The sequence below is a fragment of the Melanerpes formicivorus genome, unplaced genomic scaffold (genome assembly GCF_026170545.1).
Source record: "Melanerpes formicivorus ecotype bairdi unplaced genomic scaffold, bMelFor1.0.p_v2 SCAF_35, whole genome shotgun sequence".
NCBI classification, from domain to species: Eukaryota; Metazoa; Chordata; class Aves; order Piciformes; family Picidae; genus Melanerpes; species Melanerpes formicivorus.
This window is the reverse complement of record NW_027142387.1, coordinates 1952942-2025030: the sequence shown is the minus strand read 5'-3', so window position 1 is coordinate 2025030 and position 72089 is coordinate 1952942. Positions and strand designations below refer to the sequence as shown.

Sequence of the window (72089 nt, the reverse complement as noted above, 5' to 3'; positions counted from 1 at the left end):
TCTTGAACTTTCTTATATAACCAAGTTTAGTGTTTTACAGTTTTATGGGCTTTGGGACCCATGGTTCTAGAACCATGTCCCACAACTAGAGATGTGCTAGACAGTTAACTGGCCACCATCACATACCTTTAACAACACAAAATGGTCAACACTGTTTCATACTTTCTAATTTATTTTTTTCTCCATAAATTTTCATATAATCTAACTTCCTTAGATAGCCACACGTAAAAACTCTTTTCCACCCTTCCACATCTTTAGAAATGTGTGAGAATCCAATTGCTGAGAGGGAGAATAAATGTATTTATTCATGCACTTTTTAGTATTTTGTTCCATTTAGAAGTAAGATTATAACATTTTGCTTGTCACTGGAAACAAATACGATCCTAAAGAGAAACAAACATTGTTGTTCCAAGGATTAAAGTTTGCTCTGGAGCAGAAGCAGCTCTGTGCTTTTTTCCTTATGTTTCTGAAGTATAGTTAACATGATTCATGGTCTGAGAAAATATATCTGAGCTAGCCTGACTGTGCAGATTACATCAATTAGAGGGAACGCTAGGAGGCAGGGGATCCTCTGGTGTCAGTGTTTTGAAAATTCATCTTCTGTGCCTTTCCATCCAGAGGATTGTGGGGAGGGGGACAGAAAAAAAAAAAAGCAAACCCAAAACAAACACAGAATGAACTTTTATGTTACTTAATTGCAACGCATTTTCACCTGATCAAAGATTCATTTTCCAGTATTCCTGTTTGGCAGAAAGGCTGAGATCTCATTTATATTGCTCCAAATATCCCAGAAACAGTAATTCTAAACATCTGAACCCTTCATTTTTATTTCTGTGAAATATCTCAGTTAAATATTAATTGAACTTTTGGGTCTTTGAAGAAATTCACCCACTCTCTTCAGCTTTGACTGGGCTCAGTTTCTGTGTATTCTCAGATTCTTGCAATATCAGAGGAGTGTAGGTTTCTGTCCTACTTCTTAAACAGAACATAAAACCAAGTGGTAAATTGGAATCAGACCTTCTGCTTTGTGGGCTGTGTAAAAGCATTGGGTAGAGAATGAGAGTGACACATGACAAATGTGAGGAAGATTATAAAATCATCATATGCAATGCAACTTAATTTGCTATTTCTTTCTCAAGGGAATCCAGACAGTGCAGCAAGACTCTCAAATGTAGGTTGTAAAATAAATGGCATTAAAGGGTAACACTTGCCATTATTTCTGCTTTCACTGTATTTGTCCAGTCTCTAGAGAATTATCAAAGCTCCTTCCAAAAGTAAAATCTTTAAAAAAAAAAAAAAAAAATGGCTTCAATGTATGTGCCTCTGTGTGCCAAGGCAGATCAAGTGCTTTAGGAAAGAGAGGCAGAAGTTCAATATATCTTTCCTTTTACCTTACCCATTGGAATGGCTCCAAGTTATAGGATCATAGAAATGGAAAAGACCTATTAAATTATACATTTCCTTGCCAGTGGAAGTGTATTCTCAGTATATAGTATTTTCCATCTCGGGCTATTAGGCATCTATCCCTTCACTTGAGGACTCTGTTCCATAGCACAATAAAACCAGTGTTGGGAATTTTCCCTGCTGCTCAGCCTAAAAATGGATTTATTCATTTGTATTGCCTTACTCACACCTGTAAGCCACCCTTTTCTGTCCTTCCTCCTTGAGAGTTCAACTGTAGAACTCTTGTAAATTGTCATCGTACATACTCCAACCTCTGTAAAGTCAACCAAGTGCAAAAGGAAAGGGGGAAATCTGTTTGTAAGCTAAACTTATGGAAAGACTGCTACATTTACTAGAGGTGGAAATATTTTTCTCACCTTTCCTTTCACAAAATTTCTCAATTGTATCAGTTCATAGATCTTTAGCCCAATTGTTATCTTTCTCACTGTCTTTGCAAAGACTGAGATGACTCAGAGATGAGAAGGGCAATTTCACTTACACAGTTCTACATTTGGATTTGTTTCAATAGAGTTGATATTTGACTTTAGAAATTACCCAGAGAGGTGTGTTTCTTTCATGGAAGTATGCTACCTCATTTAACATCAGCTCTACTTCCTTTGTTCATGGAAGTAGAATTAACTTACAAAGCAGAAGCCCTAGTGATGATGTTTTGTGCTGAGCTGGAAGTAGATCCCTCACAACTCCATACAGCGTATGGAGTTTCATGGACTTTATAATTTTTCTGTCAAGTGGTACCTTCAATCACTGTCGAATTTTTATCTTCATATTTGAATGCAATCTGTCTGAATCTTTCCCTTGAACTTTTCATAGTAGGTAAAATGGACCATATGCAGTTAAAAAATACTTTTGAAAGGTGCAGTGTATTTAGAGGCAGACATTCTAAGTCTCCTTGTCAGAGAAGGGCTGTGTGGTTCAGTTTTTAAAATATTTAAAAAAAAAAAAAAAGGAGAGAGAGGCAGAGGAAGCCACCACTGGTCTGCATGAGAATTTGTGGGATGGCTGCCCATTGTTAAATTAAGTTCATCCATTCATTTCAAGTATTTTCACCACACTGCTTGCTCTATTTTTGCAGTGGATACCAGCCAGGTTAAGGATTTACAGCCTTCTATGGTTACTCTTGCCAACACATAGATCTTGAGAAGGTGTTCAGTGTGTATAAGGAGATTTAAAATATAACTTGTTTGCCGTAGGAATTCACTGCTCACTCTCTTTCCCTCCTCTCCTTTCTCTGCCCCTCCACCACCTTAGTTTGTCTATGGACTTGGCTTCTTTGTTCTTTCATGACTAATATTACCATCTGTGACATTACATATCAAGATAGCAATGCAACATATTAAGTACAGGAAAACCCGGAATGTTTGAGCTCATCCAAGCATTTGTTGCTTAAAGCTCCAGCATTACTTGTAGCCACCTGAAGCATTCCAAAGTTTCTAAAAGCACGTTGCAATAAATCAGCAGGTTTCTGTGTTGTTATTGCAATTGAGATACAAGACTTTATTGGAGCTGCCTTCTTGAAAACAATCTCGGGAACTTATTCACAGTTTTATTTCTCACTAAGGGCTCATGAAAAAAAAGTGTTCACTTTTATGGTATTAGCCTAACTACCACATAGGGCAGTTCACTTGGGAACTTCTCAACTCACTTTTGTTGAGTGTTCATACACTATCAAGGAAGAACTACTCGCAGATCAGACTGTGCCCACAGCCTGTTGGAACTATGCTCTCATGCAGAGAGGCCAAGCAGCCTGGCAATTCTGTGAACAAATGCTAATCTCAGCTAACTTCTGCCCTTCTGAGGATGGGGAGGAGGCATCAAGTGTGGACACAGGTGCATCAAGCTAAAAAAATCTTGAAATGGACACGTCCTGAGACGTAAGATCAAAATCAGAATGGAGGTCTCTCCCCCTCCTGCTTCTTGTATAGTTTTAGACAGATCCAAATCTTACTTACCTAATAGGGATTGCAGTAACCACCAAGATCTGATATCCTGAGAGACAGTTCTTTCCTTCCATTTGCTGATTCTTCAGACAGTGAGTTGCTTCACTGCTTATCTCAAACCCTGTACTCATCTGCAGACATCAGCCTCTCCAACTTTTCTCTGCATTAATAATTTTCCACTTCAGGTTCTAGTACCTGCATGTAGCATTGAATATTGAACAGTTGCATGCTTGGCACTCTGTCTTATTTGCATAATTACACTCTACTTTTGAAAAGAAAAATAATGAAGTAATGAACAATAAAGATTCATGGCAAAGTTGGGAGTGTTCCTGCATGTCCATATTTGAAGTCTCTTACTTCCTTTCTAGTTTATCCAAATTGCCCACTAGCACACAAGTGAGGTGGGAGCAAGCTTCCCAAACTTGTCAGCTCTGCCAGTAGCACCCACAGCTCCTGAGAGCTGAGGAGATTTTTGATCTGCTCCTCATGGTGCCATGCACTCGATTTGTGCTTATACAGAAGTGAGGAAGGAAGAGTGATCAACCATCACCTGTAGCTAAGGAGAATCTAAATCTGTACTTTTTGTCTCTATTCCTGAAGTAGATGGGAAGCCAAAAAGGAAGATGTGATTTTTACATTTACTTAATTGATTTGACCCTAAGCTTGGCAAGTAGAGAGGTGAATTGCCCTTGCCCCTTATTTAGAGCAAGTTGTAAGCTAGCCCTGATAAAACATCTTTACTGTGTTTTGATACACAAAATAGGTATTATAAAGCAAGATTTATAAATTATATGTAATTCTTCTTTGTCTGGACATTTGCAAGTCTTTCTTGTCTTACATGACAAATATTCTAGTAGTTTCGTGATGAAACAAACAAAACATGATAAATATATTTTTTTCCTTTTTGTATAAGCCATAGAAATGAGAGCGAAATTACAAGAGATAAGTAATGTTAGTGTTAGGATTCATGAGTTTGATTAGACATGATGACAGACTTAGAAAAACTCCTAATAGTGGTGTTCTTTAAAGGAAGAAAGGAGGAAAATGGAGGACAGCAGAAAGAAATGGAAAGAGTAAGAGGGAAAGAGAATATGTGTCTCCTTTAAGAGAAATGTCAGCTTTTCTCCTGGACCTGCCTTCAACCTTTCAAGGCCAAGACATTTGCTAGTGGTAATGGGTCATTTCTGGCCACCGTGTTGAGATGTTATGTTGTATGCGATTTATCACTAGGTAGAGTAAACAACCTTCCTCTAAACAGGAATTTAAGGATAACTGATCTGGCCACTTGAGAGATACATGTGTCTGAATGCACACAACCCACTGTGTATGAGAATCCATCTGCACAGAAATTGACAGAGGTGTAGGTGCTGACCCATGTGGGGCTATGCTTTCAGTCCGTAGCGCATGGTTGTCTGCTGTGTGAAATATGAGTGTAACTTACCATAGTTCTCTGCATCACCGTAGAGAGACAGGGTGCTATAGAAACTGCATTCAGTATTCAGTTTGTTTATGTTATTCAGACTCCAGCTATTCCTTGTAGCTTATAGCATTTTAGTATAATTGAAATACTGATGGTGTAGCAATAGAATAGAATAGAATTAACCAGGTTGGAAAAGACCTTCCAGATCATCAAGTCCAACCTATCACCCGACACCATCCAATCAACTAAACCATGGCACTAAGTGCCTCATCCAGTCTCTTCTTAAACACTTCCAGTGATTGTGACTCCACCGTCTCCCTGGGCAGATCATTCCAATGGCCAATCACTCTTTCTATGAAGAATTTCTTCCTAACATCCAGCCTAAACCTCCCCTGGCTCAGCTTGAGACTGTGTCCTCTTGTTCTGGTGCTGGTTGCCTGGGAGAAGAGGCCAACCTCCCTTAAGGTAGTTGTAGAGAGCAATAAGGTCTCCCCTGAGCCTCCTCCAGGCTAAGCAACCCCAGCTGCCTCAGCCTCTCCTCATAGGGCTTGTGTTCCAAGCCCCTCACCAACTTTGTTGCCCTTCTCTGGACACGTTCCAGTAGGTCAACATCCTTCCTAAACTGAGGGGCCCAGAACTGGACACAGTACTCAAGGTGCAGCCTAACCAGTGCAGTGTACAGGGGCAGAATGACCTCCCTGCTCCTGCTGGCCACACTGTTCCTGATACAGGCCAGGATGCCATTGGCCCTCTTGGCTGCCTGGGTGCACTGATGTCTCCTGTTCATCCTACTATCAACCAGTACCCCCAGGTCCCTTTCTGCCAGCCACTCTGACCCCAGCCTGTAGCACTGCATGGGGTTGTTGTGGCCAATGTGTACAACCCAGCACCTGGATGTGTTCAATCTCATGCTGTTGGACTCTGCCCATCTGTCCAGCCTGTCAAGGTCCCTCTGCAGAGCACTCCTACCCTCTACCAGATCAACACCTGCCCCCAGCCTGGTGTCATCTGCAAATTTACTGATGATGGACTCCATGCCCTCATCCAGATCATCAATAAAGATATTGAACAGGATGGGGCCCAACGCTGTATTCTCTAGAAAAGACAGGTGGTTAACTTTTGATGTCCACCTGTGTGACCTTAAACCACTTTTGGGCACAGTCCATTATAAAAGATAAAGGCAGCTTCTATTTCAGTGCATCTTTTAGGTCTGGGTCCATAGGACCCTGGCGGCTGAGATCTTCCCCAAGGAGTTGAAGCTGGGCTCTTTGCTCAGTGATACTGTAGAACAACCTGCAGCAATGAATCGTGTTGTTTCACTATACCTCAGATGTTTTCTACCCTGCTGCTGCCCTGTCCCTGTGGACTCAAGAGCAGGATGGATAAGGGACAGGAGGTTTTCCTCTAGCTATAGTCACTCCTGGTCCCAGACACTCGTGAGGCAGCAGCAGCCCCTGTGGAGATGAGGCAGGGGAAGGCAGGTGCTGTTCCCACGACCAGAGCCCAGCTCCCAGGAGTGGAAAGCCGAGGTCAGGAAGTTAGCAAAGGTCAGCCAAGTCCTGCTGGCTCTTCCTAATCCTCTTTTCCACCCACAGCCCCTTGAAACTCCCCTGATTCCTCCCAGTGCAGTGTCTGGGGGAGTTGCTCTACTGCAGGACTCTATTTTGCTTGCTTCCAAACTATACTTCTGCGAAGTCTCAAGTCAGCTTTGTTTCAGCTGGTGTCAAGCAACACACAGGAGAGATGCGGCTCTATTACACTGCTTTGTTTTTCTTTCTTTTCTTTTCTTTTTTTTTTTTTTTTTGTGTGTGTGTGTGCTTTGTTTTGTTTTTACTATTTTGACAGGAAATCTCGCTCCTTTTTCTCTTGCATAAGTATGAAGTAACCCTGTGAAAACAAATAGGGTTACTACTTGTTTACGTGCGTAAAACTGAAAGGAGGGTTTTGCTGATCAAGTTAGTTCTTGCTAATCTGAAGACTAGAGTTGTATAAAGACTTCATTTATTTCTAGTTGTAGGCTGTGCAAACCAAAAAATCAACAACAAAAACACCCATTTCTTTTGGTCCACCCAAAATTAAAATTTGTCAGTTTTCCTGCCAAACAACAGCACACACATTTGAAAGAAATGTCATTTCAGGTCAAAAGAGATTTCACACAGGCTTTTGAAAATTAATTAAAACAGAATATAGGTAAATTTCAGAATAAACCCTTATTGCAGAATGGGAACTGGAAAGTTTCTGTTTTGCAAACATCAGTACAATCTTCCTTGACAATAAAAAATGTCCTTTTTCATTTTGCTCTAATGAAGATTTTTCCATGTAAGGAAACAAGAGCAAGTTTTTTCACGCTGAAGATGCCTCCTTAAAGAGGACTGGAAAGGTTGAAAAGCAGTTAACTAGCAATCTTCTTTGATATAGCTAGAGAATGTACTTCTTGGGTTTGGTTTTATACAAAGTATCCAGGCAAGGGAAAGTTTTATCCAAACAAAATGTAAATAAATTCATGCATCTCTCTAGGTTAAAAAAAATTAATCAAATAAATAATTTTGTACATATGTAATAATCTCAACATTTTGTCATTTCTCTTCCATTTTTAAAACAATAAGACCTAAATGTGGATAAAATCATCTTGTTCTTCCCACTCAAAGTGAACAACTTTTTCCAAGTTCTTATGCTGCAAAAATGTGTTTCTTAGGAATAAACTATTAAAACTATATAGAATAAGTGTTTTAGTGCTCTAGTTAAGGAAAAATAAACAACTGCATTAGCTAATCTGAGTTCAAATAAACAGATGCATAAGCTGGCCTATTTCAAAGCAATGTAGAACTGAACAGAGACCATTAACACTCAAAACACTTCATAAGGTTCAAAGCTGGTTAACCTCTTCAAAACAGAACGTGCCTAGATTTTGTATGACTGCACCGGAGGAGTGAGGAACAACACTCCTGTGCAGTGGCAGGCTGTAACTGCAGGTTTGCTGAGTATGTATGCTGGTACAGAAGGCAGCTCACGTGAGCTTCATCTTTAAAATTAAGAGAACAAAAAATATGATCTCACTTATTGCTCACTAGAGACAGCATAGCTGACCAGACATAGCAGTGTCCAGTGCTCTTTTGAGTCTTAGCAAAATGTCTACTTTTCAAGAGCTTTAAATTCCTCTGCCAGAGAAAGCCTCTTTGAGATGCTGCCCAGATTTTGTGACATGGCATTGACCATCGCATATTCAGTGTTGTGTTTAAATGATTCGTGTCTCTTTATAAAAACTTTAATGGTTTGTAGGAGAATTTTGGTTACCTGCACAGCTTGGTAACAGAGGTGGAAAACACAAAATCTGTGCTTTGGTACATTGTGGATTTAAAAGCAGATCTCTCCAATTTGTCCAAAGCCTATTGGCTGTTTCTATAACAAAAGATGGCCATGAAAAATGAGGTCCATATTCAGGGAATTTATTTTGTGTATGTGTGTGTGTGTGTGTGTGTGTGTGTGTGTGTGTGTGTGTGTGTGTGTGTTAAATACAGAACCATCTGTAACAAGCAAGGACTGTAAGTGTTGTATATAGATCTCAGAATACACAAAAAATGAAAGAATCTTATTAAGTGTAATAGTGCTGATTTCCAGGCAGGAAACAAAGAAACCTATCAAAGTCTTCATTCAAGCATCATCTTGCAAATGTTTTAAATCCATAGAAGTGCAGATTATTTAGTATGAATTTTTAATTTGATTAGCTTTCTTCATAGCTCTATAAAATAATTCAGAATCCTTTTCCAGCTTTCAAAATTTTAGTTTACTGAGGGGTAGGGGGAGACATTTAACACTTTCTGAAAAGCAACCAAACAAGAATTTGTTCCTCAGGAATCCACTCCAGATTTTACATGGACCTCAGTACATGCCAGGAGAGAGTTTGGTGTTTTAGCCAGCACGATGTGATTGGTGTTTTAGCCAGCACGATGTGATTACCCATAGGAGGGTAGACATGATCATAAGGTTTCTAGTTAGAGAGGTCACTATTAAAATCATTACAGTTGCCATTTGCCTGTAATTAACAGTAGCATAGGGTTTACAGTACTCCCCACACTAAGAGAGCTTCTGTAAAGATAATTAGGTAAAAGGTAGAACTGCAAAGATTTTAAATTTTGTACTGCTTAATATGAAGTCTCAATGCTGTGATTTTAAGGAATTCCCAGTAACTGCAGAAGCAGCCTGGGGCTTTGCATGGGAAAGGAAGAGGAACAGTATTTCTTTTAACAGCTCCTTAAAACTTTTTTCTAGTTATGTGATCCTTTTTAGTCTATATTATTACATCTTAAATAATATATATTGTAACACCAAATATACATATTGTAAGCACTTAGTTTTTGCACTTACAGAAGTGTCTGTTAGAAGAATTCCACTTGGAAATTTCAGTTTCAGGAACTGACAAAAATAGCTGTAAGAAGTCCTGATGTTTTTGAGGTCAAAGTTTTTAAACAGGTTTTCACATTTGCTAGTTTCTACAGCCCATTTAAAAAAAAAATGTGCTAGTGTCAGAGAAGCCCAGCTGTGCTGAAATGATGAACATGACTAGGGGTGCTTCAGACTGTGGGTGACCTCTTCAAAACACAGGAATGAGGCTTGACTTTTCAAGCAAGGGCAGAGCAGCACTTCTGGCACCCTAGAGACTTCCTGCACTCTTATAGGTGGATGCTCAACTGCTTGGGAAATGTGAACAAAGGGAACAGCCACACTGCACTAGGAAGACATGAGCTACCTCAGATGAGATGTGGTGTCTGTGTGTCACCCCACAGCCTGTAGAGTAGGCAAGTCCTAAGTGTGCATAAGCTGTTTAAACATAACCCCAGGCTAAACAGTTCCATTGTTCGATACAGATTTCTACTGTGCTTGGGAAAAGAATTATAAATGCCTTTTCATAAGAGCATCCTAAGGGTAATGGATGCCTAAAACACATCGGCTCTGCTATCAAGGAGCAGATTATCCCAGCTGAATACATAGTATCAGAGTTTCCTGATTTGTATATAATCTACATTCTTAACATTTTCCTGGAGTGCTGTTAGTTTGGGTTAGCAGGACTTATTGTACTCTCAGCGTTGAAAGATGAATAGGCCTATCAGCCAAACAGCATAATAAATTGGGTAGGCTGCGCATGTCATGCTCCACCTCTCCCTCGTTCTTCATCATGTATAATGCAGCCTAATGCAACATGACAGCTGTTAGCAGAAAAATGGTGCAGCAGCCATAAAAAGTGATTTATGTCTTATTACCGAAGCAGCTACAATTAAGAAGCTGGTGTTTGGGAGGGCAGCAAACAAATGAAATGTGAAACACAGCATACATATATATATATATTTATGAAACATAGGAAGCTGTGAAATGCTTAAACTGACAGAGGAATTCTCCCTGGGTATCCACCACAAGGTTGGACTAATAAAGGGAGTAATTGGTGGTGATGGTTGCGGATGTTCAGAATTGCCTACACGTCACAGCTGCTTATGCTGGAGTACCAGAAGCATGTTAAATGCATCTCCTGACATGAACCCAAAGATCCTTACTACCAAATCACACCAGAAAGCTAATTTAAGGTGGCAGCTGGCAGAAAGAACAACATATCAAGCAGGAAAGTTGTTCTTAGCCACCACATCACAGAGAGAAAAGAGTGGGCTAGGAGAAATAATGGGGACCTCATTCCCTTCTTCATTTTATCTGCTAGCGTAAAGTCACCAGTTTAAGGCTACAGCCATGGATTAGGGATTTCTCTGCAGATGCTGAAACTATGAACATCAGAGAAAATGCTGTGTTTGGTTTAGAACACACCTCATATGAGCAAGTGTAATTGTGTAACATCCTGACAGGTCTGCCACTGGATGGTGTGACACATTTATCACCACCATGTCAGATCACTCCTAGGTTTCTGTTCAACACAGACTGTGTGAGTATAGAATAAATACACGTATGGCTATGTACCTCTATACTCAGGCCACTGATTTGGTTCAGTGGGTGGCAGTCTTCCTTCTGAGTCAGTACTAGGCTAGTTCTTCCCCCCATGGTGCTTAATGAAAAGTGGAATATGGTCAGGTCAGAGAGGTTAATAGCCCTACTTTTGTGAAAAGTGCCAGGGGATCTTTCTGAGCAAGCAGTGAGAAGCTCATGTTAAATACCATCTGAAAGACAGCCTGTCACCTGCTCAGAGTCACAGGCTGGGATGTTGTTGTAATGCAGAGAAGGGGAAACATTCTATGAATTTAAGCACTGAGTCGTCCTGTCCCATTGATATTTACCAGATGCAGTGAGACTTTGCCTGTGTGGAGTTACAAAATAATAACCAATGGTAGTATGGCTGGAAAATATTAGAGTTTGGCATTTTTACTTAAATAATTATCATAGAAGAAGATCTAGAAGAACATTTTGTGAAGTCCTGTTGAGCTTCTGACCTTTACAACTCAGTACTTCATATTGGCCCCTGTGAGATGACTGTCTGAAATTTACCTGTTACAGAAATTTGTGTGACTATAGGATTAGGTTTAACTTTTGCCAATGCCAGCAGTGCCTTAACATTGCAGTAGAGAGGCAGAGCATTTCTGTACCTGAGTAGGCTACTGCTACAACACTGAATAGTTCAGTCACAACTCAAATCACATCCAGATCCTCAACTAGTCATTTCTCATGGACATCAATGACACATCAATGACACATCATCTTCTAGCATAATGATAATTAATTTCCCCAGGATTCATCTTCACGTGTGCCTCTTCTCCCCTACCCAGCTTTTCTGTCCAATGCACAAGGAAAACCTTTAGCATGTGCAGAGAAGCCTGTTCTCTGCTAGTCTGTTTATGGTGACTTCTGCCTCCACAAGCCATTTGGGGATTAAAGTACCAACCTCCAGTTCACATCTTAGAATGCATAGGATTTATTGCAGCACTGCTGTATGACTGAGGGAAAGGAGCATTGCCTTGCACTGGCTTGCTGCAGCATCATTCTAAGGAACTGCATCCAACTGCTGCTTCTGCATCCATAACCGCCTTTGTCTCTGTCCCAAACACCTTGTGCTGGAAGTCTGTAGCTCCTAAATATGGCAAAATGGCTTAGGAGTGATCCTGTCCCACTGTGAAAAGAGGCCAGAAGTGATGAGAAATGTGTAGATGTCTCAGTGAGAATTCTCAGGGGAAAAAATGGCAAGGACAGCATGACAGGATTGAGACACATCATAATTGTGTCTCTTGGCCGTAACTGTTTTCATAAGCTGTATGATTAAATTCTACTGTGTAGTTAGGGTACTATACTTGTAAACATAAACTTTTTCATCAGTTTCTCTGCATCCAAAGAGCATCCAAAATTTTGTCTTTACATTTCTGGTGAAAAAGTAATTTATAAATCCTTTTGTTAGTCAATATTGAAATAATGTTACATTTTTTTCATAAGCTCAGTGTTTGTACAGTCATCTCCTGAAAACTGTGATTGTTTCAGATGTCTGAACTAGATGTGCAGGCTAATTCCAAGCACACAGCAGTTTGTCAGCTAAAATCTTGCACTGGTATGGACTGTTACCTGAATAGATTCCAGAAACAGAGCATAAACCATGTTAGGAATCACTTGAGCTGTCATTGCTTAGTGGTATTTAAGGTGAAATGAGGCAAATTTTAAATAGCACAAGGTAAGATTGCATAATAATTTAGGTAAAAAAGTAAGAAACATGTCACATAAGTGAAATGTTAGATGAGTAGAATATAGTGAACAACAAATACCATGACTCCCTGTCATCATTCTAGATTCTTTTAGACTAAGTATTTCTTGCAGTCCAAGCAATGGAAAAGGTTAACATTTCTGCTAGAAACAGTTTCTCCAGAAAGAAACTTTGATAGGTTCTGTTTAAAAAATATTCATGGAAGGTGCAATGAGTGTACATTTACTGGAAAGCTGACAAACTTACTCTATCATGAAGTGTAATAGCTTTAATGACTGTAATACAAAGAAGTGATTCCTGTCCATTACAGGAAGAATTATTGCCCAGTTATAAAAATGTGTGTGGTATCAGAAATCTAAGCAGTACAGGCAAATTGAAGCAGGCTGTATATCTTTCTTCGCCTTGCCTTTTTGGAGGGACTGTGCAGCACACATGGACCAAGGCAAAGGGTTGTCTACATGGCTGCAAGCTCTACTATTTCCTCTTTTATACCAAACTACACAAATTTGGCCAAATAGCCATAAACCATAGGAATTGTGATTAGCTGACCAGAGGAATCTGGGCAGGCGGGAGTGGTGGACTGAGGAGAATCTCACCAGGTTCGATAAAGCAAAGTGCAAGGTCCTGCACCAAGTCAGGGCAACCCATCATCAGTCCAGACTGGGAAATGATGAAATTGAGAGCAGCCCTGCAGAAAAGGACTTGGGGGTACTAGTGAACAAGAAGCTGGACATGAGCCAGCAATGTGCACTTGCAGCCCAGGAGGTCAGTAACATAGATAGAGGATATAGAAATAGGCTTGTAGATATAGGACAAGCAGAAATGGTTTTAAACTGGAGCAGGGTAGATTTAGGTTGGATGTAAGGAGGAAGTTCTTACAAGTTCTTTACTATGAGGGTGGCAAACCCCTGAAACAGGTTGCCCAGGGATGTGGTTGAGGCCTGACCCCTGAAACATTCAATATCAGACTGGATATGGCCCTGGAGAAGCTGATCTAGTTGGAGGTGCTGCTGCTCACTGCAGCAGGGTTAGGCAAGATAACCTTTTTGAGTCCCTTCCAACATAATGCAATCTGTGAATCTCTCAATGTGTTATTCTATATTATGGTTTAACTGAACCATCGCTTTTTTTGTTTGTTATGTATCAGCTTAGCCAAGCATGCTGCTGAAACAGAGTATATTTCTGCTTGTTTTATATGTTTCAGTAACAATCTATGGTGGGGTTCTGTGTCCTTTAAGCTTTGCATGAATTGCTAAAGCACTAAATTCTTTACTTTTCAACAACTACCTTAGTAGATGCAAAACTTCCGTTGAGGGTAGCATCATAGCCTCATTTACAAAGATAAGGCATAGAGGCCACATGCAATTTTGCATCTCAACAGATAAATACTAACTTTATATGCAATTTCCATTCCTAATCAGAATTTTAATGCTGTCTTGTTCTGCTTGCTATATCTTACAATAATTCTCTGACATCCTGCCTCTTTACTCTCTTGCTCAGTAACTGTACAGACAAGCATTGCTAAGACCAGCCTGAGGAGCAACCTTACATACTCCTTCCACCCCAACGTTTTGTCCAATAAAACTCTGAACATCCTTGCATCAATACGAAATTAGGGAATTTCTTCAACAGACAGAACTGAGTTGTAGTGCCTCTATTTGCTGCTGGTGAAAGCCTTTGCTTCAGACTCCAAAAAGCTTTCTGGGGAATGCTGTGCCTGTGCTTATGCACCTTTTTTTCTTACTTTATGTACCTTTGTTGTGTGTAACTGTCTTCAGGACCTCCATAAGGAAGGATATCTCTGTCTTTGTTTATTCTGTAGTTTACTAGATCCCGATTTCAGTTATACTTGTCTGCATGAGAAATAATCCTAATGCAGTAATTCCAGATCTCCTCCTGTGTGCCTGAGACCAGGTCTGACTCACTTCTCCAATGCCTAATCTTTAAAATCAAATCCATTCTTTTTCTTTTTAAAACTGTCATTATGTTCTACTGTACATTAAAGTGTCGTATTACTTCGGAAAAAAGAGTGTAAAAATGACATTTCAGAGTTCTATATTTGTCTGACAGTTGTTTCTGTTGCAGAAGCGCTCATTTTATCAGTTGAAAAGCTCTTTCCCAACACCTAGCCCTGCAAAATGTACAGGGTGTTATGATTCCAGCTACTGACATGCCATGATCAGATTCTGCAACCAGTGTAGGTCATCTTACATTGTAAAGTTTCTGTCTGCTTGTACCACCCTGTCTTCTTCAAATTATGTCCTTGGTGACACTGTCAGGCCCCTTGCATTGCGTGGGCATGTTACAGATCTAAAGGATCACATTATGCAAGGAAAACACATACCACAGAATAAAATGCTGCTCAGGCTTTGCAATAGAATTGCAGGAATATCCAGTATTAATAACAGTAAAGCTTTGCTTCTCTTTCCTGAACAAAAATAGACCCACTTAAGGACATTCTTTGGGGTGCAGGTTTGAGGAATAGCACTTTTAGCATAGATTGGGTCACCATTCTGCTGAAAGTACTGTGAAAGCCTTAATTTGGTCTAAGAAATTTAAAACAGTATTTGTCTTGCAGAAGCAGTGATCTTTTCGGTTCCTTTGACAAGAAATGTGTTGCTAAGGATGCATAGGCCTGGGAAGGGGTTAACTGCAAATGGTGGATATAGCACATTATGGCATCAAGAAAACTTCCACATCTCCTTGCAGTCAAAGGTCTGTCTTTCATTTTCTTTTATAAAATGTATCAAACAATTTGGCATTAAAAGTACAAGTTTTGTCATATTGAGAATAACAACGTGTTATAAGACAAAGGAACAAAGACTGGAAGTTGAGGGAAATTAAAAAAAAAAAAAAAAAGGAAGAAACAAAGAAAAAATGAAGATGTGAAACAGTTGTGTTTAGTTTGGAAGGGGGAAAAAAAAAAGTAAAAACAAAACAAAAAACCCAACCAGCTTCATCTTTCCCCTCCCTGTCTTTTTTTGTAATACATTTGAAAATGCAACATTTGAAAAAATCTACATGTGCCTAAATTTAGACTCTGTGTTCCTTTACTCTGCATTTCTTTATCACACTTTAGTCATCCATATATCAGTTTGTAGAAAGTGTATGTGGCAGGCTGATACATGTCTTATTTTATAAATATTTATTACCCACTGGTGTGTTCCTATCTTTGAAGTTTCATCCACTTCTCCCTTTCAGCCTATGTTCCCTCCTTTTCCCTATTGAAAGAAACCGCTCTTGTCAAACAATTTTGCTTATGTGGAAATAGTATGAAGATTAGTTTAATTTTAGTTTTGGCCTCATCTTTGTTTTAGTTTGCCTTGCTTCCCTCCTCCCCCTCACACCCTTTCCTTTTCTTTTTAGATAGTGTTGGCCAGGAATAATAATGTAAACAACATAATTTCTGCTGCCATGGCATGAACGGAGCAATGCAAACCTGGCCATTCACAAGCTGGTTTGCCCACCAGTCTTTCTCCCCAGGGATGCGTATGGCTTGTGAAATTGAAACAGACAGGAGGACTTGAACTTGAGTTTGAAGGAAGCAGTGACTGGCCTTTGAAGAAAGCTCAGAGATAATCATCACAGGCTGTTGCTGCTCAACAATGAGGATAATACAGTTTTGTGATTTAATAGGAAGGGATCTTAAAAACTTGTATTTAAATAAAAACTAAAAAATCATCTGTCTGCATCAGAAGGGTAACCAAGCTGTCTGGCTTGCTGCAGCAGATCTGTGTTTTAGTCTTTTGATGTTAAGTGAATTCACTCTGCATACACAGAATTAGTGTCTGCCCACAACCTGATCCCCCTTGTTCTACCAGAGAGAGCAGAGTAAGGTAAAAGTCATACAACTCATGGAGAATCAGCAATGAGCTTTTCCAGCCAGAAACATAATGACCTAAAAATTGCGTCTTATTTTTCTTCCCTCCATCTGTCCCTCTAAGGAAGTTGTATGAAGAGAGTTTGAGTGAGCCAGACTTTCTCAGCCTGGAGGAGAGAAAGCCAAAGAGGGGTCTAATTGCTTTCTTCAGCTACCTAATGAGAGTTTCCATTTTACCCTGAAATACACCATTCTTTTTTCGAAGGGGGCCTACAGGAAGGCTGGGGAAGGACTTCTCAGGATCTCAGGTAGTGATAGGACTAGGGGGAATGGAATGAAGCTGGAGGTGGGGAGATTCAGGCTAGATGTGAGGAGGAGGTTCTTCACCATGAGAGTGGTGAAACCCTGGAATGGGTTGTCCAGGGAGGTGGTCAAGGCCCCGTCCCTGGAGGTGAGGTGTTTAAGCCCAGGCTGGATGAGGCTCTGTCCAGCCTGATCTAGTATGGGGTGTCCCTGCCCATGGCAGGGGGTTTGGAACTAGATGATCCTTGTGGTCCCTTCCAACCCTGAATGATACTATGATACTATGATATGATACTATGATACTCAAAAAAAAAAAAAAAAGGTCTGCATTTTCCAGATATACCAAGCAGTCTGACAAGAAACAAACTTTGTCTTGTCTAGTAATCTCTAATGTCCAGCTTCCCTTACTGATGATGAGTATTTAGCTGATGCTGTTAACGACATTCAAGCCCCTTTCTATGCATGTGAAATTGACATTATTTTCTCCTATGTGTCCTGTGTGCTTCTATTACTGTACAGTTATCCATACTGACGTGTAGCTGCTCTTTCATTACTTTAAAAAAAAAGTTTTTCTGGATTGTCAGGAGGCTTTGTCATCTGACTTTTCAGATTTTTATGCTCATAGCACATACCTTAATGCAGAGCCAAACACTCAAGACATCTTTTAATTTCTTTCATCTCTTTCAAACTACTAATTATGGGTGTGCTGTCATCTTTATCCCATGATGGTTTTGTTTCTTCAGGAAAAATAAATGGGGGTCTTTATAAATTTCTTCTGGAAAATCCAAGCTGACTACATCAGCGTGTTTCCATTCCATGAACTTGTTGACTCCTTCAAAGAAATTAAACAGGTTTTCCACCTAGAAAGGATGTGTTGACTCTGTCTTTATCTCACTTAACCTTTTAACTCATTCTTAGATATTACAGATTTTACAAGGTATGTGGATTATTTTCTAATCTTCTGTAATATGTTTTTTTAATTAATGTGATGTCATGTCTTTTCCATTTTTCTCATTTAAATATTACTTTATTCTGCTCACCGACCATACTGGTTTCTGGGATCTTTCTCAGTACTCTCTCTCTAATACAGTGTTCTTAAATGGACTGCAAGATGCTTTGAAATATTTTAACCTTTCAGGTGTCCCTTCTAGTTTCTTGGAATTGTGCAATTTCTCTTTCTGGAAAAAAACAAACAAACAAACACTCTGCTGTAGAAGAATTAAGTCAATGGAAGGGTAATTACGACTTACCTTCTTGCTGTAACAAACTTAAGTGTGGCATAGTTACTGTATCAGAACAACAATCCTGCATGGCAGTTTGCTGCTTTGCTTGTGAATTTCTTGCCTAGCTGCTCCCTGAAGAGGTCATTCACAACAGTAAAGAATTTAATCTCTGCATCATAGCCTGATGTGACATTTACTGCATGGTAGTAATTGAAACCACTCCCCTGCTGCTGCCTTTCCTTTCCCTGCAGTCCCTCTGCTCTTCCCCAGGTACTGCAGACCCTGTCAGTACCTGGGCTGGGTCACTGGCAGGGCAGGTGAAGTACTGAGCTTCTCCTGTTTGGACCTGGAGTTTCTAGTGGTAGAAAATGTCTCTTATTTGTTGACATAATTAACTTCTTTATCTGATCTCTTTCCTTCCTGCCCAGACATGTGGGGGTGGCATAATGCTCCTGTGCCTGAGAGTATTTTCTTAGGCTGTGGAAACAGGAATGCAGAAGAAAATCCTGGTGCCTAAATCATGAGCCAATTTTGCCACCATAGCTGCGTACAAATGACCAGGCTGTCCACTGAAAGCATGAGAAAGGAGTAGCATTTGTACAAAGGTGTGCATTTGGAAGCATGAGACATTTAAATGTGATTCGTACTAAGGTAACTTGCCAGTGTTGACACAGGCCTGAATTGCTTTTGAGGGCTGTCTCCTGCTAGAAATTTAAAAAAAAAAGAAATAGTCTGAGATGTTTCTTGCTAACCAATCTGTCTTCCAAATCAGGTAGGTTTGTGTCTTCTACATTCAGGGTGGCAAAAGTAGTGTCAGTGATGCCTGAAAGTAGTGCTGTACACCTTCTTCCTGCATTGCACTGTTTCTGCAGCTGGTATGACCCTGAGAAAGGGCTGTGTCAGTGAAGCAGAAGATGCAAAGCTTTGCTGAGAACTAACATTTGTACCTTTGAATGGGCTCCTTATGTAGAAAGACCCTGTGAAATTGTATTCTGTAACTGGAGATTTTTGTGCCTCTACTCTGATTTAGGTTATCTTCCCATTTTTAAAAAGTATTCAACTCTGATCACTCTCATATGTGGTTCATTAAAGTGCCCACACCACCTACCATCTTACTCTGTGCTCTTTTGTACTCACTGATTTTTCTCAAAAAATAGGACTTCATTTCACTTTCAGTTAAGCCATCCAGGTCTGTAATACCCTGCTGACTTAATTAGGATCAAGCTCAGGCCTATAAGCTGCATCCTCATGCGGCCATAAGGCATTCTTGTGTGTGCATAAGTTGTGGAGGAGCAGTCTGCTCAAGAGCCCCTCTAGGGACCTCTACTAGTATCTCTTGCCAGCTTTCCTCTGAATGTTTTTCTTGTTTGAATAAAGCTGCTATGTTGATTTTTGTCTGCTGTTATATGAAATTCTGGCGGCCATAACTCTGGAGATATACATTTCTCTCTTCTTGGAAACAGAGTAACTTTCTCATGCAGTAGAGACTGGTTGAGTCAGACGTATGAAATAATTGTTATGCTGCTTCATGATGTGGTGCTTTAAGATGTACATTGAATTTGCCACTGCATCCATAAGATGCAGTTCAGAGACAAAAATACACCTATTCCCTTTCACAATCCTTGTAAGACAAAGATTCATAGCCAGTTACTACTCATGTGGACCTTTCTCCCAACCCATCCACTTCAGGTGCTCAGAACTGCTGACTGTTGGGAAGCAAAGGGAAACCTCACCATTAAGTTAACTCTATCTTGTAGAGAGGATTTGGGGTGCTCTAGCAGCTGGAGGTTTTCGACCCTATCTTTCCTGTCAGTGATATTCTAGCAAGCCTGATGAAAAGTAGGCAGGAAACATGGTCAGATGGTAATAATATAACTGAAATGCCTAGAGGTCACAGAAGCTGGGCAGCAGGTATTTGCAAGCCATGGATTTAATCACTGTGTTATAGTTGGCTCATAAGGGAGGACAGTCACCTTGAGCCCTAAGCAATACTTGAAATCAGTCTGTGGGTGTATTTCAGGGAGACAGACAAACTTAAGTAAGAAAGTGAACAATCAGGGCAGCTTCTGAGACTCTGTTACTCTTATCTATGTGCCAAGCATGGGAAGAGTCACACACTGAAACTACCCCAGTGACTTAACAGCCCAAGAAGTAGCATGAAGGCATTCCCCTAAGGTAGCAAATGCACTCTGTGTAAACACTGTCTGTGTATCTGCTTTGCAAAATCATTTGGTGATTCGGTGTTATCTTCCTTTGTCTATATATTATTGTCTTGGTCTCTTTCGATCAGGACAGGGTTGTGGGTTTGGTGGGTTTTTTTTTCAGTTTTAGCAGATTGTTCTGCTTGTGCAAAAGGCAGCTTTTAGTTCTTCACTGTTCTTTGCAGATGGGGCGTTTTAACAAGCCTGTACAATAGCAATAGTTCTCAATAGCATTCTTAAACTGAAAAAGAAAATCAGAAGGCTGGAGAAAATGGAAAAAATCTGGATTATGCCATCCAGTACTGCACTTTGTCATGCCAGGAAAAGGATAACTCCTCATTTTACACCTGACATGTAAGCTTCATATATACCAGGTTAACACAATAGCAGTTGGAATCAAGTAACCCTTCTGATTTTATTATCTTAGAGCAACTTCCAAGTCCAGTTGGATTTGTCCTTGCTGGCAGTAATAATAATAGTGATCCCAACAAAGGAAAGAAAGCAAATATTCAGTCATGTCTTAATTACATCTGAAACAAAGACTTTCTCTAGCTCTGATTGACTTGATTTGTTGAAAGTTTTTTCTCACTAAGAGGAAAGCAATTAACTTCTCCAGCCTTTGTAAAAAGGCTCTCCGTGCCTGATCATTAGAAGGCCTGCTTATAGCAGTGGCCTGTGCTTGAGCACTGTGCAAATAATCCATTTAAAGATCAACCTCAAAATTCTTTTTCCCTGATTCTCACCCCACTGGAATGTAGCACAGTCCATTTATCACTGTAGGAATGCAACAACTGAAGAAATCCCTTCATAAATTCACTTTACTTTCAAATATGAGGGTATTCAGATAATTTCTCACCCTGACCAGGGCTTGCCTATGATCAGGCCTGTTTGATAATTTCATTTGACTACAAATTGATTTCTAAACTAGCACAGGTGAACTGATAGCCTTTCAATTTTGTGTTGGTCATAAATATTCCCCTTTTATCTGTGTAAGCATCTAATTCTCGATTAGTTGAAGGAATTGTGGTAGTTGAAGACCTAACAGCCTGCAGGCAAAGGGAAGCTGCAGTTGGCTTTGGCTTTCGTACTTGGTGTGTTTCACAAGGAGAAATGTACAGCCTAAAATTCCATTACATGTAAGGCCATGAATTGGAATGTCCACTTAGCACAGTCACACTGAAGAGAAAGGCATTAAACTGTCCAGTCCAGAGAGGCACCCACATGTCTCACCTCTAAGGTGAATTGTTTTCTCTTATTTCCCAAGGTCCCGTGAATTTCCCAACCAGGAATGCATATTAAGGGACAATTACACAATGCTTGGTGAAACTCCCTTTATTTATTTCGCTTGTGTTGTTGCTGCTGTTGTATAAGAAAGAGCAAAGTAACAAAAAGACCAAAGTAAAATAAAATAGTAGCTGACCCAAACATTTTTAACACATTGAAAACCTCTTCCAAATGCAAAGACTCTTTCTTTCTTTCTTCCTTTTCTTTGCATTGATTTGCACAAGCATTTTCTCTGTAAGCCAAATACATCTCTGGTATAACTTCACTGAAGTCACTGGACTTACACCAGAGGTGGTTTTGGTCCTCTGTCCTGGGTAAATACAGTAGGAATAAATTGGTCACACAGGCAGAGTGTCTGGCAATAAGTGCACTGAGTGGTCCTGGCAAACCAATAGGAAAGATCTAAAGATCAAAATCTCAAAACAGGTCTTTTATTTAACATAGGGCCTAAAAATCTACCGGGAGCTGCTGAATATTGCCCACTAACTGTACAAAGTATAGGTAGCATGCCTTCCAAATATCAAAATACCAGACGGAATGCCATGAAAATAAATAACTTCTAATATAAACAAATGAGAACATATCAAACTGTTACCTCTTTAAACATAATGTAAATAAAAAAAATACCAGTCCTTCTACACAATAAATATTAAGAAACCATTGACATAGTTGAAATGTACTCATATAAATTAACAACTTTAATTACATTAGCCAAACAGACATTGGTTAAAGCACTGCATGTAGTATGCAAAATAATAATAATAACAATAATAATAATAATAATATCAACAACAAAACACAAAATGATAAAAACAAAATAGGCTTCATAATATCTTGGCTTTCATAATTTATATATATGTATATACATATATATAGTTGTGTGTATATATATATACTGTAGATATATATAATATGTATATATACATACATATATATATCTTCAACCCATCGTCAATGTACTGTTTTTGAAAGTATTTAAATACAAAGAAACCCATTGAGAATTAACACAGATTCACTATATCTCAAAAAATAAATAGCTATATAACCCAGAAGTGTTTGGTTTTGCCCAGGAAATTGTTGCTTATAGTTGTTCGTGAACGGTAAAATTATGATTATTTTTCTTTCCTCATACTGAAAAGTTTTTTTACTCCATATGAATGCAGTGAGAGCAGTTGGGGAGTAAAGCTTTTTCAGTGTAAGGAAAGTGATTAGCATCTGATTCTTTTGCTGATGCACACTATTGACATGAGGTTTAACTTAAAGAACTTAATCGTTTCCATCGCGTCTCTTCTACCTATACTCTAGAAATAGATTTTGCTCACTTTAGTGATGCTGACTGGTAACTTTCTAGGAAAGGAGACCCTCTGAAATCAACAGCATTGCTTACAGAGTAAGGCACTATTCCACACAAGAAACTGTTGTCCATACAAAATTTCATTTTGCATTTAGACTTTACAGATGCCTGTACTTCCCTACCTAAGAGATATTGCTGCTAGCCTTTATGTGGCCTTGTGGTGTCACAGTTAAATAAACTTGATGGCTTAAATCTCAACTAAATAAAAATAATCAAAAAAAAAAAAAAAAAAGGAGGTATATATAACAGAGTCCTACTTTGTGATGATTTGGTAAAAGACTGTTTCCATTGAAGTCAATGACAAAACTCCCATTTAATTCAGCTCTACAGTTTCGGGCCCTAGATCAGTATTCTGCTATGACATATGAGTGGAGAATAATTATAAGCATCTGTAAGCATTTCCTTTTGCTAAACCCCAAGAATACAAATACATTCAGCCCTCCCAAAGAAACATATCTTAATGTGCACTTCTGCCAGTTTCTTAGGCTTTGTAGCCAATGAGCGTCTGACATGGAGAGGGAGAAAGGCAACCAAATGTGGTCAACTGTGAAGCCAGAAGATTGTGGAGGTACTAAATAAATACATTTCTGTGATTAAACATATACTGAAAATACATTTTCAATATAAACAGGAAGTAGGTTATATGGAAAGGAATGTGCTAGTAGTTAAAAGCCTCTTTTTTCCTTCTTTTTTTTTTTTTTTCTTTTTTTCCTCTTTTCTTTTGGTATAGGCATACCTGAAAGGAAAAGTAATTTTTGAGACTACATGCCCTTGAACAACTGTTTAAATATGGTAACAATTTCTAATGATATTTTAAGTACCTGCAGATTTAATTAAATCAAATTATCAGGGATGGTGTGTTTTGCTGGAATCAGGCAGTCTTGATTAACATCCCAGTTTCTTATCTTATCAGATAGTTTTATATTTCCCCCTACTTTAAATAACTGACCACGAATCAAAACTCCATGCCTGAATCTAAAAATTGGAGGGAGAAACCTTTAAAATTTGTCCCAAGTATACACACACAAATGAAAGCTAAAAAGCAGGGCTTAGGAACAGTTCCTTCTTGATTTGAAAACTTTCTTCTGGTTTTGGTGTATCTATTAAGAAACATACCACATCTAAAATCCTATTTTCTTTCCTCACTTGGAAGTTGTCTCAGTCTAGTTTCATGTTTTCCAGGGCCAGGTCCCATTCATCACAGAAAGGCTGGTTTCAAACTCAGCATCAGACTTCTTTTTAAATACTATTTCTGCTTTGGCTGGGAAAAACATAAGCCTAGACTTAACTCTGCTTGCAGCCAATGGGAGTTTTGCCATTGTCATTTAGGGAAAGGTGCTGGGATTTCAGGTCTCCAATGCTCTCTAACTAATCACACTTGAGAATCATTTTTACCACTGTGAGCCACCTCACCTGCTTCCCTTGCCACTACATTCAGAAATCAACCATGAAGTGAGCAGCCTAGTTTAAATAATTACACAACGTTGGATATGGTGCCATTCGTTCAAAACCCTTCAACTCCCTTCACACTGCCCACAGCTAAAGGAATTTGTGATTCATCCAGGCTTATCTTTACTCATGTAAGTAGTTTTACTACTTGTGTAACCAGTAGATAGCAAAGATTCTGTTGACATGAGTAAGGGTTCTGGGACAATATGCATCCATTTTTAAGGCCAGGCCTAAACCTCAGTGAAATAAAAGGTCCTCTTCTTGACAACTGTCACAGACTGTGTCCCTGCTCCTGCTGTTCCAGAGCCTGGCTCTACTTCTAGAAAAATGAACAGTAATTCTGCCACTTACTTCAAAGGAAACAGAGTCAGGAACTTGATTTAAGTTATGAAGATAAATTAGTTGTGCATCTTTTAAATTTTGTTTTTTTAAATTATCCTGCTAGCATTTGGTATCCCTCCCTTTCCCCAGGAAGAAAGCACAAAAAACCCCAACAAACTTCTGCAAATAATTTAAATCAGAAAGCCTTGATATTTTACAGAATACTTTAGTGACAAATTTAGCATTTAACCAATTGTTATAGTTTTTAATTTTTAAAATTTTTTTCACTTTTTTTTTTTTTTTTGCAAATTGCAAACAAGTCTGTAAAAAAAAAATGCATTGTATAAAAAGTACATAAATGTATAATCCATTAGCTGTACTATGCAATCTAAATACTGTGGAATAAATTAGATAGAAAACTTAGCTATAAGCATGTATGTTGATATCTATTCAACAGAGGAAAGGGCTTTTTTTTTTTTTCTTTTCATCCTTTTTTTGCCTTTTTTTTTCCCCTCTCTTTTCTTTTTTTCATCTCTATCGATAGGTCCAAATGCAGACATGCGCCCATGCGCACATACAGCTGCACACACAGAGAACACCCCCCCACACACATGCACACACGCACACACATGCACACGCACACACATGCACACGCACGCAAACAGTTTTGGCTGACAAAGAAATGAAGGCCCTGATTACACTGTTTAAACATGATTCTTGCCATGAAGGTGCTAACACGCTATCCCATGCCAATGTGACCGGGTTACATTGTGCTATCTTTTTTTTTTTTGTTTGTTTCTTTTCTTTTTTCTTTTTTTTTTTAACCTTTTTTTTTTTTTTTTTTAAACTCTGTGCTCTTGGCAAGGTGGGGAGCCACATTAATGATTCTTTCCATGACAGGCGTTTTGAAGTCCATCCCATCAGAAAGCAGCTAACAGGGGTTTGGCCTTGCAAACCTGTGAGAGTCTGAAGCTCCAGGCTCAGGGTTATCAAACTCAGTGTAACCAGGGCCTAAAGGTTTTTCCCATTCCCTCTTCTCATCTCCACCTACCCAAAGACAAATGTAACTTTAACATTCTTTTAAATATGACAGCAATAGAATTTAAAAAATAAAAAACAAAAAACCCCAAACAAACAAACAAAACCCCAACAAACCAACTATCTACCTATGCCCTATGGGTTGGACCCTTCAGGTTAGGTGTTGACACTGAAAATTAGGTCTTACAGGTAACACACAAACCCATTAAGAGTTGTCATGCTTGAGGGTGGTGGTTGAGACAGCCAGTCTTTCGCTGAAGACTGCATTCCAAACAGCAATCCTACCACAACAGTCATTGTTTGTGTATTCACAGGGGCAATGGTGGGCAGAGCCCAAAGCTGTTTATAATTTTACATCAAGACTTTCTAAGTGTACACCAGCACTTTAGGCTCCTCTCACACAAATACCACTTTGAACATGTAGCTTCCCACTTGGTAGTAACAATCTTTTAACATGTTGTGCTTCACACACAAACATTCATTGTTTTAAAAACCTTAGTGTAAAACCAGAATTGCTTCTATATTGTGTACACATACATATATACATACATAAATATATACATATATATGTATATCTCTTGTATAAAGTTGTTTCCAACAATGCACGGTTGCTGTGCATTAAGTCTTAGTGTTGTATATGTAGAAGAGTACAATTATGCTTAGATGGATCTCAGATCCAAGCACCATGGGTCCAAATCCCAAGGCTTTCCTGGGCTTACTTCAAATGGCGATTTTCTGTTGAGGGCACTATTTGAATTTAACCGGTTAACAGATATTCTAGCCCAAATATAATCAACCCCCTGACCCTTAATTCAAACCCTAACTTATTACAGGTGAATGGTACCAACCACAAGCAGACTTTTTAGAGGCTCTCACAAATGTCTTTGGTGTATGTGTCTATTCATTTTAAGGTACAAAATAATAATAATTATTATAATAATAAAAATAGCAATTTTGTGTGCTGTAGCAGTTCTTGTATAGCTCACAATAAGTGCAGCTCTCAACCCCTCCCACACCCAACCACCCTCCCTTGCAAATATTTGTTAAATAAGGATTAGACAGGTCAGACACCATTGTAGTGCAAATAGTAAACGATTAATTTTTTTTTTTTTTTTACAAAATATAGAAATGTTTGGCTCCAGTAACTGGACAAACATATTCCTTTCAAGTATCTCTCACTGAAGATTTTTTTTTTTTTTTTTTAAAACAAGTTACTTCCATTAAAAAAAAAAAGTCTTTCTGGTTTTGTTTTGTTTTTGTGTTCTTTCTCTCGCAGGTAAACAGTTTCAAACCAACTATGTTGCATAGTTCTAACGTTGTAAGCACCTTTTACAAAATGTTACTTTGATTCTTTCGTTCTGTTTTCTTATTCTGTTTCTTTTTTTTTTCTCTTCACTTTTCTTTTTTCCTTTTTTTTTCTTTTTTTTTTTTTTTTTTTTGTAAATGTAGTGCAGAAGATGAAGGTGTATACACCTGCACAATATTGTCCCTTTACCAATGTTTAGGATACATCTGTGCATAGTGTCTGTATGTATAGAGATATGGATATAAACCCATAGCCATATAAATATACACAAAAACACTATCCACATACTCGGTTCCTTGGTAAATCTGGGGGGAAAGTGCCAGTGAATGTAGTGTTCATACACGTGGCTTTTCAAGGAATTTCAACGACAGTTTGGACTTAGTCCAAATTGCTGCAGGTTAGATGAGCTGCTACCACGGCTTGAACTGATGGGTAACTAAGGGAGGCAACATAACTCCCCTAGTAGTAACTAATGTTTAGTACTCTATAATAATATAAGGAGCATACTGAAAGGAAGGGGAAATCCCCAACCCATACCGCCATTCAGATGTATCATTCAAGCCCGGGTTCATGAAGCTTTTTCTTCCTTTTGATAGCTGAAGTCTTTTCTGATCCTCCATAAGTCTTTTTATTTTCTCTTTTCTCTCTCTTTTGTCTTTGCTTTTATTTCTCATGATCGTTTCATTCAAAAAAGGTTACACCATGTCTGGTCTTTCCTCTTCTTGGGCTTTTCTTCTCAACTTAATAGGAAGGCTCTTGCACACACATGTGTCTACGAACAGCCACACTCCTCCACAATCATATTCTGGATGTCTTTCTTTATGATGTTCTGGCCATCGTCATAGTAGAGCATGGACATGGGCCGCAACTTGGTAGGCACACAACATGACTTGAGGTTGGCAAAGGGGCTATGGCCCCGCATGCGGTAATGGTTGATGACAGTGGAGTGGAAAGATAGTGATGAACCAGATGTGCCTGCTATATGGCTGGGGCACTCTCCTTCGCAGTAGTTGGCATGATAACCTGTAGGTGCAATGATCCAGTCACTCCATCCTATGTCCTTGAAGCTGACAAAGAACTGCTTCTTGCAGCAGATGTTGACTTTGCCATCACACTCCAGGCCTCGTCTCTTCCGCCTGTGCTGGCGGTCCTCTGAGTGCCGGGCAAGCATCATCAGGAAGGGACGATGTGATTGCTCCTTCTCCTCCTCTCCTGTGAATTCTCCAGGTTCCTTTTCTTTTCCTTCCCCATCATCTTCCTTTTTCTTCTTCTTGCCCAGTAGCACCAGGCTGGCTCCAGTCTCTTGGCACAGGTCACAGGCAATCCGCACATCCAAAGAGCTCTTGCCTTGGTCCAGGAGCCTCTGGACGCTACTGGAGACAGGAAAGATGTGCCAAGTGCTCTTACGGGTGTCCACTGCCTTTTCTGAAATCAAAGTCTCACTCCTTTCACCTTTCAGCTCCCCATCCTCAGTATCTTCAGCTCCTTCTGAGTTGCCTTTTGGGTGCCGTTGCTGTTGAAACAGGCGGATGGTGACTTTTGTCCTGCTCCGATTGGCCTTGGAGACCTTCAGAAAGAGCCACACTTCAGCATGTTCCACCACCGACAATTCACTGCCTTCCTTGGAAATCTCAAAGTGCAACATTTTCTTGGCTGTGCCTGATTTGGTAAATGGAAATAGGAAGAACTTGTTAGTACGTCTGCCTGCATTCTGCTAAAGAGAATTCTGTTAACTCTCGCAACAGTCATGAGAGTTTCCTACTTGGCTCTTTAAATTTTTATGATTCTTCTGTTCTAACCTTCCTTCACCACATGCCCTCCTCAGTCTTCTGTGAAAACTCCCTCTTTAGAAAAGTATTTCTTTACCTCTTGTTTTCCAGTATCACATTTTAACCAAAGCATTTTGTTACAGTAATGATGCAGTCATTTATGTAAAGCATCTCATGGCAAATGAGCATCAGAGCCGTCAAGAGTTAATTTGCCTAAGCTGTCTTTTTGATCACTGTTAGCAGAAAGGTAAAAATGCTTTTGTGAAGAGAGTCCATGCTTATATGTACTGCACACATACAAACCTGTGCCTAATCACTTGCATTAGAGAATGAGTTCCAGCCCTGACAATTCTTTGGCAATGCTTTGAAAGGTGTGTAGGAAAGAGGTCTACATTTTCTGTCTTCTTAAAATGCCATTCTTCACGTGCCTCTTAAAATAAGTTGTAAATGTCAATTGTTTCAAAAACAATTAAATATTAAAATATGAGCCTCAGCTTTGAGGGATTTGCAGAGCTATATTGTAAAGAATTGCAGCAGACTCTTCATCCTGTGAGATGTTAGCTGTAGATCCTGTTCTTAATTTAACATACTGTGCTCACTGTGATTATAGTAATGGTGAATACACTGAGAAATGAGCTAAAGAACTGTATAATTATGGGGATGGTTCCCTGGCATAATTGTATCAACTTGCTGAGATGTCATGATGATGATTATGATGGTGAGGGGGTGTTTCTCTGATACAGAGCTCATATCCCTGGCAGAAGTTGGAATGAATAATGAGGGCTGTTTAATGATTTGATCACTAGAGCATGAAGAAGTTAAGAGAGAATGAATTAGCTGGGGGCTGGTGGTGGTATTATCTTTTTAAGATAGGTACTTTCGTATTTTCTTGACAAAAGAAAAAGCCATGTTGACATCTTTTGTTCCTTCTCAGCATGGAGGCCAGGGTGGACTGGGATCCTAGATTTGAAATGCAAAGATATCTGACCTTAGTGAGACAGAAACACTGCATTCATAATTATCAGTTTGTCATTGATATTATTCTTGAGCTACCCACAGTTGTTGGTCCGATTCTCTGTGTGGTGGTTCTGCTTGTTAGGGAACCAGAACATTGCAAGTGGTGATCAAAACTGAAGCTGTTAGATGCACACAGTAAAAATGGCTCTCATGGAAGCAAGGCTCTCCTCTGTATTTTCCATTGACACTCAGCTCCACTGGTAAAGTGTCCCTCGCCATCTCTCTTCTACCCCTTTTTCAGGTGAGAGAGAGAAGTGGGGCAAAATCACAAGAGACATCTACCCCATATTCACTTGCCAGTTCAGGAGCTGTGGATTTATCAAGTCTGTAGGCAGGCTGTGCTGTCCCTAGGGCTACCTGTTGCTTTCCTTCTCTGCTACGTCCTGGCACTGACACATTCAGCTTTCCCTAGTGGCATTCCCAGGTCAAAGGGACAGACATTTCTGAATTAGAGTGGCCAAAGGGCACAGCATTTTGGTTTTGTTTTCCTTCTAAGTGAGAGTGTGAAATTGTAGATTTTAACTGTCACTGAGATAGGAAAACACATGGTTTGTGTTAACTGCTTCTCACAGACTTCACTGGTGCCAGTCTCCAAAGTGAGTTGCATTAATTTCTCAGGGACCTACATGAGGCAGTGGGACTATGGCTTAGAAAAAGAAGTGGCTTATAGAAAAGGACAGAGCAAGTGGACCAGCACTGTAAGACATGGTGGAGTTACTGTTTTTCTCTTATTTTTTAAACAATATTAATAATGACTGAAAGTTCTTACCAGCTAACACTTTTGGGTTTTTTTCCATTCTGAAAAAAAGCAAAGTTGCCAATTGTGTTAGAGCAGAGGGCAGCTGATAAGCATTAATCCCCTTCCAGACCAGAGTTCAGACTATGAGGAGATGTACAATGACATTCCTCCGCTCCAAAGACTGCTTCAAGAGGTGAGTTGCCTTGTATGTAGAAATGTTGTAAAGCATGTTCTCCATGAGAATGGAGAATTTTAAGGCCTGTGAGGACCATCCAGTCAGCCTGTGGCTTCATTTCTCCCCCTGACTCTTTTTTTTTAAAGCAAGCTTCTAACTTTAGCTTATCCTTGTCCTTGGCACAGTCCAAACAAATCCATTCTGAGGAAAATCCATGTTTCAGAGGAACCTGAAGGCAGGTGACCTGCCAGGAGTGGGTTGCTGCCTCCGAGACTTTCCACCCAATGCCTTCTGCTAGCTATCCCTACCCAATAAAACCTTAAAAGAAAAAAGATGCTTTAGACCAGGCTGCAGAAAGTGTTCTGGAATCAGCAGCCTACTCCCAGCTGCTCTTTTCCCAGAGTTCACAGAGTGGTGTGGGGCCTCGATATATGCTGATGGAAGGTACACCACTTTTTCTCTCTTCCCCTGGTACCAAGCCAGGCAGAGACAGCAGCTCTGGCACTACAACGGGGCCTCTACATGAGTGGATCAACTGTGCTGGACATAAACATAGAAATTGTCCCAGTCATGCTCTAAAGAAAGCAGCTGGACTGTGCAGAGAGGATTCAGAACGGGAAGAAGCTGTATGGCCCACCTGATCAGGAAAGGCAGCCAGCCCTGCCTCACAGAATAACCTAACACTGCTAAGTGCTAATGCATGATATTTCACCTTCTGCTATTTCTATGCTTCTGGGAGTTGGAAATAGTTATGAAGTGACACATCTCCAGCAGTAAATATTCACGTTAACTTGTGCACTGGCCAGAAGTGTAGCAGTGCAACAAGTCTTTTTGAGAGATGTTACATGAAAGAAACAGGACCTCAAGAATGCTCTCAATTAGTTTTGCATATGGTCTTGTATGTGTGAAAGTTGAATTCTCCCTTATTATTAAAAATATTAGGATACTATCATGAGAGTACCCAAGTGCTTGCTTTTTTCACTTGAGGGAAATGAGCTTAAGCAAGGTAGTGTAAGAAATGTCCTTACACAGGGATAACAACTTTGCTGTAGGTTGTTAGTTACAGCGACAGCCTCTGTGGATGTTCTCAGCAACATTTTTACACACAAATGGTCAGCTCTAAAGACAAAAAGGTACAGGAAGCTTATATGAGCCTGAGTCCTCAAACCTACATAGCTAATAAAAAGTTTTATAGCAATTAAAAAAACTCCTTCCTTTTCACAGATCTTTTTAGGAGACTGGGAATGCTGCAAAGTTGGGGATAAAAAGCATGCTTTCACTTTAGGGAAAAATGAAGCTTTTCTGAATTGTCTCCACGTTCACAACTAGCTTGTTACAATCTCACAGCACAAATGGTATGAATCCTGCCGTTTTTACGAGGTCACTATGCTCAGACAAGCCCGTTTTGAAATCCGAGTTGGGCCTATGCTAAAACCGAATTGAGATCTCTGGATCTGGCTTATTATACTTACACATAAACTTTATAACAGGATCTTTATTTCCAAAAGGTTCGGTGCTACAATAAAATAAATTCTTCAAGTGTTCTGAGACAAAGAATCACTGTATTTAATTTTCTCCAAATATTGCTTGGGGATTTAGTAGCTTCAAAGCTTTGGAAATACATTCTGTTCATCTAAAGGAAAGCGAAAAGGAGCCCTTCCTGAAAATTTGGGATGGTATCTCCTCCATAATCAGACTTTGTTTATCTTCTTGTCCTGCCTTTTCATCTGCCACAATTGATTTGCAAGGGTCTTTTTTCATTTCTAATCATCCTGCTCCTCCTGCCTGACTCCTGTGGAAAGACCCACAGCCCAAGGGTGGTAATGCCTTCATCACTTCCATGCTCGTATAAGCGGCGATGTCAACAGCCTGGATTGTTATCATAGCAGAAAGCAGCTGAAAAAGGAGATGAGGGATTACTATGGGCCCCTTTTGATTGCTTTTCCTCATCTCCCCTTCCCAAAACCTTTGAGAGGCCACCTCTCAGCTTTACTGCTGAGCAAGGTCCCTTCCAGGAAGAAGGCTGTGGTGCCGAGAGAGCAGTCTAGCCGTGCAAGTGACACGGGCAAATGCTGTGAGAAATGGTTAAAAACACAAGCCCTAAGAAGTAGTGCATATATGGTAAAAGGTTTAATGGAAGGAGTTACAGAATGGAAAGAAAGTCTAGCATCAGTATATATAGCATGAGAGTTCGCTCATATCTGGTTTTCTCTTCAGCGATGCTCACACACCTTTTTAGGAGAGAAACCTGAAGATAGAAGCAGAGGGGGGCTGGCACAGGTACCTTCCTCTCCACCTCTGGAAGGGCTGTTCAGGGCTTGTGCATGGACGCTGTGCTCCATACCTGCTCCCAGTAGGCACTGGGTGACAGGCACAGTGCAAGAAAGCACGGAAGGGTTGACAGAGCCCTGGCAGGCCCAGGTGTGGGGCAACTGGTGTGGGCAGCCCTGCATGGTGTAGCTGGTGGCAGGCTCACTGCTGGAGCCTGTGGGTCTTTGTGTGGGGCTAAGGACCCTTCCTTGGCTTGGACTGTACAGAGCTCACTTATTTGCAGTGGGATTCAGGATCGAGCCCTGGTAACTCAATCTCTTTGCATATAGTAGGTAGGGTCTAAGATATAAAATAAAGAAGATCTCTCTTTTTTTTGAGCAAAATGCTAAGATATTTAAAATGACCTTTGTTGTTTAAACTACATACTGTTAAATGGTTAAGGCTGTTTTTTTCGTAATGACAGTGATCATCTTTTCTGACATTATAATGTGACTTATTCTTAATTTCCCTTGATAGGCAGTTTTTAAATTTTCCTTTGAAAAATGCTTACTGTGTAAGAAGGTGCTGTTGCTTTAAATTTCCATGCTTTGCCACTGCTTAATTTTGAACCGATTTTACGTTATACTGTAAGTGAACTGTTTTTCCATACAAAGCAAGCTTTTTTTCCCTTTTTTAGTTGCTAACTTTACTACTGCCTATGTTTAGATTTGGGGGAATTTGTACTGCGTGCCAATCTGTAATTACATTCAAAAGCATCCTTCTCTTCACTTCTCATTTCCGTTCCCCAGGAGACAGAAAAAAATAGGTTACTAGAAAGGTTCCTCTAAAGAGAGTGAAGAGAAGACCATGGTTATTGAGAGATAATTGCTCAAAATGTTTACTAATGAGTGACCACTAGAGTTAGATGAATTGTTCACAGCATCAAATTTATCCAGTGAATTTAGCACTGTTATCATCTGGCAATTATCCCCTAGGCAGACTGATTATTACAAATGTGTCATTACCGCAGTTAGACAGTGGCCATTTCTGTGAAGGCATTTCAGCCTATGGATCACTAGCAAAAGATTTATTCCAGCTATTCATCCCTGCTCGTATGTGACTGGTCATCCAGGTTGTGTGCTTTCATTCCTGACTGTTGCTTTTTATAAAGAGAGGAGTAATTAAGATACAAATAACAAGCACCTTCTCTTTATGTCCACATACCCTTTGTTGCCAGCAAAAGGAGGGGTTTTTTTTTGTTTTGCTGTAAGAAAAAATAAAGAAGAAAAAAAGAAAACTAGGAAAACTAACTATTCCCTGAGCATTCGTGGGTGAAAAAGCAACAGCAACCTCATTTAAATACCTTTTCTTGAAAAGTTAACCTGAAGGGACATTTACAAGGTCATTCAGAATGTGAAATAATTCAGTCCTGGTGAACCTTGACTTTCTTCTGCTATTTTGTTAGAAGGGGAGCACTTTACATATACAGCCTAGAGTCTCCTTTCCAAATTGAAATCCCTTCCCCCACATGGCTTTAAATATTTAGAAACAAAAAAGGTGGTTTTTTGGTTGAAGTTTTTTTGTTACTTAATTCTTTGCATTTCTGTTCAAAATAGCTTGAGCAAAGTTTAGAATCATTTGCTTCAATAACATATTTCAAACAAAAGGCAATACCAAATCTTTGTCTTTCATAAAAGAGAGAGTAGTTTGTTTGGGGTTTGTTGTTACATGTTAATCATTTGTTTTAAATTCTAAAATTAAGTGGATCAGAAGCTGCCAGTCTGTTTTCATTAAAATATTTAATTTCTATGCACTAAGGCCCAAATCCCAAGCCCACTGAAATTAATAACAGAACTTCCAATTGCTTCCAGTAGACCAAGTTTGTATCCTAAATCAGTCTTGCAAAGCTCTCTTGCATCAAATGAGATTGCTTTTTCATACCCATGTAGACATATCCAGACATAAGAACTCCTCAGCATGGCTCATGTACAGATAGGCAGTGTAGATACATCCTGCACACAGGAGAGCACCTGAATGCACATGAATGCATGTTCCTGCATCTGCAGGATCCTTTTCATACTACAGTGCTGCTGGTACAGCTCCACAAGTATATAAGGAATACTATATATATATGCAAGCTCATGCACACATACAAACACAGACAAATGCATATCCAGATATTCCCAATTGTGTTTGCCTACAACACAGAGATGGACACACACAGTACTTTCTGTTTCTCTCTCTCAGGTATCCTTTTGTAAACTGTTCCCCACCTTCTCAGATTCATCTATTCTTTCTCAAGCTGCTCTCCAACCAACCTCCCTGAATTCTCACATTTTGTTACAATGAAAGAGATTAATACACAATAGCTTTCTTCTTCTGGAAGTAACTTGCTTTCATTTGCTACAGTATGCCAAAGGGAAAAACAAAAGAAAAATAAAAAGAAAGAAAAAAATCCCACAACCAACCCCAAAACACAAACCCAAGGGGAAATAGGCTTGTTTTCTAAAACCAAGGAGACTGCATTAAAAAAAAAAAAAAAAAAAGTGAGAAAATCAGCTCAGATGATGATTCACAGTCACATTTCTCAGTGTTCTGTAAAAAGTAATAATGAGAAATTTTGATCTCTCTAGATTTCTAGAACTTCTAGCATCCATCAGTGTATCTTTCCCCCCTTTTTCTATCTGCCTGTTTCCTTCCTGCGTTATTTTACTTGCAATCTTCCACTCCAGCGAATCTCTACCTTCTAAATAAAGTAGAAGAGAGAAACAAGAGCTCCACTCAGAGAAGCTACAGATAAGCATAAAGATCTCCGGGGCTCAGGATCCAATTAGGTAAAACGGGAGCCTGCAAGAAGGTTGTCTTGTGTGGAGCAAAAAGCCTTTGGAGTGTGCCCTCTCGTGGCCATTCCTCATTCAGCAGGGATACCTGCGCCCTTAAAGACATTTGCTTTCGAACTGAGGAAGTGATTTAAAGAGGCATAGGCGACCCATCCTTGTTTCCTCCTGCACTGCCAGCCTGGCTGCACAGAAGTAGGCATCTTCCTAGAAAAAGGTGTGTGCAGGTACACACATGGCTTTGCATGTGGGAGCATGCATCACATGATAACTCAGTATGCCCTGGGTTCAGTGCAAAGTGATACAAAAAGGTAAAAGCTGCCTAAAAAGCTGTCAGAGTTCTCATTCCCCGCACCCACACCCCCCATCCCACCCCCCCTCCCCTCCCCTCCCCCCCGACAGATCTTCTAATGATAAGCCCTTGGATTTCAGCATTTCCATCCAGTAATTCCTATCACCTTCTCAGGGGCAGGTGTTAGCAATCCATTTCATTGGTAGTTTAGTTGCCAGGATAAAATAGACCTGGCAGAATTCCAGGTCTGCCTAATAAGCTATCTACTTAAAATAATGAAAGAGTTAGTAGCCAACCATATTTTATGAGCATTGGGTATCTCAGTTATGGAACCTGTTGGATTTGCTTATCATAAAATTATATGACCACTCTCCTCAAAAGAGTGTTTTCAAGTCCTTGATGTAACCCACAGAGCTCTGGCACAGCTACTCTCATAGCTGAACTAATCAAGGTTAGCAATCTCACTTTGATATGCAAGTAGAAAATCATTTTCATGTTTTACTTGTAAGAGTGCCAAAGGACAGTAGGGTGCATTTGTAAACTTTTGCCCAATACTCTTGGTCATTAGTTTTGCAAAGATCTGCCTGGATTTGTTAACTGTGAAAACTACCTGCCAACTATTTTGTTGATTTCCTGGACGTAACGACACCTGTGCTGCAGACAAGTTCACTGCAGTTAGTTTCCTCTCTAACTGTCTGAAGCCTGTGCTCATTCCAATTTGGGTCTATTTTAGAAAATAGCAGTCTCAGGCCAGAGCCATGTGCACAGGGCACTGTTTGTTCACTCCATTTCATTGTATGTCTGAGGATACAGCTGACGAAAGATGGAAATACTACTTTTTTTATGAAGGCAAGTAGTAAATGTGGCTTCTGAAAGGTAGAGGGAATGGCTGGTTTATATCAGGTCATACCCAAAGGAACAAAAAGCCTAAAGTCTTAATTCTCTCTCCACAGATCTTTATTTGATACAATGTGAGATGTTTCCATTCATTTTCGTTGATTTCCTCCTGCCCTCTTTCAAGAAATAGTGAGTTTCATATTAAAAATGGGAAGAACATTAACCTGACTGTGGGAAGAGCACATTTATTCTCCCTCTTGGTGTTTTAAACTTATCTGTACTCTTGCCAGCTCTCACAGAGTGAAAAGTGGGGAGTATCCATATAGCTATATTCTATTCCTACCTTTCTAAACTCTTATTTTCTATGTGACATGTTGCTTGCCTTCTTTTTGCCTCACCTTCCTCAATGGGAATTATAATATTGCTTTAACATTTGATGTGCAATACTGCTGGTGCATTGAGGGGAACATATCCCAGGATGAGTTCACTCAGGTTATTGCAGCATTGGCACCTGTAAAGTGTGGTAGATCCCCTGGTGTTAGCAAGTTGAAAAATATGTTTCAGCAGTCTGAAGTTACTACATAGAGGGGAGGTACCATATCCATCATAAACCCAAACCCTAGAGCTCAGTTTCTAGGTTGCTAGTTCGTTCCTCCCTCCTCCCACATCAAAGCCTAGTTGGTATGAGGGGGGAAAAAAGACAGGAGCAGCCCTCCTGCTTTGGCTTCCAAGAATGGGCTTAGCATGAAGGTGAGGAAGAGCAGCAGGGCAGAAAAGGCATGGGAACCACAGTGGATGCCCATGTCCTTCAGCTGCACAACTCCATAGCACGTCTCCTTAAATTATTTTGGCTAGCAGCAGTGGGACAACGCTACGTAAGTCACGCCAAGGTGCCGGTGTTGGGTACTTTGTGGCTGGGGATCGATGGCTGGACTCTTGGCCAGCGTGTGGGCAATGGCACAATTTGCACTGCTCACATGACCTCGAGAGCCAATGGCTTCAGGAACCACTGTTGGAGGGTGTCATACTGAGTAGGCATATATCAAATTCCAAATTCCTTTGTGTCAGAGCTCAGGAGAGACAATAATGTGTTTACAAATGATTGGGACTCACACAGTGAAGAGAAATCACTGCTCATGCCATATGTGTTTCACTGTGCTCAGAGAGAGCTGCTGAGAACCAGGTGGGGAATCCAACTCACAGATAGCTCAGAGATTGCTTTCCTTTTAAAAACTCATTTCTAAACTAACACTGAGCTGCCTCTGCTTCTAATGACCGCCAGCATTGACACCTTCTGCCTGCTTTCTGAAATGGAGGGGATGGAAAAGCCAAAAAGCCTGAGCTCTTGCACTGAAAGAACTAATAATGTATATAATGACAAGGGGCAAGGGCTCCTTGTACAGTGGGAAACCGGACAGCCTGCAGGAATGTCTGCTCTTAAAAGCATGCACACTTCTTGTGCATGGCTTCCCTGCAAACAGAACATCTGAGTCAACAGGTTTTCAGGACTGGAAACTCTGAGTGTTGTCTTAATTGTTTATACTTCTGCAGCAAACTTTTAAACAAAAATGCTTGGAGTTCCTTTGCATACTTTGCCTACCATATGCTGTACCAAACAAAACAATGACATTCTTTTAAAACCGTCTTGGCAACAAGAAAAATGCTTTGGCTAGACAGCATCATAAAAAGTTGCTGTTAGTTAGATGATAGAGTTATTGCAAGATACTGCTATTGATGCCTATATAAACATACTCACATATGCTAACAGATATATATGCACATACATTGAATTAAAACGGATTCTGATCCTACTCATGTGGGAACAAAACAGTAAAGTACAACTTTAGATCTGTTTCCTATAGGCAGTTGATGTGAGTCTTAAGCCATTACTAAATAAATATCCATATTCTGAGCTCTTACTGTATAAGAGCTAGGGAAAAGAGAGCTGTGAAAGAGTTCAAAATACACCCTACCAAGGTTGCATTTTTTTTGGCAGGAGTGTTTTAGAGGCAGAATTCCCCCCCCCCCCCCCCCCAATATACAGAAGTCTGCATTACAAATTGGATCAGCTACAGCAACTTCTCTGGTTCTACTGAAGCCATCTGACAGTCTCTGCAACTCTTTCTTGCCGAAGATGCTGTGTTAAATTTAAAAAAAACAAAACAAAACAAACCCCCCCAAACAAAACCCAAACACAAAAAAGTCCTCTCACTTCTGAAAGTTAAAGCTGCTTCATCTGATTTTTACAACTTCCACTGTAATTTTTACATGAAAGGGTTGTTTCTCAAGTGGTTTGCAGCTCACTTTCTCTCTTGATAAGCTCCCCAAAAGGTTTCAGCTCTTTTTCTTTCACCACTAGCTCTACAGCCCAGTACTTTGCTGCAAGTACTCTGGTTTCACAGGCACAGTTTGGAGGACCCCGCTGCAGCCTGACTTTCTGCTCAAGATTGGTTAGAGAGCTTCCTCCCTGTGTGGCTGCCTGTGCTTAGCAAGTGTAATCTGTAGCCAAGACTAAGTCAGAAAAATCAAATTCTTTCAGAGTCCTGTCGTGTGTGTGTGTGTGTCCCCCACATCCCATTCCTCCTCCCTCCTCCCCCCAGGTTTTATCCTACAACCTTGCAGAAAACCATTATTGCTGAGGAGAACAAAAATAAGTGAATTGCAGGTCTGGCACAAAGGATATTTTACAGGTTTGTTTTTCAAGCACTCACCTGATTCCGCAAAAGTGATGATTTCTGAGGTTTGCTCCACAACTTCATTCATTTCGGCTCTTCTTCCAACATCATCCTCTATTTCCACATAACCATCCTCTCCCACCTTTCCCACGTGGAGTTTTTTGATGGCATTTAAAAGTGCTGCCTTGGGCACCGGCTGGGTAATATTAGGTCTGTCCCTCAAGTGCAACATGTTCAGTATGTGCTTCTTTACTGCTTCCACCATCTCAGGCTGTGAGCTGGGCACATCCTTTGAGAGCGTGGCAAGGGCACATGATGGACAGTCAGTGACTGAACTGTGCCCCTCGGATCCTGGGGTTGGGGAACTCCTCACTATAATCCAGCAAAGCACCAACAAAAATCCTCTCTTCCAAAGCAAAGGCATCCTGGCAGCAAAAGTTGTTGTGATTCCCTTTTTAAAAGGCCCTGCTTTTCCTCCCCCTTCACGCACAGTTTTTTTTGGGGCTGGTTTGGGTTGTTTGTTTGTATGTTTGTTTTTCCTTCTCTTCAGCAAATTCTCTGGAACAAGAACCAAAAGTTTTCTGTGAAGTTTTGTTTGCAGGTTCCCTCTCTGAATGCAATAAGTGCTGTAGATGTTTGTGGCTGTCAGGGAGAAGAGTTCTGACTCTGTCTCAGAGTAGGAGAGAGACACAGAGAGAGGGAGAGAGAGAGAGAGGACGGATTGGCCTAAAGTGAGTGAGTGAATGAGAGAGGGAGGGAGTTTTGTCTGTGAGTAAAGGCTATGATTAGGAAGGGGGAGGAACAGGCAGGCTGGCTTCCTTATGCTCATTGCTCCCCTAACACACACCTCTCTTCAAATATCACTACTCGTGGTTTCTGCCCTCCCCCCTTTCTAAAAATCTCTTTTCATTCCTGTAAATTTACTCCTTTTTATTATTATTATTTTTTTATTCCCCCCCTCTGTTTTACCTCCTGGGTCCCCTCGGCTGTCATTCCCCCTTCCCCCTCCCCTGCCCCCCCTTCCCCCCCCCCCCCTTTCTTATTTTTTTCTTTTCTTTTTTTTTTTTTCTTGTTTGTTTTATTCCTTCAGCAGTATCACTGGCTTAACTAAGCAGAGAAAACATGAATGAATGAATGAATGGAGTGAAACCTTTTATTTACAAGCACCTTGCTCTTGGTCCTGTTCTGTATTGTTAGAGATAGGAGGAGATGTTAGACAGCCTGTGAATGAGATAGGCATGTGGGCAGGGGCTCTTAATATTTGGGGCAGAACACTATTCTGCCTTGAGCAGAAGAGAAAAGATCTTTTCTGCTCACTTCTAAATGCTGGAGATTATCAACACTGGCAAGAGATCTGACGGTAGCAAAACAAGACTGTTGTTTGGAGGGCTATAGAATACATGATACACTCTCCAGCTGCAGTGTGCAGCCAGGCACTGAGAGCCTAAACAGAAGACGGTGCAGCACATATCTGTGACATGCTAAGGCAGTGCCCTTGCACCAGAAACATCCCTGCTTCTATGCTAATCTGTGCCTAGAAGTTCCCAGGAAGATATATTTAGGTTTGGGGTTAATCAAGTAATGTCTGAAAAAATGCTTTGAAGGTGAAAAGTGTTACATGTCATCTGGCCAAATCATACTCACTCCTGACTCAGGCAAATCCCTCACCAATGCCAATAATAATTCTGTCTGAGTGAAGGCTGAGTAAGATCTTCTACATTTGGCTCATTGTTATTAGAAGGCACTTTTTGTGTCATGCATTTAAACCACACAGAGCAATCATAATATGAGAATAAGAGATGGGGAATGAAAAGCAATCTAAAACATTGCTAGGAGCCAGAATTTCAAGGTAAATCCTTGTCAGTTTATGTATGCCTGTGAGGGTTTTTCTCCGCAGTAAGAAGACATTCCCTGTGTCACTGCCATGGCTTCATGTTGCCTTTGCATTCTGTAGCCTCTCCTTTCTGTTCATTATCTAGCGAGGGTGAAGTTAGCAAACTCACTCACATTTGAACTTGGTAATGGAAAATGACAAAACTACAGCTGATAGGCTTTAACTTTCAAAGTTCTTTTCCTCCAGACTTTAACTTGTACAGATTTTCTTAGAACAGCTTCTGCTCTTTCTTTTCTTTCCTTTCACTCTCTTTCACTCACCTCTGTCTTCTCCTACCCAGCAAGTATTCCACTTTCACTATACTACCATCAATCACTGTATTTTAGTGGAAAGGATTAATTTATAAATATAAGCATTGTAATGTCTCCAATTTCCATGAGATGACTACAGGCACATGGGCTGAGAGACAGGCGAGGAATGAAACATGCAGAAGTAATTGAACAATCAGCGAAAGTTCTACAAATGTTATATATTGCAAGTCCTTTTCAATTAAGCTCTTTTATAAGTCTTTCACTGTTATAAGGCATCCACAGTACCCCCTCATCTGTGTTTTACTGACCTCAGTTGCTATACTGTTATATGCTGTTACACTTACTGGTCTGTCAGCATTATAAACCCTGCAGCCATTCTTATAAACACATCTTTGTAACACAAACCTCGCTATAATACATCTAAATTTCTTAGATCTTGTGAACAGCCCAAAGTCTGTTGTAATTATATGAAGTCTGAAAGTCAGCTTGAAATAGAACTAAAAGTTTAATTGGACAAAAAAATAATTTCAGATGAAAATATGCATTCATAATTAGAGGTACTAACAGATGACATAATTAAAGGAGTTATTTATAGTTCTAATATAGCACCTATCCCAACAGTGTCTGATAAAAAGTAAGGGATAAGCATAAATCAATGTAAAATACAGATAAGTATAATGGGGTTCTTGCTGTGGGGTAAACGTTACTCTCCATATAGAACAGGTACACTTATCACACACAATCTCTATTGCACAGAGGTACAGCATATTTTACTTGAATGTCATGATGATGACAGATTTAACATTAAAGCATAACTTTCCCCAAACCACTGTTTTCTAAAAGCAAGGCTGCTGCTACCGCTGCTATCTAGTTATCTGTACTCACATCCATACATTCATCTCTGTGCAGAAACACAGAGCGCTCGAATCAATATAGAAATGGTGGTTCAGACTCCTTCTATAAAATCACCTGAGCTGTAAAGCTCTGTCTATGCATTCATTCCACACAGCCCTAGCAGTAGGCAACAGCATGCACAGGAATGAAAAGTTTCAGTTTTAAAAGAGAAAAGCTGATGTAAAGTTTTACCTCTCTAGTCCTGACTCTCAGGAGGAGACTGCTGTACTGTGCATTAGGAACTGCTGAAGTTCCTCTTGGTGGCATTTATCATGCGAAGCTTTATACTGTACTTCTCATGTGTACACTCACATCGAATGCCTATCAAAAGCAAGTGGGCTGGATCACTGTGCTGGATTGGTTAATCCTGTTACATCAGCAATTGACTGTTTTTCCTGTATGAGACATACTTCTGGTAATTATCTAATGGAAACTCCTAATTGTCTAGCATGACAAAATATCGTGGATTCAACATGTAGTGGTGATCTCTGCATCCATTTAAAGAATAGAACTTAAAATCAGACTGAAAGCAAACATTATGAGTCAGGAAGACACACTCCAACTTGTTTTATTGCATAGCTAGATATAGATATTATTAGATGTAGATATCACTGATTTAGTTCAAATGCAGTATTTGCCAGATACTTAATTACTAGTTTGCAAATTGTTTTCTTCTTCTTTCATGCTTCAGGGTATACCACATAATCTATTTCCAAATTTGGATTCTTTTCAAATGCAGAGAAATGCATTTGCTTAAGGAGCCTTTTGCTGTGTAGGATTTCTTTTTTTTTTTTTAATTCAATCTTGATTATAAATATGTTAACCTAGGGATCCCTTTAAAGCTCTTTAAAAATGAATCATATTACTCTTGTCCAAATCTCCTGGCTTCTTGACGTGCAGATTGCATCACACTATTAAAAACTGTTTAGACATCTAAAAATAAGTTGCAGTGAATGACAGGTTATATTTTTTGCAAGTGTGATATTAACACATGTGAGGCAAAATAAAATGCAATTTTTGTTCCAGTTTACAGCGATGCAAATCAGAAATAATTGTGTGCCAGTTAGGCAGCAGAGAAGTGTGTTTTATATATATATATATACACACACACACACACACATATATATGTATAGATATCTATCTCTATATATAAGGTCCAAAGTAAATCCAAAATCCATCTCACACACATAATAGCTGGCTTTATGTGGTACCGTTTATGACAAATGGCATGATCATGCAGTCTTTACTCATTCAAGACACCCACTGATTACCAGAAAATCCCCATCCCTCAGGTTTTTTTGGTTTGGGTTTTTTGTTGTTTTGTTGTGGGTTGGTTTTTGGTTGTTTTTTTTTTTCCCCTGAGTTGTACTTATAATTGTATTCTCATGCCCTGTTGGTACTGTAGGTTTAATCTGTCTTGGAATATGGCTGATCTGGATCAGGGAAGAAAGATTTAAAATTTTCAATTTACAGTGATGCCAGGGAGCCCTTATAGCAGCAGTGATTCCAACTGGTGTGTGTGCTCTATTCACACAACAGCTTTGGTAGAATGAGCAAAAAAATCAGGAGTTAATGGGAAACATATGACCAGATAGGTTGTTTTGTTTCCCAGATTTAATATGCATATAATAAGTTTTCAGGCTGTAACATGCTGTGGATTGAAGCCTCTTGAAACAGGTTTCAGTAGCTTTCCTGCACAATCCGACGGTGGTGGTTCCAGTTGTTACAAAGAATAGGGCTTACTATTTTTTTTTTTTTCTTCTTTTTTGGTCTTTTCACTTCAAGAACAGCAAGAGACATGCTTGGGGGAAAAAAAATACCAAAAAAAAAAAACCACACCAAAAAACACACCAAACAAACAAAATAAAACCAGCAAATTATTTCCAGGACCATTTTTAATGGAGATCCTAAAACTGAGCTTTGGCAAAGAACTTTACCAGCATGAAATTTTACTTTTCTCAGGACCAGACTGAATTTGGTTTTATCTGGTACCCTAAACCTCTTTGAAATTAGTTACATATTGGTAGTGCAGTGACTGCTGTAATTTGGCAGCAGACATATGCTCAGCAAGAGATCTTGTATTGCATTGGTTTTACAGAGAGTGGAAAAGCTGCCCGGAAAGTAACAGAGTTATCTTCTCCTTGGACGGGGAGCAGTGCCGGGCTCCGCTGGCAGCAGCTGGTGCGGCAGCTGCTGACCATCACAGCCCTACCCAGGCAGCACCCAGTCACTCCACAGTTTCTCCCACAACAGCAGTGGGGCAGCGAATTCCCAGTGCAAAGCTGTGTGGTCTGTGACAAAAAAAGAAAAAAAAAAGAAGGCTCCCGAGTGCAGCACAGCAAACATGTATGTGATTTATAGCACAGGATAACTTCTGAAAGGAGATTAGGAGAAGTGAAAAGCATTATTCATTTCAAACCATGCTCCTTATTGCCTCGGGGAATTTGTGTATAGCTTTACCAAAGGCCTAATGAAAGCTTTACTCAGTGACTAATTTTTTTTTTCACACCTATTTCTCTCTTTATAAATATTTTCCTCCCCACCCCTCCACCTCTTTTCATTTTGTTGCACACAGCAACACCTGCTGGCAGTGGTCCGGGAGTACTGCTGGAAAGACCCACTGATCTAACTCTTCAGACCAGCTGCCATTAAGCACTGCCAAGACATATTAATGAGCTGCCTCTATTTTTACCCCTTCCTGCCAGAAAGGGCAATTGCTCTTGGGAAAGACTGTAGAGTCTTTTTTATTATTATTATTATTTTTTTCTTTTTTTTTTTCTTTTTTATTTTTTTTCCTTCCCCTGGCAGCTTCAGAATCCAGATAGTAATTGTTCATTTATTGAAGTTGGGATTTCTGAGTTTAATTCTGACACTGTCGATTGAGAACAGATAAACTAGGGGATTGATACTGAGCCTATCTTGCTGGCTCGCAGGCATATTTTAGTTTCCTGCTGGATCAGAAATAATAAAAGCAGTGGGACTGAGAGAGAAAGGTTAGTGTTCCAGCAACCTGTCTCTTTTCTTCCTAATTGTGGATTTTATCTTACAAACCATTAAAAAGAATGGCCCAATGCCACTTCATTATTCACCTAGTGGAGATTGTCTGATTTACTGGCTATTTTGGAATCCTGAACTGCAGACAACAGTATTTGTGCGTCTCCATTCCTGCTTTGAAGAGCAGTCACTAGAAAATACATTGGCACAGATTTCCGTGCAAATCAGCTGGAATCTCACTCTGTTGTACCTCATTTTACTGTAACACTGAGAAAAGATATGCCAGAGACTTATATTTAGAAGTTTCATGTTTTTACTTTTATGTAAGTGGACCAATTAAGGCTGTTCTTGCTGTTGCTGCTAACTCTAATGCTTATGTTCTGTTTAGAGGGGCCAGTGATTTCAATCATAATTAGTGAGCTGGTCAAGAAATAAAGTTCATCTGAGGATAAGAGCTCAGTCTAGAGGGTGGGGTAAAGAATAGCTTTCAAGTTCTCACCTTTTTTAAAATATTAATGGATGACACTTTTTACAGGGGGCAGGATAAATATAAATGTTCTTAGTGAATCTTATGTAAAGTCAATCTGAATAGCAGAAGCAAGTACGATAATTTTCTTTCTGAACTATACCTATGTCTTCTGCCATGTCAGTCATTGATCTCATGGAACAGGGAGCTGTTTCTTTAACAGGGGTGTTTTTATGTCCATGTTATTTGAGCACCTCTATCTCCATTTTACACTTGGAAATAAAAATCAGGAGATACAAACACAGAAGAGGTTATTAGTGTGATATGACACTAATGTGTTCTGTAATCAAAACTTTGCATTTTTTAAATTTATAGAGTATGGAGCTTAAGTTATAATGGTAGAGGGGAGTCCAAAGAGCCAAAGTTGTTCACACAGCTTGTTCATTTGACAGGCAATTTTTCAGTATATTACTGGAAAAGTCTTCTTTTTTATTTTTCCCTTTTTTTTTATTTTATGAGAAACAGCTCTGTACTGTGTAAAATGTCTTGAGTGATGCTGTCTTCAAAGATATTTCCAGGGGTTATGATTAGAGTCACATCAATGATTTAAACCACACAGGGAGGGAGCCCCAGATGACAGATCCTATTTGGTTCCAAGTAGGGTGAAAACTTTATGTCTAAAATAGGAGTAGCATTTAATATTTATAGGTGAAATAAATCTATTATTGTAAAGTAGATGCCACTAAATTAACTTGCATGCTGTCGAAAACTTCGACTGGTGCACAAAACATAGATCAGATTAATTCCTTGTGTAATTGTACTTCGATTTGTGGAGTTTTATCAGGGATATATTTGGACCAGCTGCAAAATAATGGGGAACAATTTGATTTCTCTGACAAGCCCTGAATTCTCTGTTCTGTGTTCCTCCTTTTACTACACTTACTGAAATCACAGTGTACACAACAGTGTGAGTACAGACTTCTGTTGCCTTTTTGCTCTTAAGTCCAATACTTGATGCCTCCAAAGGTAATGCTGACTGTGGGAGCAGAGGTCTGTTGAATGAGTCTTTGACTGACTCTGAAGGTTAATATTAACCATTAGTAGCTGGAAAGAGAAACAAGAAATTGAGTCTTAGCTAAAAGCTCTTCAGATGATTATTCACTGATGTACTTCCCAAAGTAATATTTGCTGTGGATTTCAGGAAGATCTACAACTGTTTGCAAGAGGAGGGCTGGACTCTTAATGTTAAATGTAAATTAGGGTAGTTTTCCTGACTTCAGAGACTGGGTTGAATCAGTAGGAGGTCTAATCTATAGTTATTATTATTATCCCTTTAAAACCAGATCCCTGTTTTCATATTGTAAGAAAAGTCCAATTTCATCGTGTTTTATCTCCCTCAATGATGGGGATATATTTTACCTATTATGTTTTGATTACTTCTAAATCTGCTGACATGTGGGAGGGAAATGAATGAAGCTCATAAGCTTGTCACTTTCATTGAGCTGAACTCTACATGAGGTTATGCTGGCACATCTTCCAAGGTAGTCATCATGCACAGGCCATTGGGAGAAGGTGCCGTGTCACACATCGACAGATACTCCCTCTCTGAGACTGGCCAGCAGAGAACTGCCATAAGTGAAATACTGAGAACACCAACAAGAGGCGTGTAAAGGGTAAGTTAATCTTGTGCACTGTTGTTGCTTCGTCTGTTGTCAGTTCCTTGCAGGGCAAATCACTGAGGAAAAGTAAATAAATCCTGCAGTAAAAATGTCTAGGGGAACTCTTAACTGCTTGCAACTGCTTATTGTCTAGAGTATTAGATGTGGATCTGAGAAATCTAGATTCTCTGTCTCTGCCCTCAACTGCTGAAGAGATGTATCTCATCTCCCCAGTTGGTTTCTCATGACCCTTTGAGATCTGAATGAAAGAAGACATAATGGGAGACAAGGTGCAGGTGATGGCACAGGCATCAGCTAAGCTTCACTGTCATCACGCTGAGTGTTGGTGCTGCCCATGTGTTCTGACTTTCCTTCATACCACCTTGGCACCATCTTTCCTTGGCATTCTTCAGGGCTGATTCCCAAGGCACCAGTGAGATTCTAGGAAAGGTAATTTTTTGCCCCCGCATCATACTGCAGAAGAGACTTGGGCTATCCCAGGAGCCAAGCATGAACAAGTATCTGTGTCTTCACTGAAAATTTCAATCCAGCGTTTTTGCCATTAACCACCAAATTCAGAAGCTCCTTGACATCATGTCTAGCTAAAGCACATAACGTGCAGTGAGCAATGCAATGCTGAATTCCTACTCCTAGCACTGGTTTTCCTGTTAGTTATTTAAAGTAATGTTGCGACTCGTGTCCACTATAGACACTGCTAACCTCTGAGGGGTGGGTGGGGGATCAATGGTTATTTTCAGGAAACACAGGAAATTACTGAGAGCATTTCACATATGGGAAGGTGAGGGGAGTAAAATAAACAGCCATCATTGATCCATGTAATGAAGCCATCACACACACACTGTTTCAACAAGCACTGGAGATGACCCTGTGTTTCCAGGTTCAAATGTAAATCTACCCAAGTTTTGAGGATTTATCTCAGAATTTTCCTCAAATCTGGGGATGTAACACCTGAAATTTGACTTGGTAACACTGAGGTTAAGCTTTGGAGTGGATATGGGGTCCTCAAATCTGGATTTAATTCTCTAATCCATTTCTGTTAATTTTTCTCATGTGACTTCGCATTTTATGGTTGAAATTTTACACTGGTAGTTCAGCGCAGGTGGGAGGTGTAACACATAGACAGTTAAATACCTATTTGCCTGGTGTCTGCCTACAGTGTGCATGCCTACAGTTTTAAGCCTGTTTATCAGTGAGCACAAAATTGTACCTGCCAAATTCAGAGGTCTTGTACAAGTGCTTTTAGAATGAGATTTATAACGCCCAGTGACAGTTGGGGGAACAGAGGGTTGATAGGCAGCAGTGATGGCCAGTTGCCTAGAATATCAATTCCTCTTCAATAACTTTTGTATGCCAACTATGAACTTATAAACAGTTATTTTCATTATTCATTGTCTGCTTATTGGTGTCATGCCCTCATGATGACTCCTGCTAAAAGGGGTGACATAAGGTAGCTCAGAATAAAGTTTTTGTGTGCAAACAGGGCTCATCTGTGTGTCCATGCACACATTTTTTAATTGCTCCTTTGAAGCTGCCCATTCAGGGACAGTAACCAAGAATCTAGGAAGTATAAAAACAACAAAGAAGTGCTCAGATGTTTCTCATGAAGCAGATTCTTTTTTTTTTTTTTTTTTTTTTGGGGGGGGGGGGGAAGGGTGGTAGTTCTAGTTATTTTTTTTTCCCCTTTAAACTCAATTTAGCTCCTGTGATCAGAGCCAAATTGACAGCTTTGAACCATACTGTAATCTGCTTGCTCACAGGAGAGATGTAGCAGGGACAGACACAAGACAACCTTCCTCACCCGTGTCCTTGGGTGCACAGAGGCTAGCTCATGCCCTCGGTCAATCAAGCTCTTGGGACACTCAGCAGAACTGCCTGCTGGCATGTCTTACTTTGAGTGTGAGTTGAACTGAAGAAGTGAGTTCTTTCATACAAACCAGCAAATAGCCAATCTGGAAGTGATGCCCAGAGAAGTATTCCCAAATGGGTATCTGCAGCCTAGGGAGAGAGGGGGTCTCAGAGGTATTATTTAGAGAAGAATTTTAATGTGCAGTGGCAATCCAAAAAGCCAACAAAATGTTGGGTGTTAGGAACCTAAGTGTGAGAGCAAGACAGAGGGCACTATTTTGTCACTATATAAAGCCCTGATGCACATACAATGTGAATGCTGTGTGTGGTGCTGGTCTACATAATTCAAGAGGAGCACAGTAGAGTTAAAGAACAACTATAATAATTAAGGTGCTTAATAAGAAGTAATTGGAAGGCAATGTGTTGAAGAGAAGGCTGAAAGGAGTTATGTTTGAGGTTTAGAAAATCATGAAGATGGCAGATAAGGTGAATGCTGAACTGAGTACCAGGGGGAACTCATTGAAATTAGTCAGAGAAGAATTAAAACAGATTTAGTGCTTACACAATGGAGATGGAGCTTCTGGGATTTTTTGCCACAGGAGGCTGTGGAGGCAAACAGCATTAGGAGACTCAAAAGATTCATAAAAAACTACCAGAGGGAATAGGCAGGGACATATCCTTTAACATCCTTAATACAACAATTGCAGATGCTGGGGAGTTTGAAGGGACAGGTTCAAGGAAAGTGTCCAGGCTCAAGGAAAGTGTCCAGGCTCACATTCTCTAAGTATCCCCTACTGTTGCCACTGCTGCAATGAGAAAAGGAGGTTAGTTGGACAACCAAGGGGTCACTGCAGAGTATCTCATGTCCTTATGTGGTAGCGAGGTGCTCCTGTCTCCACACTGTGGAAAGAACAAAGCTCCTGAAGGTGATTCAGAGCAAGACCTAACTGTTCCTGACCTGAATCACCCTCAGAAAAGCCTATCTCTTACCATCATTTTCAAAGGAAGTCTACCCTAGACTAAAGCTAGTCTTGTGAATAACCACATTAGTCACAACTGACACAGATTGGGTTTGAGCTGTTGTATCTAGAACTGAAAAAAATGTCATATACAAAAATCTCAATCCAGACCCCTCACAGTCATTTTGGTGAGAGGTTTTAAAAGCAAAACCATTGTATCAGATGATTATTGGTTAACTTTGATCACAAGCAATTGGAAACATTTCCTCAGCCAGTGAGGCTGAAGCAGTACGTCAGGCTCTGGCTAAGACGGAAAGTTAAGAAAACATCTTTTGTGTACATTAGACTGCTTTCTCATAGTCTCAGAGCTGAGTCACTGGGAAAGACTGCCTCTGCTGTCTAGGTGCAAAGCTGCTTTGAATTGCCCAGGTATGGCCGGATGTCCTAATGTTTATGGGAAGCCTGCTGCATGTCACCATCTGGAAAAGGAAATGGTCGTGAAGCTGGAATTGCAGGACATCTGACTCAGAAAGAAGGGTGAAAGTCAGGAGGTGATTCTTTTATGCCCCAGTAGCTTCCTTTGAGCCCTTTCAGCTCATAGAAATTAAATAACAGCTTAAGTGACTGATATTTCACTACCCCATCTCTACATTCAATTAGCTATTTAGACATGTAAATATAGGTTATTTTTTAACATACATTACTAGAGTTGCTGTGAGATATTTATAGGCACTTCAGGAAAAAAAGTCCTAAAAATTGTTACTAAGCATATTCTGATACTCAAAACCAGGCTAAAATACAATAAGAACTCCACAGAATCAAAACCTGTCTTTTAAATGTGTTCTAACTGTGAAGATAAGTGTAAGGCATAAAATGACTGATGACTGGTAGCATGAATACTTGGTATTCAGATTGTAAGGAGGTCTTTTCAGAAGTCAACAGGTTAATCACTGCTATATCCTTTGAAATAGGAATGGGTCTTTTTCAACTGGGAGCTTATTCAGTGCCTAATTTACTGTCTGCAGGCACCAAAGTCTATGGTCCAGATAGAAATGTGAACCTGCCATGGTTCCCAAGCTGTTCTTCCTACTCGCTAAAATGTGTTACTATTTATTTACGAACTATAAAACCACTCCAAGCTACACAAAGCTTCCAACAGAAAATGTTTAGCATAGGATTGGATGGACAGCAGGTGAACCTTTCAGTATCTCTAATATTCAGATCATCATCTGGATGAGTTTCCAGATATTACTATTGGGACCTTTATTCAGTGATTCGGTTTAGAATGTTTTTTATTTCCTTCACAAGATGTCTTTGTGCACAAAGTTATTAGTGTTTGGACAAGTAAATTGTTAGCTTGCACCCTGTATCTTTTCACAGTATCACAGTATCACAGCCTAAAGTTCCCCTGGCACAGCTTGAGACTGTGTCCCCTTGTTCTGGTGCTGGTTGCCTGGGAGAAGAGACCAACCCCTTCCTGGCTACAACCACTATTCAGGTAGTTGTAGAGGGCAATGAGGTCACCCCTGAGCCTCCTCTTCTCCAGGCTAAACAATCCCAGCTCCCTCAGCCCCTCCTCATAGGGCTTGTGCTCAAGGCCTCTCCCCAGCCTTATTGCCCTTCTCTGGACACGTTCAAGTGTCTCGATGTCCTTCTTAAACTGAGGGGCCCAGAACTGGACACAGGACTCAAGGTGTGGCCTAACCAGTGCAGAGTTACTGGCCACCAGCTGGATGTGGCACCATTCACCACCACTCTCTGGGCTCGGCCCTCCAGCCAGTTCCTAACCCAGCACAGAGTGTTGTGGTCCAAGCCACGAGCTGACAGCTTAGCCAGCAGTTTACTGTGGGGGACGGTGTCAAAGGCCTTGCTGAAGTCCAAGTAGATCACATCCACAGGCCTCTCCATGTCCACCAGACGGGTCACCTGATCATAGAAGGAGATCAGGTTGGAGAGGCAGGACTTGCTCTTTCTAAATCCATGTTGGCTGGACCTGAGCCCTTGGCCATCCTTCAGGTGCGCAGTTATTGCCTCCAGGATAATCTGCTCCATCATTTTCCCTGGCACTGGGTCAGGCTGACTGGCCAGTAGTTTCCAGGTTCCTCCATTCAACCCTTCTTATGGATGGGGACCACATTGGCCAGTTTCCAGTCATCTGGGACCTCTCTGGTGATCCAGGACTGGAGGAAAATGATAGAGAGCGGCTTGGCCAGCTCATCTGCCAGCTCTCTCAGCACCCTAGGATGGATCCCATCCGGTCCCATGGACTTGTGAGTGTCCAAGTGGCTCAGCAGGTCCCGAACTAATTCCTCATGGATTTCTGGGGCATTACACTGCTCCCTGACCCCATCACCCTGCTCAGGAGGCCACTCGTCCTGAACTCCTGCCTTGCTGTTAAAAATTGAGGCAAAGAAGGCGTTCAGGACCTCAGCCTTCTCCTCGTCTTCAGTCACAGTGTTCCCCTCCAGGTCCAATAAGGAGTGGAGGTTCTTCTTGCCCTTCTTTTTAGTGTTAATGTGCTTGTAAAATGCTTTTTATTATCTCTGTTTAATTCATGTTCCAAAAGGACATTTGAATTGTCCCAGCTCAGAGAACTTTATAGTAATGTAATGTCAGAGCTCTGCATTTCCCGTTTGGAACTGTTTTCTTGATGCTTGCATGACAGAGAAGTTGAAAAGTAGTGTCATAGGCCCATTTTATTATCAGTGCACCTCTCATGAAAAAGTTAACTTGATAGAAAGGGTCCAAAGCATCTAACCTCCTCTCAGGGCACCTCATAGTTACATTCAGAGCTACACAATGCAAGTGCTGTTATTCTACAGGGAGAGTGATTCAGTTTACACTGTTGGTGCTTTCACAGGAGCATTTCAGCTCAACTGGTAAATATTTCCAGGTGGCCAAGTCTAATTTTAAGGAGGGTACATTTGCAAAGGTTAAATAGCAAGCAGGATTGCTCTAAGACTCTATCAATGGCGGGGGGGGGGGGGCGGGGGGGAAACAAAAAAGTAATTAAATATAGCATTCTTCCAGAGATTAACCAAAGTCTCAGCATTCTACATTCCACATCTAACTTTTTGTGCTGTTATTGTTAGAATCCATGCTTCAAAGATGGGTAAGTTCATTTTCTGGAATTAGCAATGAAAACAAAAGTTATTAGCAGACAAGACAGAAAATAGGGACTGTGCAGCTTTATGTTGGAAAGGCCAATGAAGTAGTTTTCAACCAGTTTTGAGTTTGCTTGTGCATGTTTAATGAATAAAGAAAAGCAAAAGCTTGCTGTAGGCCAACCTGAACATCTTGCAACTGTGAAATGAAACAGAAGAATTAAAATAGTGGCTTCTATTCAAACATTTTGGTAGAAGTGTCCTTCCAGTTTCAAGGGCCCTTTGTGCCATCAGATGTTGTTAGCCTCTTGTTAGTCATTGCTAGAGAAAAAAACCTCAACAGCATACAGCTAAGTTTGGTCAGTTTGCTCAGCTGCTGTTGATGTCACCCCTTGCCCACTAAGAGTAAGTTACTGTAATAATCCTCCCCTTTTATTAATCATAACGTTGTAGAAGGCAAGAACTGAGTGACATCATTGTTGAAAAGGGCTGGCTAACTCATGCTCAGCTTTAGTCAGCTTTGCTATAACATCTCTCGCATGTCATATGAAAATAATTACCAGCTCTCACTTTCCATGTCTGACCAATCGTCCCCTTTTTACCTTTTTATGAGGCTACAGGCCTCTGCCTATTTCAAACACCTGCTGAAGGTGTAATCTATTTAAAGATGAAAGAGAGTATCTTTAACTGGAAGCTGGGACATTCCACGAGATCCTCATAGGATGAAGTCACTTGCCATATAAAATATTAGTGGCATTTATTATAGTGAAAACATAACCTTCCATAGGATAACATACTAAAGCACTTCAGGTACAGGCTATCATCATCCTCTGAATGAGATTTCAACACTGGCACCTTTCACTGTGTATTTTCTGTTTTTGTTATGGGTAGCATAAAATGTTTGTCTGCTGTACATCTATCTATATAAAAATTCCAAGGACAGTTTTTTCCTTGTTGATTTTTTAAAGGCTATTCAATTAGTTATTTGCTAAAAGGCCAATGTCTTTCTAGCCTTGCTGACCTATTGCATAAGACTGAGAAAGTGATAGGCTCTACCCTTCACTTTTAACTCCACATTTTGAGGCCAAAAGATATCTTCTTACTTCAAAAGTTAGATAGCCTTCATCTGTTATGGGTCAGGGAAAAGAGCAAAGCAGTAGCCATGTCTGAATGAATGGGCAGCACAAGGCAGACAGGTCAAATGTACAGACAGATGAATTTCAATAAAACACAAAGCAACACAAGATGGATATTTCTATAGCTTTTGGATTTTTTTTTCCCCATGTTGCATATTAGAATGGGTACATTTCCTTATGGATAAAATACATGATTGGAGAGATTGGTCACAAATATGTCCTTCCCCCGCCCCCCCCCCCCCCAAGTTCTAATTTAATTTCTACTGCAATCAATAGCAAAACTCTCTGACTTCAGCTAAAGTCTTGCATTGTGTTTCTGTGCTCAACAGTCATTTCTAGCTCTTCAACTTTGTGATATTTGAACTTACATGAAATAGTTGCAATGGTCTCTCTCCTTTCCAAGTAAGCTCACAATTCCTCAAGAAAACATCAAAACATTACATACATTCAAAATAGGGGATTTAGCATATCAGCTATCCACACCTCCTACTATGTAAAAGATGTCAAATTTTACTCCTTGACACCTGTGTTCCCATCTCTCCCATGTCACCAAGCGCTGATTTTCAAAAATATGTTCATTCTTGACAAGAAAGATCCTAAGGAAGAGATCCAATAGCATAAGAAGTTCCTAAATTTTAACTTATTAAATATTAATAACAGAGAGAATGAGACTGATTCCATGCTGAATGACTTTTATGATAATTGTTGTTATTAGTAGGCAAGTGCACCCTAGCTCTCAGTGTAAATTCACCTTCCTGTAAGAATTTGGTAACCATCATTACAATGACACCTTAACATCCATTTTGGAAGGCTCATTGTTTGAGCTTCTTAAGTTTATCACTGATGAACAATCTTCCTGGTTGAAGTTTCTTACTCCTTTGCCATACAATACAAAGAATTTAGTTTACATAATTTATTTACTGTGACATCTTAATTTTCTCCCCTAAGGTAAAATGCCACATGGATAAGTATAGCAAGTATCCTCTGTTGAAAGATCCATTGCATTGCTCTCCACTGTACTGAGACACCTGTAATGCACTTGAGCAGAGCTTAGGAAGCTGGGTCAGAATATAAGAGAGGTCACCCATACAGATCACTGCCAACTGAGTATTCTGCATAAGTGATCTACTATTGTTGCTGTTAATGTGGCAGCAAACATTCACTACCTTTAGCTGTTGCCGGTAATGATTTAATGTTATGTTCCATGTTATGCATTCAAATTGCCATGCTAAGTAACGCCGAGATCCTGGAAGGTTCAAGGCAATTAAAGTGAATTGCCCTGTTCTATGCTGTTCCTCAAGAATAGTTGTCAACCAACTGTTAGCTAGCTATAAAACCACTTAATGTCTCCTGTGTTGATTTTGCTACAAAGATCTTGCATTCCAAATGCTCATTGGTATTCCATGGGACTATGTGGATTAGTATTATTTGTTTTCACTCTCTGTCTTTTTTTTTTTTTCACTGAAGGAATCCATGTACCTGTTCCAGACCTAGGAGGATGTAGTTTGACTTTATCTGATTCTTAGGGATTCAGCTGAGTGCAATGAAACTAAGTCTTTTTTATAATAATGGGGATTATTGCTTTATTTTTTAAATGTTAAAAATCAACCATCAGGTGGTAAGAGAGCACAGAAGCCAACTCCTTTAAAACTGCTTGGAAAAATGCATTTGTCTTGGGAATGGTTAACATGAATACATCATGGTGAACAACATCTGTAGTTATTGCTAAATTAGAAACTAATCCATTATGATAATGCATGCAGTCTCACATTTTCTTTTTCTACAGAAAAAATACAGGCCAGGAATATTTATCATGCATGTTTGCCCCTTTTTTTCTGTCATTATTGCTGACTGAAAAATTCCAAATAGAATTTGAGCTGATGTATTGCTGGTGTTCTGTTTCTTTCTGATTTATAAACTAGCTGGGACATGGGGTATTTATTTTTGCAATTAGCACCTATTGATCATGGAGTTTCATTAATACTTTTAGCTTTCCTTATCAATTACTTGCATTCCTCTGTCTAATTTATAGTCATTGAACAGCATGCTCATCAATAGTTCAGCAGAATCTATGGTTTTAGGGCTTTAGAGAAAGAAAATATCACTAAAGAACACCCATAAAATAACGTGATTTAGAAAAGTACACATTACTGTCGATAAAGACCACTTAACCTCATGTCAGCTGATCATACTTAATCTTCCAGTCCACTTAGGTTAACTGTAAATTGCTATAATGTTTAAATGTCAGTTCTTCTCAAGGCTCTCTGGTTTTATATTATGCCAAGGCTGACAAGGCTGTCATATTTAACATCACGTTATTTGTCATATATACCATTTTGCCTAATTTTCTGCTCCAGTCTATCCTGTAACCTTTAAAAAGAAGTTGTCCATGTCAAGTTTGGACAGCATTACTGGAAGAATGCGGGGAATTTGCACTGTTTCTACCTGTAATGTACTTTGTTCTGTTCATAAACAGGATTTTAGTCTCCAGGCTATTAATCTGGCACCTTTCATGAATGTGAAATTCAGTGCCAAAATGCTTCAGCCTAGGAAATAAAAAATTCTGTATCCATTTCTAATTTCAAGGAGAATATAGGCAGGCAGCAGTTAATTGCCCAGCTTAGAATTTGGCTGGAATTACTTTACATACTTATTCATAATATCCAGTGTGCCTAGATTTGATAATTTACCCATGCATGACTCACTTCAGTATCTTCACTTTCACATGATCATACATTAGCATCATGCTGTAAAATGTAACATACCACCAAGCAACATTATATAACTTCAGTTGTAAGAAATTTTACTTTCTCTAGTATTTGCTTGATTGAACTTCTTTCTGTTCACATGTGATTACACTCACGTATATAAACATATACATGGATAGATAAGCTCAATATTTTGGTGTATGTGAAGCCAAGTATTTCACTAGCCAAGAGTTAGGAAGGAACATAAATGAAGTGGACTTGTCAAGAATGTCTACATGAATTGTCCTGCAGGTTTTGAGGTTGCATGCCAATTATATGCTTGTTAAACACAGTTTCCTTAGCCTGTAAATACACCTCAGATGGCATATCTCATTACTTCAGACCAAAGAGCAAGGGCAAAGTCAGTGAGTTTGTCCCAACAGAAATCCATCTTTCTAATGAAGGGCAGAGCAGTAAGAAATGAGGCATTATGACATTTAAGTAGATGACCCCACTGTTGATTTCTTAATTTAATTTAGTCATCATCCACAGTTAAAGATGATTGAGATTGTCTTTGTTCACATTCAGGGGCACTAGGGCAGGACAGCAGCCACCAGTTTGTTCAGTGTGTCAGTACTTACTGGGTGTTTTTTGGTTTTTTTTTGGTCTTTTTTCACCTTTGTTGTGAAAGCCTCCCTTTGCATCTCCTGTCAGCTTCAGGCTATGGCATTTGCTTAAGATTGGTTTTGAGGGAGCAGCCCTTGTGGAGTCCATTTTCCTGAGATTCTTCTTTGAAAACATGTTTCTGCTCTTCTTGAAACTAGTCTCTCATGCTACAAACCAGAGATTGCACAGTGGGAACATCATGTTTCTTAAAGCTCCCAGGGTGATCCGGGCCGTTAAAACCGCTGACACCTCAGGCAGGAAAGTGCACAGACCACTGGAAAGACTAGACACTGGTCATCACCCTTCATGCCACTCAAGAAGGACTTAAAGAATTTCTGAGTTTATTAAGAGAATTAATGCTAAATATGGCTGTTACCATGGGTCTATGAGATCCAGTAGTAGTGGTCACACAAAACATATTTCCATTTCAGTTGTTGTGTGCTCAGTGCTGTAAGGTGTGGCATGTTTGACATTGTGTAATAGTTAGACAACTCCTCCTCCTGCTAAAATGATCACTTCAGTCCCATCTCCTTCAGGGCAGAATTCTCCAACTCCAGTGTCTTAGTAATGCTTTCAGAGCTGGTTATCTCTCCTGACTAGCATCTTTGTTCTTTGTTTTTTTTTTTCTTTTATCTAAGATTTAAAGTCTCTTCTGATGACAAGTCAATTTCCCAGCAATATAAATATCATTGTAACCATTATCTCTGGCCTTTGTAGCAGCCTTTCAAAGTTGTTTTTTTTTTTTTTTTCCTAGAAGTCTTTTGCTAGTCCATACTATTCACAGGTCCTGTTTTCAACCATCATTTCATCACATTCTTCTGCAGTTCCTTGAGGCTTAAATTAAAGTATCTTATTTTCCAGATTTTGTTTCTGAGGAAATTACTGAGAAAAACATTCTGCTTATAGAGGAGATGATTTGAAAATGTCCAAAATCCTCCGTACTCTGTTCTGGGATGTGACTGATCTTCAAAGCAGAATTCCTCTTGAAAGTTCCTAGTCGTTTCTGTTGTAGCATCACACCAAATGTTTTACTGAAATACAAACTGTCTTACTTTTCTAGGAAATTGATCTAAATATCAAAGAAAGGTTTGTTGCTATCTTGACAAAAAGTACCTCTGATGAAACACTGTCCACTTTTTACCTGTTTACTGCTCAGCTGTATAGAGCTGTGTGTCCTCAACTATTCTTTTCTTTAAAGCACTCCTGAGATCACTCAAATGCCCTTCTTTGCCTGGATCACAGTTCCCTCCATTATTTCTGGCTGCCACATTCAAAATTTGTCAGTAATTCAGTGGTCCCACAGCTTGACAGATTTACTAACAGATTGTTACCAGGCTTACTGTTCAACAGGCCAATTTTAAAAAGCAATTGGGGTGGCACTTACCTTGTGGTTTGAGCATGCCTTAGCCATTTCAGTTTTGTTTCTACTTCAGATATGTCCATTACAAATTCTCACTTGCATTCACTCTATGAACTTGCTCTTTATGTTCAACAGCTGTGTCTTTGCTGAAAACTGGGGCAACACAGTTCATTTTTGGAGCCATATCTTCAGGTCTATACTACCTTTTCTGCATAACAATAATTCTTGTTATATTATTATTTGTAGCAAACAAAGGACCACTTTTGATGGCTGCTCCAAGAAAAGTCAGGAAATCCATGAGGTCTGTGTGACTTAATACAACTTTTGGCAATTTTCAGTCTTCTTGAACTCCAAAATGCAGTCTCATTCATGCATGCCTTGTTCCTTCTCTATAAAAGCCTGGTTTTCTTCTCAAATCCATGTCCACCCAGTTAGCTCTGAAGTCTTTGTCAGATATCTTTTTATCTTTTATGGAATATAAGCCCATAGTTAAAGCAAAGTTTTGTATCTGCTGAAGTCTTCAGGGTTGGCAGAGAAGGATAAGGCACAAGAGCATTTAGATTTTTTTTTTTTAATTTCCCAAGCTGTAACAGAATTAAAAAAAAAAAAAAAATCAAAGAAAGAAAGATCTGGAAAAAATATCCAAGTGATGGTATTTCTAATTTACTTCAACCATTTATATTTTTTCTGAATATTTGTAGTATCATAGTATCAGTCAGGGTTGGAAGGGACCACAAGGATCATCTAGTTCCAACCCCGCTGCCATGGGCAGGGACACCCCACACTAGATCAGGCTGGCCAGAGCCTCATCCAGCCTGCTCTTAAACACCTCCAGGGACGGGGCCTCGACCACCTCCCTGGACAACCCATTCCAGGGTTTCACCACTCTCATGGTGAAGAACCTCCTCCTCACATCCAGCCTGAATCTCCCCACCTCCAGCTTCATTCCATTCCCCCTAGTCCTATCACTACCTGACATCCTGAGAAGTCCCTCCCCAGCCTTCCTGTAGGCCCCCTTCAGATACTGGAAGGCCACAATTAGGTCACCTCGGAGCCTTCTCTTCTCCAGACTGAACAGCCCTAACTCCTTCAGTCTGTCCTCATAGGAGAGGTGCTCCAGCCCTCTGATCATCCTCTCTGGACACGTTCCAGCACGTCCATATCCTCTTGGAATAGGGGCTACAGAACTGGATGCAGTACTCCAGGTGGGGTCTCACCAGAGCTGAGTAGAGGGGGAGAATCACCTCCCTTGACTTGCTGGCCACACTTCTCCTGATGCAGCCCAGGATCTGATTGGCTTTCCAGGTTGCAAGTGCACACTGAGAGCTCATGTTGAGCTTTTCATCCACCAGCACCCCCAAGTCCCTCTCCTGAGGGCTGCTTTCCAGCCAGTCACTCCGCAACCTGTACTTGTTCCTGGGATTGCCTTGACCCAGATGCAGGACCCTGCACTTGGTCTTGTTGAAGCTCATGAGGTTGGCTTGTGCCCACCTCTCCAGCCTGTCCCTTCTAGTGGGACAGAAATTGCAGGTACTTTTTCTATCTTTATTTTCCAGTAAATATATTCAGGAAAACTGCCCTTTTTTACTAAGTTTTGGTTAAGACAAATGAACATATTTGTCTGGGGAAAAAAAAAAAAAAAAACAACACCACACCAAACCCACAAAACTTGCATATGATCAGAAATTTTCCATCCAAATAATTTCATCTGAGTTTTATTCTCCAGAGCGGCATTATAATGCAGTGTCATATTAAGCCACTACCTTCTGTCACTTGGCCGTCCCTTTCATTTGACAAGATGCAAGTTCATTATATGCTGTAGCACTCTGATTCTGAGGGATTTAATCATACAGGGTAAGGTATAAAAGCAAAGCAATTTCCCTTCTGGCAGTCCCACCATTCTGTATTGTGCCCAGTTAAAAGTGATATGGATGGGTCAGCAGTAGATGAAAGGTATCTGTGTGAATGGAGTAGGCTGACGAAAAAAGGGGTTCTTTCTCCTGACAGAACACGTACCAGTATATCAGAAGCTGAAAAGATTAATACTGGGATTGAGATAATGTCTTTGGGAGATGAGCAAGGCCAAATTTCTGCCCACCTGCAGTTGTGGAGGTTCCCAGTATAAAGGCACTTTCTACAAATGACTTTCTTTAGTCTTGTCTTTTTGACCAGTCCTTACCTGACAGTCACATCCTGCTGATCTAACTTTCCATCACACTTCTACCTGCATGGTACCCTCCCAAAAGCCCATCTGTTCAGCAAGGTGTAATATTTCAAAGTTGTCACCCTTCACTTCTGAACAAATTGTACCCAGCTAGCATAGAAAAGATTGTGCAGTCAGTATAGTGCAACACAAAGTGCATCATGCTCTTTCAGTTGTGAATCTAGAAGGATGAGCTGGCGTGAAAACTCTTAATAAGTTCCACAAATCTGAGTGGATTTCCAATGTGTTTCTGCTTAGTTTCACCTTATGCTCTGCAGGAAAAAAAAAAAAAAAAAGGCATGTGCACCTCAGTGAAATTTCAAATGAGTCTGTTCTTTGCGTGCTCCATAGCTCAGTGATCAACACAGTGATCAACACAGTTCTTCCCTAGTGTGAGCCAACATGACTTTCTGATTGTGAGCTGAGTATGTTGTGCAGTATAACAAGGCTCCTCTTTCTAGACCTTCTCAAAGGAAGCTGGAAGTCTCCTGAGGTCAGTGGCTTAGCAGATAGGGTACCCTTCCTTATACCATTCTTTAACTCCTAAACATAATTCATATATAGCTCTTGCTTCCTGAGAGACAGCAATTTGTATCTTGAAACCTAAGACCACTAACTCAAAATTTGCACAACTTGACCACTTCTGGTCAGGAAAGTCTCAAGCATAAGCTTGCACAGAGAGAGGCTGAGTTACTGCTGGCTCCACAAGAAATAGTCCCTGCAGGTCATGGTTGAGGTCATTATTAGAGCATTTTCTAAAGGTTTGTCAGTATTCAGAGCATATTGTTTGCTTGTACTTGGGGGATTTAACCCTGCAAAGCGCTGAATACTTCTGATAGATACTGAGCACCATCAACTTTCATTTGGATTAAGATAAAATTGAGGACACTCAATCTGTCTTGAAAATGTTTAGTATTTCGTAATTTTGAACCTTGACCAATGTTTTGTTTTTCCCACTTGATGGTCCCTAAAGAATCTTAAATTTAATTACAAAAATTCTGCTGAAGCTTAGGCACAATGGACACCAGTACATGCCAATGGTATTTAAAACTGTCAGTGGAGTATTGAATTGCTCAGTTTGGGTTTTAATAGCTTTTTCTAAATCAGTAAAAATATTATTTAAATCCCATGTAATGTAAATGTAATTAAAATGTACTTTTAATGCAAGACAGTACATCCAGAAAATTGTTAGATACCTCTCCTGTACTCGAGGCAGGGGAAGATGTTGGGATTAGGAGCTCTTTTTAAAAGTCTAGTGAGAGCTTAACATTTCTCTATGCGCTCCTTGAAATCAGAGATAACCAAATGATGAGATAAGTGGATAGCTCTTTTTTTGTTATTTTTAATTCAGTGAAGGCCTCCCAGTGCATATTCCTGTTGGAGCTGATGAATAGCTCCTTAGGGATGCTGTAAGCTCCACTCAACATATTTATGGAATACCTTCCATTTACACAGACCACATTTTTCTTCATCAGCCCACAAGGATCAGGGCAGAGAAAAAGAAGCAGTAAGCTTCCTTCCTTTGTTGGTTTTCACTTCTGGACAGTCATTTTATGCTCTGCTTTATGACTGTGGCAAACTGAAGCTGGTATGATTCAGTCCAGCCTTAACCCTGGAAGGTACCATCCTCCCAAACCCTAAAGCCATCCAGTTAAAGAGGGCATTAGCCATTCCTTTTCCTTTTTAGTTGAAAGTCAATGTGTAAGGAAGACTTGCTGGGAATGAATAGGAAGAAAGGCCTTCTTTCAGGCCAGCTCACAAAAGAGCAGCATTTTTTGATGCACTGTCTTTTTCAGATGTACTTCTAACATAGCCCCAGATGCTTCTTATATTTTCTTTACAAGGCCATTGGCAGCAGATCAGTACACTGCATGACACCCTTAAATCTTTGTAGTACATACTCAGGTCATATGTGTTGGTCCACAACTGCACTTCTCCCGTATGGGCTTTTTCCAGCTTTTTCAGACCTGCCTGGTGGCTGAAATTGATGGGGGGAAATGAAAAAGAGAAGAATTACAGGCAACAGCACATGCTGCCATCATGAACTCCCCTCCTGTAAGTGAGTGGGAGGTGAATCTGATTCATACACAGCAAGCTAAATGGATTGCAAGTTTTGAGGTAAGGATGGAATCTTTCCCTGTGTCAGAGTAGTGGATGCTGGGATTTTTTGGGGGGTTGCCTTTTTACAGCAAAATTCATGCTTTATTTCTTGAAATCATTCTACTTTAAAATGATGAGAGCCTCCAGTACTTAGATGCTGATGATCCTGGATGTTGTGTGCTTTCTATGGCACATTACAGTTCTGCAGGCTCATTATTATTCATCATCTTTCTTAATTGTCTTACATAGGAACTGTTTTATGGCCAGTGACATGTGGAGTAGATGTTCTGCACACTGTTTGCAATTAAACATCTAATTCATAGTAGCCTACAGTGTGAGGAACGGCTCACAGATGGTTCCAGATGGTCCTTTCCAGTTCTGTGTTCTCATGTTTCTATTACAGTCGAAGGGTAGAAGCAGAAAAAGGTAGCTGGCAATCCCTGCAGCTTTTCTTCAATGGATTTACAATGCTCTTTGATCTCCATTTCCTTCTAAAGAAAGAAAGAAAAACACGTTACTTGAACTCAAATGCAGAAATGAAGAGTGAAATGTAAGGTTAAAAAGAAATAGTACAAGACACTATTTTGCCAGTTGGTTGGAAGGTTCTCACTACTGTATCATTATCATTTTGCTTGGAATAGCAGTGATTTGCTCCAGCCACCAAACCAAGAGCTCACCAAATGTTTTCATCTCTCAAGCAGCATCTAAGAATAACATATTTCCTCTTCTCTGGTATTAGTAGATTTAAATTGCATTAATCTGTGCAGCGTAAAGGCTAAGCATTTTTCAAAATTATATCAATATATCTGACTTTATCTATATCTTGCTAATAACTTGCATATGAAACACTCCATAGCTTGCAAAACAGACATATGACACTTTTGCTGCTGTGTGAATGCTTCACACACTGTACGTAAGACACACACAGGCATTCTGACGCAGAGGGATGAAGCAACCTGGCTAGGGGGAAGCCTCAGACCGAAGTGGGCCACTGAAATACAGAAGTGGGAGAACAACAGACCAGCCACAGGAAAGGCCTCAGACCTTCTCTGCAACAAGTCACTTGTTCTCAATTTCCACAGCAATCCATATGCTGCATGTACAGCTTGTCCATGTTGGCACACACAAAATGCCTCCTAGTTAGTAAGGCCAGGATAGTACTGAAGAGTTTGTTTTCCACAGTGTTTAACACTGAGTTTCATGCTCCTTCAGCTATTAGTTATGGGGATAAGGATCCAATTAAGCCCATATACATTTGGAAGCTCCCACTGGAGGTTTTTAAGGCCAGGCTGGATGGGGCTCTGAGCAACCTGATCTAGTGTGAGGTGTCCCTGCCCATGGCAGGGGTGTTGGAACTAGCTGATCCTTGAGGTCGCTTCCAACCCTGACAATTCTGTGATTCTTAGGGGAGTTCATAGGTCTGTGTTTCTTTGACTGCGTCTGTAATGTTTTCTATTAGAGTTGGGACTGAAAAAACTCTAAGTTCAGAATTGGGGAGATACAAGACAGCTTTTGGATTCAGATCATAATTTTGTAGCTCAGATCCACCTCTGCTGTCAGTTGGTGGGGCTGTGGGTGAATAGTGGTGTTTACTGTTGTCTGTACAAGCAACTGCATAGCTAAAACTTGGAAAGAGAAGAGTTGGGGCTTTTGACACATCAGAATTTCCTTTTGATGGAAAGGTTCTGCTAGTGTCACTCCAGCATATTTTCAAACAAGAATTTCCTGTGTGCCCGCACTTAGAAGGCAAATCTCTAGCTGAGGGTTAAAAGCTAAGCAGGCTTGTAATTTATCAGTTTCACCTAGGCCAGCATCTCAGCACTGAGGAGAAGGGAAATCATGAGACAGTTGTCTCCTGATGCTCCAGCAATGTATGGCAAATGAAGAGATACAATGCTTTCAAAGTTAACTGATTTTCCCTGAAGAGTGAGTATTCTGGATGAAATCTGTGTCCCAGGCCTGTTTGTCCAGGCACTTTAGAAAAAGTAAATTTGGCCTGCTAGATTTCATAGTTATTTTCAGCATTTCAGCCTGCAGCTGGAGATAAAACATTTGGTTTTTTTCTCCATCTGAGTAAGTAATGGGTACAGAAGCTTTAATCTTACATCTTTTTTCTGTCACGGATTTAATACACTGGATTTTTTGTTTTCTCCTCACTCTGTTGAGGTCTCAAAAGTGACCTTGACAAGTGATTTCTCTCACTTCTTCTGAGTGTGAATAATCCTAGTTATTTCTGTGTTGATGGTTTGTTTTTATTATGGATTTCCTTGAGCCTAAGAAGCTTGAAATAGCAGCTTTTATCTTACAAATGTTTAAACTTGATTGAGTCACAATAAGTCTGTCGCAGTCCAGATATGCTGATGCATATCTGTTGTTGGCACCTATGCGGCCACCGCTGATGTGGTCCTCAAGCATCTTGCAGTCCTAGCAGGGATTTACTCCCACGACCCCTGCCAGGCAGGGAAGTATTAGCTACACTTTGTAGACAGAAAACTGAAATGTGGCACAGAGTGAGTGGTCTGTCCAAGGACTCCCAGGAGGTCCAAGTGCAAGTTCATAGCAACATTCACTAGGTAAAGCTTATCCTCTCCCCATATTATCAGAGTAGCTGCAGGAACAAAGTAACAGCAACCTTGTTTCTTACAAGTTAATACACTTTGGGGTTAAATGTGTCTGTTCGTAACACAGTGGTTTAAAAATAAGTTTAAGCATGGAGAATGTTGTTCTTAAAAATATGCCTATACAATCAAATCAAACTAATACCTGAGGGCAACTTCTCTTACCAGGCTATAATAAAAGCTGATTGTTTAAGCCCCAGAAACATCAATAAACTAATTCTAGACTTATGGTAGTGAAACTTAAAGGAGTGAGCAAGGGAGCAGTGAGTGAGCAGCTGCAATGACAAAACATGACAATCCCTTGCCGGCTAGCGCTGAGATAAAATTCTTGACCATTTCAAATGAGACATCTTTCTAGTTGGCCCACCAGAGAATGCTTTCTTTTCCTACAGGATGGATATACACCACAATTCTGTTGCCAGTGTCCACACATACAGTGAATCCAAGAGTGCAGCCCATCAATAACCCAATGTAACCCATCCCACCCCGTTCACAGGGTCTGTAAGTGTTAACAGGATACTGTAGAGAGGAAGGCAGTGATTCGCTGGGGCTGTCAGCAGGTCCTCTTAATGGTTGACTCCACCTGGAACTTTTCTAGTCCTTGTATGACCTCATCACAATTGACTTACCTGTCTGTAAATTTTGCTTATGTGGTGTGAAATGGGGGAAAGGCTATTTTATCTGTATTTAGATGAGGAAAAGGCAGAGGTACTTAACACCTTCTTTGCCTCAATTTTTAATAGCAGGATAGGTTGTCTTCCAGATAACTGGTCTTCTGAGCTGGCAGATGGAGTCAGGGAGCTGTACAGTTTCCCTGGGATCCAGAAGGAAGTAGTTAGAGACCTACTCAGCCACTTGGATCCCCACAAGTCCATGGTACCGGATGGGATTCATCCTAGGGTGCTGAGAGAGCTGGCCAAATTTTCAGCAGTCCTGTCTCACTGGAGAGGTCTCAGATGACTGGAAGCTGGCCAACATGATGCCCATCCACAAGAAGGGCCAGAAGGAGAAACCAGGGAATTCCAGGCCTGTCAGCCTGACCTCAGTGCCAGGCAAGATTATGGAACAGGTCATCTTGAGTGCAATCACACAGCACTTACAGGATGGCCAAGTGGTCAGGCCCAGCCAGTATGGATTTAGGAAGGGCAGGTCCTGCCCTTCTGTGATCAGGTGACCACCTGGTGGATGTGGGGCAGGCTGTGGATGTAGTCCACCTGGACTTCAGCAAGGCCTTTGGCACCGTCCCCCACAGCAAACTGCTGGCCAAGCTTGTGGCTGACATCACTGGAAGTGACCATCACTGGAAGTGTTTAAGAGACTGGATGAGGCACTTGGTGCCAATGGTTTAGTTGATTAGATGGTGTTGGGTGATAGGTTGGACTTGATGATCTCGAAGGTCTTTTCCAACCTGGTTAATTCTATTCTATTCTATTCTATTCTATTCTATTCTATTCTATTCTATTCTATTCTATTCTATTCTATTTCTATTTCTATTTCTATTTCTATTTCTATTTCTATTTCTATTCTAATTCTATTTCTATTCTAATTCTATTCTATTCTAGCCAGCCCTGAGGATGGCACTGTTCGGTTTGGAAGGGACCTTTGGAGGTTACTGCCTGACCACCTGAGCAGAGCAAGGCAAACTTTGAAGTTAGACCCAGCTTCAGGGCTAGGTTATGGATACCAAGGGTGTCAGTGCTTCTGACTTATGAGACCCCGTGCATCAGATTACAAGCTGGGAGGGGGCTGAATGAGTCCACAGGGCAGGGTCCCCATTGCAGGTATTTGAGGGCTGCTTCGCATCCTGGGCACAAGAGGCTGGGGCTCGGCTCTGCAGGTGGGTGGGATGTGAGCTCTGTGCTCCAGAAGCCGCTTGGCTGTCGTCTCGCTGTGTAGAAGACATGCCAGGTCTAAGGGAGTGGTGGGACGTGAAAGAGCTGCAAGGGGGCAGGAGCCAGCACATTGTTACTCTGGCAGGAGCAGCTGTGGCTTCCCAATGTGTCCATGCAAGTAGCTACCGCAGGCCGGAAGGGGGGCACAGTAGATCCAGTGAGGAAACTCACAGTCCCGGGAATCAAATAGGTCATGGCACAGCCTCACTGCTGCCCTGCCCGCGCCGAGAGCCTGCCCAGGGGAAGGCAGACATTTCCCTTCGGTAGAGTCCCGTCAGTCTAGAGCAAAAGCTTCTACAAGCAAACCGCTCCCGCCGCCCGTACCACGCTCCCTGCCTCGCTCCGCGACCGCGGGTCGGCTCTGTCCCCGAGCTGCTCTGCCCACCCGGCACGGCCTGCGGAGCAGCCCCGAGCGGCTCAGCCCGCCCGCCGCGGCCTCCGGAACGGCCCCGAGCAGCCTGCCCTGGAGCGGCCTCCGCACACCAGCGCCCAGCCAGCCCCTGCCCGGTCCGTGCGCGCCCTCTGCTGGCACGGGCCGCCCGCGCAGCGGGGGCGACGTCAGCTCAGGGAAAGGGGAAGGAGAAAGGGAAAGGAAAGAGAAAGGGGAAGGAGAAGGAGGATGCTGTGATTTGAAGGGAGGTTGTAGTGAGGTGGGAGTCGACTTCTTCTCCCAAGTAAATAACGATAAGATGAGAGAAAATGGCCCTAATTTGCACCAGAGGAGGTTTAATTTGGCTATTAGGGAAAATTTCTTTACAGAAAGAGTGGTCAAGCATTGAAACAGTCTGCACAAGGAGGTGGTGGAGTCACCATCCCTGGAAGTATTCAAAACACGCGTGGACGTAGCACTTCAGGACATGGTTTAATGGCTATTCTATTCTACTATTAGACTCAATGATCTTAAAGGTCTTCTCCAACTGAAATGATTCTATGGTACTACACCATGGTGTATGTGGGTAGCATTCCTAGCTGTGTGTAGAATATTGCTGAGCACTCAAAATCTGGCCCAGTCAGATTTCCCAAAGTCACTCTTACCCCTCATCCCATGCACTGAACAATCATCACTTTTTATCTGCTTAGCATCCAGCAGAAAGGTTGAATTATCCTGTTTTTTCTCCATCACATGCTTCTCTGATGGTTTGTGAAGAGAGGCGTGGGCCTGGATTTGTCTCTTAGCTTTGCTCTGTCCTTGTGACAGAAGCATCATTTTCATAGACTCGTTAAGGTTAGAAGAGATTTCTAAGATCAAGTCCTACTGTTAACCCAACAGAACCATGCCCACCAAATCATGTCCTGCAAGTACCATGTCTACACGTTGTTTGAATACCTTCAGGGACAGTGACTCCACCTTTCCCTGGGCAGCCTGTTCCAATGCTTGACCACTCTTTCAGTGAATAAATTTTTCTTAATGTCCAATCTAAACCTTTCCTAGCGCAACTTGAGGCCTTTTCCTCTCATCATACCGCTTGTTAGTTGGGAGAAGAGACTGACCCCCACCTCACTACAACCTCCTTTCAGGGAGTTATAAACAGCAACAATGTGTTCCCTTAGCTTCCTTTTCTCCAGGATGAACCATCTTATTTTTCTTAGCCACTCCTCACCTTATTGCTCTCTACAACTACTTGAGGGGAGGTTGTAGCCACATGGGGGTTGGTCTCTTCTCCCCGGCAACCAGCACCAGAACAAGAGCACACAGTCTCAAGCTGTGCCAAGGGTGGATTAGGTTGGATATTAAGAAGAAGTTCTTTATAGAAAGAGTGATTGGCCATTGGAATGTTCTGCCCAGGGAGGTGGTGGAGTCACCATAACTGGAGGTGTTTAGGAAGAGACTGGATAGGGCTCTTTGTGCCATGGTTTAGTTGATTAGATGGTGTTGGGTGATAGGATGGACTCGATGATCTCAAAGGTCTTTTCCAACCTGGTTAATTCTATTCTATTCTTATTCTATTCTATTCACAAGACGTGTTCTCCAGGTCCTCCTCCAGCTTTGTTGCCCTTCTCTGGACACGTTCCAGCACCTCAATGTCCTTCTTGCTGTGTGGGGTCCAAAACTGAACACAGTTTTAGAGGTGTTGCCTCACCAGTGCTGAATGCAGGTATATGATCACTTCCCTGCTCCTGCTGAACTGTTGTTTCTCATCTCCTCCAAACACCTGATTGCAACAGCCTGTGCTGCTGCTGAGAGGCCCCAGACCTGTTAAGGTGAGGAATGTAATGCTGCTTACATACTGGCATATACTGAGATTCTTCTGGGAACAGCCAGATAATTGATTTTTTTGGCTGAGAAGAAATAATGTATGTATGCTACTTTTTGGACACTACTACCATTATTAGAGGATGCACAACTTTAAAAAGCATGACATCTACATACTGTTGTTGCAGTGGAAGTAAAGATCTTGCAGAACAAGCTGGGTATAACTTTCATTCATTCACCTTCTGCTCTGTTCAATGAGCTGTAATCCAGCAGGGAATATTTTTTTTCCCCTTCAGCCCATTACACAAGAGATTCTTTAGTCTCTTGTATGGGGTGAATTCCAGCAAGAGAGGAACCACAAGTTTTTGTCACAGGGACCTACAAAGACAGAGAGCATTGGAAGGAAGAAACAACTTCCATGTAGCTGTGAAACAGTATATGGATGGCCAGAAAAGGGAACTGCTCTGTTCTTGGACACCAGTTACTGTCAAGTGCATGGGATTCAAGGAAACTGGATTGAGCAAGGCAGGAAGGTTCTTCAGAGTCAAAATTTGTTCTTGGGCTGAACATTTTAACATACTGTCTGCTGCTATCTGGATTTTGCACCTGACTTATTTTTGTCCACCTGAAGTTCCAGGGAGAAGTCAGTAGTTGTATGAGGCCGGAGTTGCTGTGTGTATGCAAGGGAGTGGGAAAGAAAGCAAACCTTTGGCTTACAGGCCACAGAGTTGACACAGACTGAGGTTGTGGGCCAGCCACAATTGTCTTGGGACTGCTGTTCTTTTCTGCTGGCACATCATCTGCCTGCAACAATGTGCTGACTGAGCCTGCTTGTCTATTGTAGTGCTTATCCTACCACTCCTTTGCCCTGTAGAGCATTTCTGCATTTCAGTTGTGGATCATAGCAGCTAGTCTTGTTTACATCCCTCTTCACTCAAAGCAGGAACAGAAGCAAACAGATTTTCTTGCAAGCAGAGATACCACCCTAGGGTGTGGGAATGTGGTCTTTGGGATCCTTGCTGCTTTTACCAGTTTGTGAGTCTCTCTTGTATTCATGAAGTTCAAGTCAGCACAGTATTTAAGCTTTGGTAGTGTTATTTGATAGCACAGAGGAGGTTCAGTCAAACAGCCCTCCTCTCCCAACACCCAAGGTAGACAATGTGTGTTGCAGTGCTCTTGGTAGTACCACACATGCCCTAGAAATCTGCAGAAGCTAGCAGCGCTAAGTCTTCCTAGAGAAGCTGATAAGGAGAAGTTAGACACGAGCGTGTTTTATTCAGTGAGCTCTCTATAAACAGACTTGGTAATGATGAGGAAGAAGTTCCTTTGAGAAAGTTTCCAAAGTGCTTGTGGGACTGGCAAGTACAGCTCGCAACCAAGATGCCTATGGGTAAAAATGTGTATCAAAAGAAAAATAAAAAGAATAGCTTAGAAGAATTAAAGCTTTGGCTTCTCTTTCTGTGCTTCCTCAGGAAAGGATGTAAACTAGCAGCACAATGTTCTCAGCATCAGCAAAAATTTTAGTGCTGTCAGAAAGATCTGAGATGTGTTAAACTTCTGCAGATGCGAATTGAAGTCATATCAGATTTGATCGCTCAAGGAACTGTGTGCCCTGAAATTTCACATCGAAGCCATGCCCAGCAGCTCCCAGAATGTCTGTTGGGACACAAGGTTCTACTTATGGTCAAAAACACGGAGGGTCATGAGCATTCTTCTTTCAAAAGTAATTTTCTTTCTGTTGCAGCAAACATGGACTGT

At 40.6% G+C, this 72089-nt stretch overlaps 1 protein-coding gene across 2 annotated transcripts; it reads right to left on the bottom strand.

Annotated features, from left to right (window-relative positions):
* Positions 1 to 27447: 27447 nt before the first annotated feature.
* INHBA (inhibin subunit beta A) lies at positions 27448 to 42726 on the bottom strand. Of its 2 annotated transcripts, XM_068156832.1 has the most exons (3): positions 42621 to 42726; positions 39426 to 39947; positions 27448 to 28457 (listed from the first exon to the last, which is right to left on the bottom strand). In XM_068156832.1, exons 2-3 carry the CDS (start codon positions 39811 to 39813, stop codon positions 27571 to 27573), a joined length of 1275 nt encoding a protein of 424 aa, XP_068012933.1. In that variant the 5' UTR covers positions 39814 to 39947; positions 42621 to 42726; the 3' UTR covers positions 27448 to 27570. The 2 variants fall into 2 exon arrangements, with proteins under 2 accessions (XP_068012933.1, XP_068012932.1); XM_068156831.1 differs by lacking the exon at positions 42621 to 42726 and having other exon boundaries at positions 39426 to 40321.
* Positions 42727 to 72089: the final 29363 nt, after the last annotated feature.

What these genes read in the sequence shown, in the direction of transcription:
- INHBA (XM_068156831.1), bottom strand. Translation starts at nt 40,218, where the DNA reads ATGAGCATAAGGAAGCCAGCCTGCCTGTTCCTCCCCCTTCCTAATCAT. An exon ending in CATCACTTTTGCGGAATCAG is followed by an intron (nt 28,458 to 39,425) that starts GTGAGTGCTTGA and finishes TTACCAAATCAG; the next exon opens with GCACAGCCAAGAAAATGTTG.